Source organism: Rhinoraja longicauda, chromosome 4, assembly GCF_053455715.1.
Source record: "Rhinoraja longicauda isolate Sanriku21f chromosome 4, sRhiLon1.1, whole genome shotgun sequence".
Taxonomy (NCBI): domain Eukaryota; kingdom Metazoa; phylum Chordata; class Chondrichthyes; order Rajiformes; family Arhynchobatidae; genus Rhinoraja; species Rhinoraja longicauda.
Genome location: NC_135956.1, coordinates 62,457,209 through 62,529,297, shown reverse-complemented (window position 1 = coordinate 62,529,297; position 72,089 = coordinate 62,457,209). Strand labels below are relative to the sequence as shown.

General features: G+C 41.5%; 1 protein-coding gene across 5 annotated transcripts; it reads right to left on the bottom strand.

The window, feature by feature from the left end:
• Nucleotides 1-27,982: 27,982 nt before the first annotated feature.
• dipk1c (divergent protein kinase domain 1C) lies at nt 27,983-56,804 on the bottom strand. 5 transcript variants are annotated; one of them, XM_078397831.1, is made up of 5 exons: nt 56,149-56,804; nt 55,588-55,645; nt 41,396-42,091; nt 37,503-37,667; nt 27,983-30,033 (listed from the first exon to the last, which is right to left on the bottom strand). In XM_078397831.1, exons 1-5 carry the CDS (start codon nt 56,244-56,246, stop codon nt 29,830-29,832), a joined length of 1,221 nt encoding a protein of 406 aa, XP_078253957.1. In that variant the 5' UTR covers nt 56,247-56,804; the 3' UTR covers nt 27,983-29,829. The 5 variants fall into 5 exon arrangements, with proteins under 5 accessions (XP_078253957.1, XP_078253956.1, XP_078253959.1 ...); XM_078397830.1 differs by having other exon boundaries at nt 55,588-56,804; XM_078397833.1 differs by lacking the exons at nt 55,588-55,645; nt 56,149-56,804 and adding an exon at nt 42,610-42,749.
• Between the last annotated feature and the right edge of the window lie 15,285 nt (nt 56,805-72,089).

Sequence of the window (72,089 nt, the reverse complement as noted above, 5' to 3'; positions counted from 1 at the left end):
TAATCTCCTATGTGGAACCTTGTCGAAGGCTTTCTGAAAGTCAAGGTACACCACATCCATCGACTCTCCCCTGTCAATTTTCCTAGTTACATCCTCAAAGAATTCCAGAAGATTAGTCAAGCATGATTTCCCCTTCGTAAATCCATGTTGACTCGGAACGTTCCTGTTACTACTATCCAAATGCTCCGCAATTTCGTCTTTTATAATTGACTCCAGCATCATCCCCACTGATGTCAGACTAACTGGTCTATAATTTTTTACACTGTCGGAAAATAACTTTGAAGTGTTCTGAGGTGTACTGACTCCAAATACTACCAGCTTTAACATACACAATTTTCAGACCACATATAATGCACATGGACACTCTCCACTTACACTCCCAATTACTTCAGCTGCTCTCACTATTTTACCCCCTTCTTAGCAATTCATACTTCACAGATGTGTACTTCACACACATATGTCAGAAGTCAAATCATTGCAAAACTTTAAAAATAACTCTCCCTAACATTTTCCAGGGTATAGTTGCTTTCACAATAAACTGGAGAGGGATTTTTCTGATGCTGTATGTTCACCAGTCTGATAAATGGGTTCCCATCCTCATAGGATTTGGAGTCATTCGGGCAAAAACTCATGCTGGAGTTGAATTTGTCTATCTATTTGACTTTTACAATGTCATCTTCCCTCAAAGAAACAAACGTGCTATCTATTTGTATCTGTTTTGCTTTCCATGTTGCCCTGCAGAGCCCCGCACTCACCATCCGTTTCAGCCTTTCCCCATGCAGAATCACAGCTGTTATAACACACTCAACCACATTCGCTACCACATCACCACCCAGCTTTCCCCTGATATAAAGGAATAGCATCTCACAGAGGACAAGGGAGAGGGACACATCATTACAACTGAACACCACATGCATACGTACTGATGCTGGTACTGTGAGGATTGGATTAAAGGAGTGTGTTTCACATGGATAGTCACCTGGCATAGTGTACTACAAGAAGACCAAAGGGCAAGGGTGGATAATGGGCCAGAAGTACAGGGGGAGTGATCGCGTATAATCTGACCTTGATGCAACTAATTAATGACTGATAAAGAACCTGCACAAAACAGGTGCATGTGGATGCATCATCTGGTCTGTTCAGATTGCAAGAGGTGTCCAGGAGAATGAGAATTCATTCAATCAGATAGGTCAGACAATGTACACAGGGCCACAGCAAGGTAACAGGGCCTTCAGTCCACCATGTAAGTGCAGACATCAATTACCCATTTACACTAATCCTACATTAATCCCTTCCTTATACTCCCCACATTCTCATCAAGGGTGGCATGATGGTGCAGTGGTAGAGTTGCTACCTTACAGTGCCAGTAGACCTGGGTTGACTCCTGACTAGGGGTGATGTCTGTACAGAGTTTGTACGTTCCACCGTGACCGCGTCGGTTTTCTCTGAGATCTTCGGTTTCCTCCTACATTCCATGGATGTACAGGTTTGTAGGTTATTTGGCTTGGCATAAGTGTAAATTGTCCCTAGTGTGTGTAGGATAGTGTTAATGTGCTGGGACCGCTGGTCAGTGCAGACTCGGTGGGCTGATGGGTCTGTTTCTGCACTGAATCTCTGAATTAATCTAAACTAAACTCTCTCTACAATGGTGAAATGGTTCAATGGAATAAGTAGCCTCCTACATTGGTTCATTTTAAAGTTTTTACCATACAATGATGTATTGTACACTTTAAAATTGCTGATGTGTGTTTAAAAATCAATGTCTGCCTCTTGACCAATGGGAATTTTGGTTTACTCTCAGCTGACCTTGTGGCTGCCCACAGAGTGAATGGTGATTGGCTGACCTATGGCGAGGTTTAGTGGCTATCAGCTGACTTTGAGATGGATGGTATCAGGGATGACTGCACCCAATGTTCACTGTGTCAACACTGATCTACCAAGTTCACTGACAAGTTCCCAACTCTTGCTGCTCCATCTGGCAAGTTATCCTTCTGGACTCCCTGTTGGATCGCTGATCAAATGCTGATCAGCCAGTTATTGAGTTTGTTGTGATGTACGTTTTAGGAAGGAAGATAGAGTTGCAGGTGCAAAAGTTAAGTTATCTGTGCAATAACTGAGTGCCTGATGGCAATAGTTCTCAGGGAGATGTGCTTTAACTCCTTCTGTAATGGGTTGACAAAGAGCTGTACATTTGAGGTGGAAAAGCCGTTTGTGTTTATGCAGAGCTTTGGGTTCAGAAGGTGTGTTTAAGTTTCATATATGCAAATTCTCACTCCCTCATTCTTCAGGCAGTCCCTTTTATTTAGTTTAACAGCATCGGTGACCTCCAAAATGCAGTGATGTGAAGCTAATAGGGCATTTATCTGCTGCTGCCTAGATTGATCTGGGAGGTAGGAATTTCAAAATAACAGTCTTTCATCTTTCTAAACAAAGCTGTGTGGACAAAAGGTGTATGGGTGGAGGAAGTCCAATAAGAAGCCACTGATCTTACCTGTAGGAAAATAACTGCAGATGCTGGTACAAATGGAAGGTATTTATTCACAAAATGCTGGAGTAACTCAGCAGGTCAGGCAGCATCTCAGGAGAGAAGGAATGGGTGACGTTTCGGGTCGAAACCCTTCTTCAGTCTGAATCTTTATCTTTATCTTCTCTGTCAAAGAAAATCTTGCCCTCAAACCATAATGATTTTGTCAAATAAAAATAGAAAATATTGGAAACACATGGCAAATTAGGCAGCTTCTGTGGAAAGAGAAATGTAGTGAATGTTTCTGGTTGAAGACACTTCTTCAGAAAGTCACAAGCCTTGCTGATCCATCTGGTAAGATTCGGGAGCATGATTCTTTGAGCACTGTTAGTAGCCAGGATCTGTGAACCTGAGTCCTTTCTACCTTCTTTCTAAGGGTCTCAGCATGCCTTCCCTTCCTCTGACACCTATCCTTTGAGATTCCAGCTCATTCCGTAAACCAAGCAGTACCAACCCTGTGGAAAAGTATTTGAGTGCCTCATCCATTTACTGTGATAAATCACAGCAGTCTCCCGGGTCAGTGGGAAGCCTCGTGAGTGGTTTCCATCAGATTGCATTATTAAGTGTTGTGTGTTGAGTGACCCTTTGAGTTGCACATTACACCTGAAAAGATACATTTTTCAGATTGTGACCTTGGATTGAAATTTTCTGAGAAATTTTCTGATTATCACACAATAACTTAGATTTTTAACTTCCGTAGTGCACAGTGGCAGGGCGCTTTATGATCCAATTTCTACACAGTTATCTATTGCACAAATCATTTGTATATTTGCATTCCAACTATTAGCTAGCCCTTTGTTTGGATTACAAAAGGATATATTTTGCTTTAAATATATTCCTTGACATTGTTAAGAGAACCAACTTGATAAAGTATGATTTAATACAGATGAATGTGCACCTATCACAAAAGTATAAGCATGTTAAATCATAATGTTAATCCATAATCAGTAAAGAATGTGAAGTTTAAGGTCATTACTGGCTGTGGAGGTTGGGTATGAAAAAAAGAGGACAACCAAACAATTATTTGAAGTTTTGTTGCTAAAGAGGAACTTGGTATTTATGACATTTCTCTCCGGTTTTTAACTGGATTTCAACTGAAGACGCAATGGAAGACCAGGTGAAATTCATGGAAATTCAGGGTACGCTTGTTCTCTTTTATACATTTTAGCTATTATATCCCTGAAAACGAATGAAACTAAAATCTGAAACAAAAACAGAAAGTCTGGAAGGTCTCAGCCAGTCAGTCAGTATCTGTGAAAGAGAAACCAGTTGACATTGTTTGTTCAATGATCATTGACCCAAAATGTCGATTGGTTTCACTTTCCACAGATACTGTTTGACCCGCTGAGTTCTTCCAGCATGTATTTGTTTCTATATATATCACAATATGTTTAATATAAGAATCCAGTTCATTGAAATTTGAATAAAAAATATTGGGATTTCTACATTTGCAAAATCAATAAGCATTATCTTCTAATCCAACTGCACTAAAATGTTGTGAGATCTTATTAGTTCAGTTTATAGCAATTATTTTACACAATGTCTGCTGTACTTTCTTATGTTAAAACTTAAACTCATGTAAACAGGGTCAGATAACAATCTTTCCACTAAAACATGAAGTAATTTTTTTGAAGTCTGCAGACTTTTGGTGGGGCAGGTTGAAGGGGGTTGTTGAATAAGTACTTCAGAGAATTGTGCTTGGAGCTTGCTATGTCTGATTCGATTTTTTTCAGATTTGTACCTTTTGTTCATTCACTTCCGTAGACATAATATCCTGCAGTAAAGTTGTCCTCCACCAAGGGCAGATCAAATGGATACAATATGCCCTCCTCCAGCAACTTTCATTAAGAAACAACAAATATTTCCTGCACAGCAGACACTTCCATCTACTTTCACAAGGAAAATATTAAACATTCCTAAATTCTTATCCTTGCTAAAGGTATTCCAACAATCGTGCAGTTTGAGCAGCCATTCATGGGAACATTGAAGGAGGTTTCCTACATGTGCTTTGCATTAATGTTTTTCTTCTGGTGGGTGAGTTTGTACCTGACTTCAGGACAAAGTACTGATGTCATGCTGTTTCCTGCATTTTTTTCTATTGTATTACTCAATCCCGCTGCTGATTTATCCTGCCCAGATTTCCAGTTTTGTCCCAGTGGTGTATATTACACTCATTCAGTTACATTGTGAATTCAGTATTTTGCATTTATAAAACAAGAATATAAAGTTGGTTTGCTGACATTGTGTACTTAATTTGTAAAGATAATTACTGTAACATGTGGGTGTGTATGTGTGACAACCTATTGCAGCAGTCATATGGAAGAAGTTGAGTGTTTTATTATTATGGGTAATTAAACAAGAATGATTCATTGAGTTAACAACCAGATTTCAAACTTTATTATGGTTCCAAGCCCATGATTTACTATACTATTTGAAACAGTTATATTTTATTTCTCTACTTACGTCCAAATAATTTCTCTCCTGCAGTTTGGGAATTTGTCCATTTCACATTTTGCAGCTTAAAGGGAGAATAAGTCTCTGGTAGGGGACTTATTCCCAGACCTCCATCAATAATTGGTCATGGGGAGGTCTGTGAAAGCAATCCACAGAGACTTCTTTCAGAACTTATCCTCTCTGTATCTTACAGAAGTACAATGTTTCTGTACTGTCCTTTGTGGAAGCTTTCCAGGCACATAGCTTCAGGATCTCACCCCACAGAGGGCAATGCAATGTGATATTCACTTCACCTGGTTACCAGATTTGATTACCACACAGTTCTCAGGATTGCATTTTGCATCTGGATGGAACTAAAATCAGTTTCCATTACAATGTTTTTTCAATCCAAATTTTAAATCTGATCCAGATATGTATTGTAGCAACAATATTAATGTAAAATACAATGTTCTGCTGAACCTATTCAGTTTGAAAGAGGAGAGAAGAAAGGTTGTCGCCGTGACTAAGCTACTGCCTCCATCATTGCCGTCAGTACTGAAATAGCCTTAATTATCTGTTCCTACCACTTGTGTAAAGCTGCAACACATTATTGAAAATACAAACTGTTGGCAGACCTTGAAAGGTTTTCTGGCTTGGTTCCACTTGTGGAAACACGGGATCTTAGTTAAGAAACTGCAAGTGTAAAAAGGCCCTGGTGAGTATTATATTGAGGCCTCAGAATAGTGGTCAGGATGTAGGGCACAAATTACATCAGGAAATAGGAAAGGTATGTGAGAAAGACAATGTTACAATGGTCATGGGAGAGTTTAATATGCAGGTAGATTGGGAAAACCAAGTTAGTAATGGATCCCAAGAGAAGGAATGTGTAAAATGCCACGAGGTGACTTCTTAGAGCAGTTTGTGGTTGAGCCCATTAGGGAAAAGGTAATTCTGAATTTGGTGTTGTGCAATGAACCAGACTTAATTAGGGAGCTTAAGTTGAAGGAACATTTAAGAGGCAATAATAATAATAATAATGCATTTTATTTATATAGCGCTTTTCATATACTCAAAGACGCTTTACAGAGATTTTGAGAACATAGGGAAATGAATAAATAGATAAATAAGTAAATAAATAAATGAACAGAGAAAGGAGACAGAAGGTGAGGTGACCTTCAGTGGTTGAAGGCAGTACTGAACAGGTGAGACTTCAGCGATGTTTTGAATGTGGTGAGTGTGGAGAAGTCTCTAACGGTTTGGGGTAGTGAGTTCCATAGGGTGGGAGCAGCGATGGAGAAAGCCCTGTCCCCCCAGGATCTGAGTTTGGTCCGGATGTGGGGGGATAGGAGATTGGCAGCGGCAGAGCGGAGGGTGCAGGTGGGAGTGTGCCTGTGGAGGAGGTCGGTCAGGTAGGATGGGGCCAGGTTATTATTTTCTTCATATTTCAGATACAGCGCGGAAACAGGCCTTTTCGGCCCACCAAGTCCGCACCGCCCAGCGATCCCCGCACATTAACATTATCCTACACACACTAGGGACAATTTTTTTTTTTACATTTACCCAGTCAAATTAACCTACATACCTGCACGTCTTTGGAGTGTGGGAGGAAACCGAAGATCTCGGAGAAAACCCACGCAGGTCACGGGGAGAACGTACAAACTCCTTACAGTACAGCACCCGTAGTCAGGATCGAACCTGAGTCCCCGGCGCTGCATTCGCTGTAAAGCAGCAACTCTACCGTTGCGCCACCATGGAGGGCTTTGTAGGTTATGAGGAGGATTTTGTACTGGATTCTCTGGGGGATGGGGAGCCAGTGGAGTTTATAAAGGACGGGGGTGATATGGTCACGGATCGAGGTGTGTGTGAGTAGACGGGCAGCGGAGTTTTGAATGTATTGAAGTTTATTGATGATTTTTGAGGATGCGCCATAGAGGAGGCTGTTGCAGTAGTCCAGACGGGAGGTGATGAAGGCGTGGATGAGGGTTTCTGCAGCTGTGGAGGAGAGGGATGGACGGAGACGGGCAATGTTTTTGAGGTGGAAGAAGGCTGTCTTTGTGATGTGTTTGATGTGTTTGTCGAAGGAGAGGGTTTGATCAAGGATGATTCCAAGATTCCGGATGTGAGGTGAGGTGGATACTGGGAGACCATCAATGTTGAGGATGAAGTTTTGGGTGGATTTGGTGAGCGTTTTTGGACCAATGATGATGATTTCAGATTTGTTGCAATTGAGTTTGAGGAAGTTTGATTGAAGCCAAGATTTTATTTCAGTGATGCAGTTTGTCAGTGTAGAGTGTGTGGTGGGGGAGATTGACTTGGTGGAGATGAGGAGCTGGATATCATCGGCGAAGCAGTGGAAGTTGAGACCATGACGGCGGATTAATTGACCAAGGGGGAACAGGTAGAGGATGAAGAGGAGGGGGCCAAGGACTGAGCCTTGGGGGACACCTTGGGGGGGGGGGAGGGGAGCGGTGGGGGATTTACAGTTGTTAATGGAGATGAACTGGTGTCTGTCAGAGAGGTAAGATTTGAACCAGGATAGGGCTGTGCCGGTGATGTTAAGGGAGGTTTCAAGTCGGGTGAGGAGAATGGAGTGATTTATGGTGTCAAAGGCGGCGCTGAGGTCAAGTAGGATGAGGATGTTGAGGTTGCCAGCGTCGGAGGAGAGGAGAATGTTGTTTGTGATTTTGAGGAGCGCAGTTTCAGTACAGTGGTTTGAGCGGAATCCGGATTGGAAAGTTTCATACAGGTTATTGGTAGAGAGGTGGTATTTGAGTTGGGAAGCTACAGCACGTTCCAAAACTTTGGACAGAAAGGGTAGGTTGGAGATTGGTCTGAAGTTGTTTGGGGTGTGAGGGTTTAGACCAGGTTTTTTCAGAATGGGGGTGACAGCAGCGATTTTGAGGGATGGCGGGACGATGCCAGTGGACAGGGAGGAGCTTATTGTTGCAGTGATAAGTGGAGAGAGAGCAGGAAGGCAGGCCTTGACAAAGCTGGAGGGGATGGGGTCCAGAGAGCAGGTGGCAGTTTTTATTCCTGTGAAGAGGTCAGAGAGGTCGGTGGTGGAGATTGGGGAGAACTGAGGCAGGGGCTGACAGGATAAGGGGGGGCAGGTGGTTTGAGGGGGAGCAGGTGCGTTGGTGGTTAAGGTGCTGTAGATGTTGTCTATTTTGCTTTGGAAGAATGAAAGGAAAGTGGTGCATTTGGCAACTGTGAATGATTGGGAGATGGTGTCCAGGGGGCTGAGGAGTTTGTTTATTGTAGAGAAGAGTGTTTTTGGGTTTCCGGAGCCAGAGTGAATTATTTGAGAGTAGTAGGTGGAGTGGGCACGGGAGAGGGCATCTTTATAGTGCTGTATGTGGTCTTTGTAGGCTTGGGAGTGAATTGTGAGACCTGTTTTGTTGCGGAGTCTTTCAAGTTGGCGGGCATGAGTTTTCATCACGCGGAGTTCAGGGGTAAACCAGGGAGCAGAGTGGGTGAAGGAAACTGTTTTGGTTTTTATAGGTGCAAGCTGGTCGAGGCAGGAGGAGAGAGTGCGGTTGTAGTAGTCAGTGAGGTCAGAGGGACTGTGGAGGTCAACGAAGGGAGATGCGGACATTATTTCAGAGAGGGAGGATGAGAGCGAGGTAGGTGAAACAGAGTTCAGCTTGCGGAAGTTGATTTTGCGTTTTTGCTTTGGAGCTGGGGTGGGAATGTTGACAGACATGGTGATGGCTAAGTGATCAGAGAGGGTGGGGTCGGAGCCAGAGAGGTGATGTAGATTTAGTCCAGTGGAGCAGACAAGGTCCAGAATGTGTCCACGGTTATGGGTGGGAAAATTGACATGTTGAGTGAGGTTGAGCAATGATCATAGTATAGAATTCAACCTGCAGTTTGAGAGAGAGAAGCTGAAATTGGACTAACCAGTATTACGATTAAGTAAAGGTAACTCCAGATGCATGAGGGAGGAGCTGGATAAAGTTGATAGGAAGGGGACTCGAGCAGGAATGATGGTGGAGCAGAAATGGCAGGAGTATCTGTGAGTAATTCGGAAGATGCAGGATCTTTTATCCCAAAGAGGAAGAAACATACCAAGGGATAAATGAGGCCATTGTGGCTGACAACAAAAGACAAAGATAGCATAAAAGCAAAAGAGAAGCCATGTAATATGGTAAAGATTATTGGGAAGCGAGAGGATTGGGAAGTTTTAAAAAACCAACGGAAGGCATCTGTAAAAGTAATAAGCTGAGAAAATATGAAAAATGAAGGTAAGCTAGCCAATAATATAAAAGAGAATGGCAAAAGTCTTTTCATAGATATATATAAAGAATAAAAAAGAGGGAAGAGTGGACATTGGACCACTGGAAAATTATGTCAGAGAGGTAGTAATGGGTTCAAAGGAATAGCAGTTGAACTGAATACGTTTTTTACATCAGGCTTCACAGTGGAAGACACTAGCCATGTGCCAGAAATTCAAGAGTGTCAAGGGGCAGTGCAGTCCATATTACTGAGGAAAAGGTGCTTCAGAAACTGAAATATCTGAAAGTGGATAAATCACCTGGACCAGATGGACTAAACCACAGGGTTCTGAAACAGGTAATTGAGAATGTGGAGGCATTAATAGCGATCTTTCAGGAATTACTAAAATCAGGAATGGTTCCAGAGGACTGGAAAATCACAAATGTAACTCCACTTCTTAAGATAGGAGCTAGGCAAAAGAAAGGAAATTATAGGCCAATTAGTCAGACTTTTGTGGTTGGTGACATTTTAGAGTCCATTATTAAGAATGAGGTTTCCCAGTACTTTGAAGCACATGATAAAATAGGCCAAAGTCAGCATGGTTTTCAGAAGGGCAGATCTTTCCTGACAAATCTTTTGGGAGTTCTTTGAGGAGGTAACAAGCAGGATAGGCAACGGAGAGTCTGTGCATGTTGTTTACTCAGATTTTCAGAAGCCCTTTGATAAGGTGGCAAACGTGAGGTTGCTAAACAAGATAGAAGGCCATGGTATTGGAGGAAAGGTCTAGAAGATTGGCTGACTGGCAGAGGACAATGAGTCAGAATAAAGGAGGCCTTTTCTGCTTGGCTGCCGATGACCAGCGGCGTTCTACGGAGGTCATGTTGGGCCCACAACTTTTCACATTGTATGTCCATGATTTGGATGAGGGAATTGATGGCTTTGTGGCCACGTTTACAAATGATACGAAGATAAGTGGAGGGGAAGGTAGTATTGAGGATGCAGGCAGGCTGCAGAAGGACTTGAACAGATTGGGAGAGTGGGAAAAGAAGCGGCAAATGGAATACAGCGTAGCAAACTTTACCGTCATGCAACTTAGTAGAAGGAATAAAAATGTAGACTACTTTCTACATGGGAAGTAGATTCAGAAATCAGAGGTGCAAAGGAACTTGGAAGTGCTGGTGCAGGATTCCCAAAAAGTTCATTTACAGCTTGAGTCAGCAGCAAGGGAGGAAAATCCAATGCTATCATTAATTTTGAGGCGACTAGAATACAAAAGCAAGGATGTAATGCTGAGCTTTTATTAGGTGCTGGTGAGGCCACATTTGGAATATTGTGAACAGTTTGAGCCTCATATCTGAGGAGGGATGAGCTGGGTTTCAAGAGGGTCCAGAGAACGTTTATGAGAATTATCCCAGGGATGATTAGTTTAATGTATGAGGTGTGTTTGAAGGCTCTGGGCCTGTTCTCACTGGAGTTTAGAAGCATGAGGGGGGACATCATTGAAACCGAATAATGAAAGGCCTAGATAGTGGACGTAGAAAGGATGTCCCCAGTAATGGCTGAGCATTTACATCATTGTAGAGTCCATAAAATGGCAAAGCCATCAGAAAAATGTCCCCTTCTTTCTTTTGAAGGAACCATGCACCCCTGAGGCCAGATGTGAGCTTCACTTAATATCTCATTCAATAGATAATATATCTGACAGTTGAGCACTCCACCCTAGGTTTTTATGTCATGTTTCTGCAGTGAGGATTGAACTTGTAACTATCTAGATGTCCTCAGGCATGTGAAGGTAGATAAATCTCCCAGGCCTGATCAGATATATCCAAGGACACTGTGGGAAGCTAGAGAAGAAATTGCAGGAGTCCTGGCTGAGATATATGAATCATCAGTAAACACAGGTGAGGTGCCGGAAGACTGGAGGATGGCTAATGTTGTGCATCGATTTAAAAAGGACTGCAAGTATAAGCCTGAGAACAATAGACGTGATCCGAACATCTGTGGTAGGCAGGTTACTGCAGAGGATTCTGAGGGATAAAATATGTTGAAAGAGTGTCATATGTTGAAAGGCTGGAGCGACTAGGCTTGTATACACTGGAATTTAGAAGGATGAGAGGGGATCTTATCGAAACATATAAGATTATTAAGGGGTTGGACACATTAGAGGCAGGAAACATGTTCCCAATGTTGGGGGAGTCCAGAACCAGGGGCCACAGTTTAAGAATAAGGGGTAGGCCATTTAGAACGGAGATGAGGAAAAACTTTTTCAGTCAGAGAGTTGTAAATCTGTGGAATTCTCTGCCTCAGGAGGCAGTGGAGGCCAATTCTCTGAATGCATTCAAGAGAGAGCTAGATAGAGCTCTTAAGGATAGCAGAGTCAGGGGGTATGGGGAGAAGGCAGGAACGGGGTACTGATTGAGAATGATCAGCCATGATCACATTGAATGGTGGTGCTGGCTCGAAGGGCCGAATGGCCTACTCCTGCACCTATTGTCTATAAAATATATATGCATCTGGATAGGCAGGGGCTGATTAGGGATAATCAGCATGATTTTGTACATGGGAGATTGTGTCTTATGAATTTGATTGAGTTTTGAAGAAGTAACTAAGATGAGTGTAAATTCCTAGATGTTGTCCGTAGGGACTTCAGCAAGGCATTAGATGAGTTACTGCATGGTAGGCTGTTCTGGAAGGTTAGATTGTATGGAACCCAGGGAGAGCTAGCCGACCAGATATTGAATTGGTTTCATGTAAGGCAGCGGAGGATAATGGTGGAAGTTTGTTTTTCAGACTGGAGGCCTGTGACTGGAGGCCGTGCCTCAGGGATTGGTGCTGGGCCCATCGTTGTTTGTCATTTACATCAACAATTTGGACAAGTAGAGAGTTCTAGGAGTGCAAGTATATGTTTTCCTGAAAGTGGCATCAGCATATTGTCTTTCATTAGTCAGGGTATTGAGTACAGAAGTTGGGATGTTATGTTACAGAGGTTGATGAGGCTTCATTTGGAGTATTGTGTTCAGTTTTGTTCACCCTGCTATAGGAAGGATGTTATTAAGCTGGAAAGAGTGCAGAGAAGATTTATGAGGATGTTGCCAGGATTTGAGGGTCCTATAGTGAGAGGTTGGACTGGCTAGGACTTTATTCTTTGGAGCGATGGTGGCTGAGGGGTGATCTTATAGAGGTGTATAAGATCACGAGGAGAATTGATAGTGCGAATGGACAGAGTCCTTTACCTAAAGTAGGGGAATCAAGAACGAGAGGACATAGGTTTAAGGTGAGAGGGGAATGATTTGATAGCAACCTGAGGGGGAAGTTTTTCACGCAGAGGGTGGTTGTATATGAAGTGAGCTGCCAGAAGATATAGTTAAAACAGATACAATAACAACATTTAAAAGACAATTGAACAGGTCCATTGATAGGAAAGATTTGGAGGGATATGGGCCAAACGCAGGCAGGTAGGACTAGTGTAGTGTAGCAAATTGATTGCATGACTGAAGGGCCTGTTTCTGTGCTGTTATGACTATGACTCTATGAACAAATTCAGTGAACAGGACAGGCAGGAGCATGGCAAGGAATGAGGCAAGGCTGATGGATTAAACAGCATTTGTTGTTATTAGAAGGGATTCTAAGAGATGGGATGTGCATACATTTGGAAATACAATGAGTGATTAGGGATAATCAGATAGACACAAGGAACTGCAGATGCTGGAATCTTGCATGAAACACTAAGTGCAGGAGTAACTCAGAAGGTTAGACAGCATCTCTGAAGAACATGGATAGACGACATTTCAAGATGGGATCTGTGTTCAGATTGATTGTAGCAGGGGGAAAAAGCTGGAAAAGATGTGGGGGCAGGACAACACCTGGAAGGTGATAGGTGGATATTGATGAGAGGGGATTGTTTGGCAGATGGGTGGACAAAGAATAGAGTTGAAAAGGAAACAAAATGGACAAAAGGAGTCAAAAGAATGTTGGAAAAGGAGGGAAGAGAACATGTAAAGCCAGAGGGAGGGATATAGGTAGAAGGGGACGATGGGGGGGAGGGGGGTATGGAAGGAGGGGCAAGATAGTGGGATAAATGGGTGTGCACTGGGATTGGAGGGGATAGGATATCCTTTTAGTAGCTGCTTCCATGTTGCATAGTTCTGTGACTGTTGTTTCAAGGAAAAACCATCTCCTGTAACATGTTGAAGGCAATGGGTCTCAAATCATAGCAAGATGGCCCTCAAATGACATGCTATCCGCAGATAGAAATATATTTCTCCATTCCTGACTAGTTCTTTGTTCACTATTTTGGAGCTGCCCTGATAACAGCATTGTTATGAGATTCTTCACCTGCAGCTGGTCAGGAGGGTAACCATCAACACAAAGGCAGATAGTGGCGATCAATAAATGCAGATCTCACAGTTATACTCACCACACCCTCAGGGACACTTTGCAAATCATTTTTACTAATCATCTCAGGTGAAGAGAGGGTTAGGACTGCTTGAGGGGTGGCACTGTGGCACAGCAGTAGAGTTGCTACCTTACAGCGCCAGAGACCCAGGTTCGATCCTGACTACGTGGGGCTGGCTGTACGGAGTTTGTTCGTTCTCCGCGTGAGCTGCTTGGGTTTTCTCTGAGATCTTCGGTTTCCTCCCACACACCAGGGGCGTGGCTGCGTTCTGCAGCTGCGGCTCACCGGCAGTCTCTCTGTCTTTTTTTTTGTTTTTGTCTTTTGTTATCGTTTAAATGTATGTTTTGATTTATTTTTAGCTCTGTATATGTGGGGGGTGGTGGGGGGGGGTGGGGGAAACCTTTTTTTCTAATCTCCTCCTCAACGGAGATGCGACCTTTACCGTGTCGTATCTCCGTTCGCGCTACGGCCTAACACCGTGGAGGTTTGATCGACCCGCTCGCAGGCCCTTCATCGCCCTGCGTGGCCTGGCCGCGGCACTTTCCATCGCCCGGTGGGGGCTCAGGACCTTCATCGGCCTGCTCGGCTCGGCCCTGGGACTTTCCATCGCCCGGTGGGGGCTTCAAAAGTCGGGAGCCTCGATCGCCTCGATCGCCTCGTGGCACCACGGGAGAAGGATGAGGAGGAGATAAGACTTTTCTTTGCCTTCCATCACAGTGAGGGTGTGCCTGGAGCAATCACTGTGATGGCTGTTTGTGTTAAAATTGTAATTGTGTGTCTTGTGTTTTTATTGTCTACTGCCGGACCCTGACGTGAGAGGATGCTGGCGCTATTTGTTCGCCGCTTCTCCGTCAGGATAGTTCGTCTGTTTGTTTTTATGTCATGACTGTTTTTGTAAAGCGTATTTGAGCACTTGGAAAATCGCTATATAAAATAAATGTTTATTATTATTATTATTATTATTATTATATAAAGACAATAGACAATAGACAATAGGTGCAGGAGTAGGCCATTCGGCCCTTTGAGCCAGCACCACCATTCATTGTGATCATGGCTGATCATTCTCAATCAGTACCCCATTCCTGCCTTCTCCCCATACCCCCTGACTCCGCTATCCTTAAGAGCTCTATCTAGCTCTCTCTTGAATGCATTAAGAGAATTGGCCTCCACTGCCTTCTGAGGCAGAGAATTCCACAGATTTGTATGTTAATTAGCTTGGTATAAATGCAAATTGTCCCTAGTTGTGGGATTGTGCTCGTATACGAGGGATAGCTGGTCGGCACGGACTTGGTGGGCCGAAGGGCCAGTTTACGTGCTCTATCTCTGAACTAAACTAAACTAAACTAAACTAAACTATTCTTCAGCACACATTTTGAAATTCTGAGCGTAGGAACTCAGCATGCTTATGAGTTTTATTTGTCCAATCAAGACCAACTCATACTATTGCAGGTTAGTCACTCTTGTGGATTCCTTCAGTACACGCCTTGCAATCCCAGAGTCTGCCCTGATGTTTCTATGCAGTCCTGCAAGGTTTACATACAAAATGTGCTCGGCCAATGCATGTTGCTTTTGTAACATGCACTTGTAAACCCACTAATAATTTTCTATCTACAAATAATGCAATTTAGTATAAATAGATTAATAATTATTTGACAGTTTATAAAATATTTAAAAAACTGAAAAACACTATTATTCCAATTTAGTAAAATCCTCAAAAAAAATTCAACTGTATTTCTCAAGATACATATTTCCCTTTCCCACAAAGGTACAGAAATGGTATAGTTATCAACATCCTGATTCTCAGTAAGTTCAAAATAATGCTCTTTCAATTTCTTGTTTTTAACATTGTCCTTCTGAAGTATTGGCCTGCCTCTGTGCCGTGGAAGCATTTTCAGGCCGCAATGAGCTGCTTAATGTAATTGCTGTTTAATGAATTTCCTGGAAGAAAGTCAATAAGGGCAGCCTGTGTCATGGAAATTTTCAGAATTGTTTTTCTTTCATTTCCACCTTTTAAAATATTTTTTTTCCTTTTGGAATGAAGTTGCAGATTGAAAAGGTTATTATAATTAGATTAATATTTATTCCAAAACAGTTCAGATTGGTAATTTGAGATGTCTTATTGCTTCCTGGCAATGATGCCCTGGCAGCAAGCATGTGAGTATGGCCAAGTATAATACAGAATCCACACCAGGAATGGCTGGAAGTTTGCTTCTAATGAAAGTCCAATCATAATGTTTAATCAGATCACTTTTGTTATTGGTTATTGTGTAAGACTGTCATTTGTTATGTCTAAAAAGCTGCACATATCTTTTAAGAGTGGTGAACAATTAATTAATAGATGAGTAATGAGTTTTGGATTTTGTTTAGTAGCCATGATTAATCAATGTAAAATGCAGTAATGCACTGTCCCCATGGTTGCTGTTCCCATTACAGGGAAAGCAATTTTTATGTTTAGCATTATTCTGGAGGGGAAAATTGGACAGGTTATGAAGCAGATGGCTGATATACTTTTACAGGAACGGGGTTCTATAGACAATAGACAATAGACAATAGGTGCAGGAGTAGGCCATTTGGCCCTTCGAGCCAGCACCACCATTCAATGCGATCATGGCTGATCATTCTCAATCAGTACCCCGTTCCTGCCTTCTCCCCATACTCCGCTATCCTTAAGAGTTCTATCTAGCTCTCACTTCAATGCATTCAGAGAATTGGCCTCCACTGCCTTCCGAGGCAGAGAATTCCACAGATTCACAACTCTCTGACTGAAAATGTTTTTCCTCATCTCCGTTCTAAATGGCCTACCCCTTATTCTTAAACTGTGGCCCCTGGTTCTGGACTCCCCCAACATTGGGAGCATGCTTCCTGCCTCTAACGTGTCCTACCCCTTAATAATCTTAGATGTTTCGATAAGATCCCCTCTCACCTTCTAAATTCCAGTGTATACAAGCCTAGTCGCTCCAGTCTTTCAACATACGACAGTCCCGCCATTCCGGGAATTAACCTAGTAAACCTACGCTGCACGCCCTCAATAGCAAGAATATCCTTCCTCAAATTTGGAGACCAAAACTGTACACAGTTCTCCAGGTGCGGTCTCACTCGGGCACTGTACAACTGCAGAAGGACCTCTTTGCTCCTATACTCAACTCCTCTTGTTATGAAGGCCAACATTCCATTGGCTTTCTTCACTGCCTGCTGTACCTGCATGCTTCCTTTCTGTGACTGATGTACTAGGACACCCAGATCTCGTTGTACGTCCCCTTTTCCTAACTTGACACCATTCAGATAATACTCTGCCTTCCTATTCTTACCACCAAAGTGGATAACCTCACACTTATCCACATTAAACTGCATCTGCCATGCATCCGCCCATTCACACAACCTATCCAAGTCACCTGCAACCTCATAGCATCTTCCTCACAGTTCACACTACCACCCAGCTTTGTATCATCTGCAAATTTGCTAATGGTACTTTTAATCCCTTTATCCAAGTCATTAATGTACATTGTAAATAGCTGCGGTCCCAGCACCGAGCCTTGCGGTACCCCACTATTCACTGCCTGCCATTCTGAAAGGGACCCATTTATCCCCACTCTGCTTTCTGTCTGTCAACCAATTTTCTATCCATGTCAGTACCCTACCCCCAATACCATGTGCTCTAATTCTGCCCACTAATCTCCTATGTGGGACCTTGTGCGAATGGTATGTTGGCATTCATAGCAAGAGGATTTGAGTTTAGGAGCAGGGAGGTTCTGCTGCATTTGTACAGGGCCTTGGTGAGACCGCACCTGGAGTATTGTGTGCAGTTTTGGTCTCCTAACCTGAGGAAAGACGTTCTTGCCTTAGAGGGAGTACAGAGAAGGTTCACCAGATTGGCGGGACTTTCATATGAGGAAAGACTGGATAGACTGGGCTTGTACTCGCTGGAATTTAGAAGACTGAGGGGGGATCTTATAGAAACATATAAAATTCTTAAGGGGTTGGAGAGGCTAGATGCGGGAAGATTGTTCCCGATGTTGGGGGAGTCTAGAACCAGGGGTCACAGCTTAAGGATAAGGGGGAAGTCTTTTAGGACCGAGATGAGAAAACATTTCTTCACACAGAGAGTGGTGAGTCTGTGGAATTCTCTGCCACAGAAGGTAGTTGAGGCCAGTTCATTGGCTATATTTAAGAGGGAGTTAGATGTGGCCCTTTTTTCTAAAGGGATCAGGGGGTATGGAGAGAAGGCAGGTACAGGCTACTGAGCTGGATGATCAGCCATGATCATATTGAATGGCGGTGCATCCTCGAAGGGCCGAATGGCCTACTCCTGCACCTATTTTCTATGTTTCTATGTTTCTATGTTGTCGAAGGCTTTCTGAAAGTCGAGGTACACCATATCCACCGGCTCTCCCCTGTCAATTTTCCTAGTTACAGCCTCAAAAAATCCCAGAAGATTAGTCAAGCATGATTTCCCCTTCGTAAATCCATGCCGACTCGGAATGATCTTGTTACTGCTATCCAAATGCTCCGCAATTTCGTCTTTTATAATTGACTCCAGCATCTTCCCCACCACTGATGTCAGACTAACTGGTCTATAATTTCCCGTTTTCTCTTTCCTGCCTTTCTTAAAATGTGGGATAACATTAGCTACCCTCCATTCCACAGGAACCGATCCTGAATCTATAGAACATTGGAAAATGATCACCAATGCGTTCACAATTTCTCGAGCCACCTCCTTAAGTACCCTGGGATGCAGACCGTCAGGCGCTAGGGATTTATCAGCCTTCAGTCCCATCAGTCTACCCAACACCATTTCCTGCCTAATGTGGATTTCCTTCAGTTCCTCCGTCACATTAGCATCTCTGGCCACTAGAACATCTGGGAGATTGTTTGTATCTTCCTTAGTGAAGACAGATCCAAAGTACCGGTTCAACTCGTCTGCCATTTCCTTGTTCCCCATAATAAATGCCCATGCTTCTGTCTTCAAGGGACCCACATTTGCCTTGACTATTTTTTTCCTCTTCACATACCTAAAAAAGCTTTTACTATCCTCCTTTATATTATTGGCTAGTTTACCCTCGTACCTCATCTTTTCTCCCCGTATTGCCTTTTTAGTTATTTTCTGTTCCTCTTTAAAAGAGTCGCAATCCTCTGGCTTCACACTCTTCTTTGCTATGTTGTACGTCTTCTCTTTTATTTTTATGCTGTCCTTGACTTCCCTTGTCAGCCACGGGTGCCTCTTACTCCCCTTAGAATCTTTCCTCCTCTTTGGGATAAATTGATCCTGCAACTTCTGCATTATTCCCAGGAATACCTGCCATTGGTGTTCCACCGTCTTCCCTGCTAGGGCCTCCTTCCAGTCAACTCTGACCAGCTCCTGCCTCATGCCTCTGTAATTCCCATTGCTAATACTGACACTTCCGATTTTCCCTTCTCCCTCTCAATTTGTAGAGTAAAACTTATCATATTGAGATCACTGCCTCCTAATGGCTCTTTTACCTCGAGTCCCCTTATCAGATCAGATTCATTACACAACACTACGTCCAGAATTGCCTTCTCTCTGGTAGACTCCAGTACAAGCTGTTCTAAGAATCCATCTCGGAGGCACTCCACAAACTCTCTTTCCTGGGGTCCATTGCCAACCTGATTTTCCCAGTCTACCTGCATGTTGAAATCTCCCATAACCACCGTAGCATTACATTTGTGACATGCCAATTTTAGCTCTTGATTCAACTTGCACCCTATGTCGCTACTGTTTGGGGGTCTGTATATAATTCCCATTAGGGTCTTTTTACCCTTACAATTCCTCATTTCTATCCATACTGATTCTACATCTCCTGATTCTATGTCACTCCTTACAAGGGAGTGAATATCATTCCTTACCAACAGAGCGACCCCACCCCCTCTGCCCACCTGTCTGCCTTTTCTATACGTTGTGTACCCCTGAATATTCAGTTCCCAGCCCTGGTCCTCTTGTAGCCATGTCTCTGTGATTCCCACATAATCATACTTGCCAATGTCTAACTGAACCTCGAGCTCATCCACTTTATTTTTTATACTTCGCGCATTTAAATACAACACTTTAACTTCCCCTCTCACACCAGTCACAATTGGCCCTGACCTTACTCTCTTATCCCATCTAGAACTTCCCTTCCCATTTATTTGAGAGTTTATTTGAGAATTTATTTGTGAATGATCAGCCATGTTCACATTGAATGGTGGTGCTGGCTCAAAGGGGCGAATGACCTACTCCTGCACCTATTGCCTATTGTCTATTGTTTACCCAAGTTTCACTGCTGAATAAAACCAATTAAGCTCCAAGTTGTTTTAAGTAAAATGTAACATCAAAGAGGAAAAGTGGCATGTTGAAACCTATGAACGACTAAACTAGAGTTTGGATTCAGATCCAAATACCATTTATCTCCATGCTCCACAATGCTGGAAACATTTATTCGACATCTTTCATCCACTCTGAGACTGAATAACAACATCCACTATTTTGATTTCTCTACTCTCCTTTATCTAATAATGATCATTGGCAATTAATGCTCATTGGGAATTAATCCTAACATACACCTGAGATTCAGATATGTAGTTGGTTTGAAAGTAATTTAATTCTGTTGTAGGAGTTTAGAATTTGGTGGAAAAGTCAGATACATTGGCAAAACGCCCATTCTAAAATGCTCACTGAATTTCAATAGAATGACAAGCAATGAAAGGATAATAAAGGCAAAGCTGATATCCATCTATTCATATTACAATTGTGCAAGTAGGTTAAAATTTTGAGAAGAGGATTAGTAACATGCAAAACTTGTCAAACCTGAAAATGGTTGTCTTCGACATTTAAAATATTTTCTATGCAGCTCTTTGACTGAAATGAGTTTATAATTCTGATCTTAGTTTGAAGCATTAAAGGATTCAGGCAGGAAAAACCTTTGATTACAATTTTGTTATGAAGCCTTCAAAATAGGATTCATGCTATTGATGTCCTTTGAGTGAAGGAAGTGCAGGAGGAAAAGATGTATGACTGATTGTGTGTGCCGATCTGACTTTTTCTCTTCATTTGCCTACCAATGGATTATGAAAAATGTCTTTTCACACCCCTATATCAGCCGGTATGCAATTTAGTAGGCTGATCAGGCAACATTCTATTCACAGTCTTGCATAAATATTGAAAGATTGTGGTATAATTGTAGGAATATCATTTTCCAGAGAAGCCACTGAGCACACAGAATAATGTTACACTAAAGCAGAAAATTAACAAGGAGGTAACATTCCCTTGGTTTATAACCTGACAATGTCTCAGAGAGTTCTGATTCAAGCGGCAATGGATCAGTGGTGAAGTTTAGTAGGGGTTTGAATAGTTCGTCAGTCATGGTACCAGGGATGAATATATTAAATTTTCTCAGGACAATTCATAGAAGCATTTGGCAATGTACTTAAATGGTGAAGGATTCTGTAAAGTTTCCAAAAATAGAGCGCAGTCCTTAATTGATTGGCCTCATTTATTTTAGTATCATAATATATTAAGGTTTTAATAAGACTTGTCTGGAATATAACTTCACTAACTTTATTAATACTTTAACCAACAATACTAAATATATTCAGCATATGTTGGAATAAAATCAGACTATCTTACAAGGATTTATCACACAGAACCGATATGCCACTTTGAAACATGTAATCAGTGAGTATCCTTGAGCAAAACCCACGATGACTGCTGCCGAATTAAACAAAATCTGTTGGCTGCATTGCAATCTCCAAAAGGGGTTTAACATTCAAGAATATTGCAATGTGCTGTATGCAACGATGACGGAGCACTTGCAGGATTCCTTTTGATCACAAATTGTGTCAATGAATCTTCTATTGATCTCACATGTTAACTTCAGTCGGAGAGCTTGAGGCTTCAAAAATGGGTATAAAATCTGTTTACATCATTCATACTGGTATCCCAGTTATCCTGTTATCCCTGATATCCCAATTGTTGTTTTGCTGGAGTTGAAGTGGGAAATTCAGAGTATCCCAATGGGAATTCCAAGGTCTTTGAGATTTGTGGATATTCTTGCTATTGAGGGTTGCAGCGTAGGTTCACTAGGTTAATTCCCGGAATGGCGGGACTGTCGTATGTTGAAAGACTGGAGCGACTAGGCTTGTATACACTGGAATTTAGAAGGATGAGAGGGGATCGTATGGAAACATATAAGATTATTAAAGGATTGGACACTTTAGAGGCAGGAAACATGTTCCCAATTTTGGGGGAGTCCAGAACCAAGGGCCACAGTTTAAGAAAAAGGGTTAGGCCATTTAGAACAGAGATGAGGAAAACTTTTTCAGTCAGAGAGTTGTAAATCTGTGGAATTCTCTGCCTCAGAAGGCAGTGGAGGCTAATTCTCTGGATGCTCTCAAGAGAGAGCTAAATAGTGCTCTTAAAGATAGCGGAGTCAGGGGGTATGGGAAGAAGGCAGGAATGGGGTACTGATTGAGAATGATCAGCCATGATCACATTGAATGGTGGTGCTGGCTCGAAGGGCCGAATGGCCTACTCCTGCACCTATTGTCTATTGTCTATTGAGATGGATCCCAGAAATCTCACCATAGCAATGGCATCTATTCGGGAATATCTAGGGAAGATAGGCAAAATCATTGGTGAGGGTTGTAAACAGACTGCAAAACAGTAGTGGTGATGTTGATTATGGTTGCAAACAACAAATTAGAGACATGGTGATATGAATACATCTCTAATTATGCATGACTTCAATTTTCATCTGGACTGGGCACAGTAAATGAGTGAAAATAATGTAAGAGTAGGAATACTTGAGTACATTTGGCTTTTGGACCAATATATTAAGAAACCAACTAGAGAAATGGGCATCTTAGGCAGTGTGCTGTGAGAAAGGATTAATAAACAATGTTTTTTCATGAGAGGTCCCTTGGAGAAGATAAACACGAGATGAAAGAATTCATAATTGAGATGGATGGTGAAAGAGGTGATTCTGAGATGAAGATCCTGAATCTAACAAGGTATTACTCCCGGATGAGCTCAATACATTCAATGCATGCTTCAATAGGAAGAACACTGATGAATGGCAGATTAGATTAGATTATCTTGGCGTTATGCTTGGCACAGACTTTATGGGCTGAAAGTTGGAAAAAAACTGCAGATGCTGGTTTAGGATCACACTACTGGCCACATCTTCCCTTCTCCACCCCTTTCTGCTTTCTGCAGAGACCGTTCCCTCCAAAACTCCCTGGTGCACTCCTCCCTTCCCACCCAAACCACCCCATCCCTAGGTACATCCCCCTTCAACCGCAGGAGATGCAACACCTGTCCCTTTACCTCCGCCCTCGACTCCATCCAAGGACCTAAACAGTCTTTCCAGGTGAGGCAGAGGTTCACCTGCACTTCCTCCAACCTCATCCACTGTATCCGTTACTCCAGGTGTCAACTTCTCTACATCTGCGAGACCAAGCACAGGCTCAATGTTCATTTGCTCAAAACACCTCCGCTCAGTCTGTGTTAACCAACCTGATCTCCTAGTGGCTCAGCCCTTCAACTCTCCCTCCCATTTCCAATCTGACCTTTCTGTCCTGGGCCTCCTCCTTTTCTGCTTTCCACAGAGACCATTCCCTCTGTGACACCCTGCTCTGCTCATCCCTCCTCTACCCACCTCTCTCTGACCGCTGATACCCCACTCCTCCCCTGCAACCCCAGGTGCTGCAACACTTGTTGCTACATTTCCTCCCTCACCATCATCCAGAACTGGAAACTGCCCTTCCAGGTGAGACAATGATTCATGCGCACGTCCTCCAAACACATCTAATGCATTTGGTGCTCCTGATGTTGCCTCCTCTACATTGGTGAGATGGAGCACATGCCCCAGAACCTGGGTAGATCAGCTGGCAGAAGTATTCGTGGACATTTTTAACCACTCCCTGCTCCAATCTAAGGTATCTACCAGCTTTAAGACCACTATCATTCCAATGCCAAAGAAAAACAAGGTAATGTGCCTTAATGACTACTGCCCAGTGGTTAAACTTCCACTATCATGAAGTGCTTAGAGAGGCTAGTCACGGGGCACATCAACTCCAGCCTCCCAGACAGCTTTGCACCATGGTAACTAAGGATCACTCCCACCTCAGTCATTCTCTCTTCTGTCCCTCCAGTCGGGCAGATACCAAACAGCATGATTTTATTGCGCAGGCATATTAAACCATAGATTGTTTTTTTGTATGAAGCAAATTAGTGATATGATAGATTGATGCATCATTAATAATAGGTTGATAACTATTAGAAAAGAAGTAAAGCTACAATTCATCATTCTGACCTATGTCATTCAATATTAATCTATATACTTGGTTAGGAAACCGTCCTGAAGATTAATTTATAACAGAACAAAATAATTCATTTATTAAATAGACTTGCAATACTATGTAGTATTAATGGTTGCTAACGTACAATCAGCATTGGCACAAATCAAGCTCCAGTTAATTGTTATATTACAGGTAATTTTATATTTTATTTTGTCGTATAATAATTTTAACATCATTCATGAATTATCATTCAGTGTTTCTGTACCTAGAATATCACAGTCAGACACTGAGGTTTGTATTTGTACTTGTTTCATCATTTTCCTGTGAGAAATTACAATGAAAAATAACCAATGCAGAAATCAAGATAACAGTGACACCAGAGAATGCAGACGCTGGATGACTAGCAAAAGGCAAACTGCTAAAAGAACTCTGTCGCTCAGTTAGCATCTGTGGTGCGAAATTGACAGACAACTATCCTCCTCTACTCAATCAATCTGAAGAAGAGTCTTAAGCTAAAACATCGTCTGTCCATTTCCCTGCACAGATGCTGCCTGACACACTGAGTTCCCCCAGCAGTTTGCTTTTTGAATAAAGTTAATAGCCTTGAATGCAATTGTATTTCAATTCTCTTTTCTTTGCATTCAAAGAAAAGGTACAAAATTGACCTAGAAATTTGTCACAGCTGAATAGTCTCTAAGTTCCCTTGGGCAAAGCTGTGGATGAAACACATTGGATAAATTTTGCCTTTGACTTAGCTAGAAATGAAAAATTGGACAATTGATCCAAAGTCAAAAACAACTATGCTGGGACCATGGAAACTCAGCAGCACAGTGAGAAAAGGTCAAATGAACCATATGATCGATACCTGATGAAAGATAGCTTTATGGCAATATGATGTGACTTTTAGAGATAGCAGACAAGATAAAGGTGTTTGGAAATGCCATTTTATAAAGAGCTTATTATGGCCAGCTTCTCGTCTTTCTTATCAAGCCCCAAAGCTGCTGTTGACGAAGGATAGTGGAACGACATCTTCTTGAAGCAAATAACCAACAACAAAAAGATCTCCACGATGATTCAGTTAGTTAGTCGTTGATTTGAAGTTGCAATAAAACATATTGGCATATCTCTTGTCATTAACTTTTTATTGATTAACTTGGTAAAAATCTAATATCCTACCGTGGTTCCTTCGTCACTTATACAAAACTACCAGACCTTATATCCAGTAGGCACTTCTTGTATTTTCTTTGGCCACCAAAAAGTTATTATTTTAGTAGGCTCTTATAGTTAAAAATCCTTCTTGCCGACCTTCTATCGGCAGGTATTTCTTGTGAACTGAAGCATTACATCGGAGCTGGCAGCCCCCTCTGGCTCATCTGGCTCCACCCAGTCCATATACAATAGCATAGTATTAACCTCTTAGTGTCCAAAAATAGTACAAAATGATACAAAGTAATATAATATACTAAAATAACTAATAAATGCAAAATGTGATGAGCAGGAAAATATGACCAAGTTGCCATAGAAACTAATAACTCTCAAGCCTGAGTAAGTAAAAGGAGATGTGTGTTTTGTATATTTGGTCTTTGGTTGAGTGACGGCTTGAAATTATTGACATTAGAGACATTAGGGTCTTCAGCTTCTTTTACACGAGTGAAGGAAAAATCAGTCCATGATATTGGTATCGGCAACCTTGGAACAAACATTGCAAGAAGGAGGGCCTCGAGTTTGAAACTCCAAAAAACTATCCCCAGCAGTGGAATTAATCTGGCAATTCATTCACATGACTAGTATTTAAGTCCAAGCTGAAAGTCTTATGATTTAGTTTAAGAAATGATAAAATGGAACAGTATATCAAATGTGAGATTATTGGAAGTCAGTGGTTTGCATACATGCTTCAGTAACTTGAATGCAAATAAAGATCATGTACTAAATTTTAGTTTAGAATCTTTTTTTCAACCTGTCAGTTGATGCCCTATAGAGGTATTAATGTGGACATGCTTGTGAATGCTGCTGGGTGCTGTCGGTAGCATTGGACTGATTGATTTTATCTGTCAGGATTCATGCTCGTGTGGCTGGCAGAAATAGTCAATCCTATCAGCGGTGGAACACGAGTTTTCCACAAATGAACATCATATTTACATGTGATTGTATTGTGATTACATGTGATTGTACCTTGAATGAAGATTGTATTTATGAATTTAAACATTGTGTCTGTCTACTTTAATTTTGTCTACTTTCAAACAGTTGAGGCGAGGGTGAAAGGTTAATCCACGTTGGGGAAGTCCAGAACCAGGGGTCACGTTTGAGAATAAGGGGTAGGCCATTTAGGACTGAGATGAGGAAAAACCTTTTCACCCAGGGAGTTGTGAATCTGTGGAATTCTCTGCCACAGAATGCAGTGGAAGCCAATTCACTGGATACATTCAAAAGAGAGTTACAGTGGTAGATATAGCTCTTCGGGCTAACGGAATCAAGGGATATGGAGAGAAAGCAGGAATGGAGTACCTTTTGGATGATCAGCCATGATCATATTGAATGGCGGTAATGGCTCGAAGATCCAAACAGCCTACTCCTGCACTTATTTTCTGTTTCTATGTTTCTATTCCCCTGCATCTCTCTGGGGCTGATGTTACCAGAGGTCAGTGTGAGGAAGCAATTGTTTTGCTCTAGAAGATGAAAATGCTGAACAGTTGTTATGGCTGACATGGTTATGACTAAGATGTTGGGAGATACTGCATGGAAACAGTCTATGGTGACCATCGATCACTCGTACACTAGTTCTATGTTATCCCATTTTCTCATCATACACTCTAGGGGCACTTTACAGAAGCCAATTAACCTGCACGTCCTTGGAACATGGGAGGAAAGTGGAACTCCTGGAGAAAACCCACGTGATCACAGGGAGTGGAAGTGGAGCTCCTGGAGAAAACCCACATGATGTACAGACCCTGTTCAGGCAGCTCTCGAGGTCAGGGTTGAACCAGGGTCTCTGGCGCTGTGAGGCAACAACAGCACCACTGCTTCACTGTGCTTGAGATGCCCCAGGCAGTCTGGAAGGTAAAGAACTACAATCATGATATTTTGATGCAGCAGAGAATAGGTCTTCTTGTACATAGCTGAGGAATAGCAGCATAATCATTTGACAAATCCGCCACTCTTATTTATCACCTGCTGATTTCCTTGAACAGATAAATTGGTTCACCTCCATGTTGAAGAGCACTTGCACAAAGGAGCAACAGCATCAAATGTTTTCTGAGTGGGAAAATATCATGATTCAGGGGAAAGTGAGGATTGCAAGGACTTCCATTATGTAACTCAATAGAGTCGCAAGTTAAGCCAGCTGAGTCACAGACATACAGTACCAAGTCCATGCTGATCATCAAATTTACACTACCACCACGCTCACCCTCATCCCATTTTATTCTCTCACATTCCCATCGATTTACCAGATTCTACCACTCGCTTACACGTTGCAGAATTCACAGTGGCCAATTAATCTACAGCCAGCATGTCTGTGGTATGTGGGAGGAAACTACAGCACCTGGGGGAAGCCCACATAATCACAGGAAGAACATGTAAATTCCTCACTGATATTTCCCAAGGTCAGGATTGAGCCTTGGTCCCTGAAACTGTGAAGCAGAAGAACCGACCATTAAACCACTGTACCACCTGCTGAACAGCGTGAAATACAAGGCTGAAACAGTTGCAACCAGCATGCTAGAAATGCCGAGGAGATCTTTCTTGACTTTCTCCTTAACCTCACACCAACTTCGACCAATCTGTCCTGTGTTCGCAAGAAATGGTTGGCAGCACTTGACGTAGCCAGTTATGTGCTTGACAATTGATATATTACTGAAGAAATTGCTCCTAAAGTAACTTCTAGCGAAGCTGTTGTGGTCCAATTTTAACACAGATGTGGAAAATTACCAGAAAAAGCATACAGAATTCTAGATGACTTTATTTTTAGAGGGCCATAAAAATAGAGAGTGTTGGTGATGTATGTGCACATCATTGAAGATGACAGATTATTGAAAAAAAGCTTGTACACTCAGATGCATAGGCTACAAAGGCTATGAAGTTAAGCTAAGTTTGTATTAAAGCGTACATTGATATCAGCTAGACTATTTTATCTATGAAGAGTTGGGAGAGGGCAATGGGAAGGGTATAAATGATAGGTGCTGCTTTTGTCAGGGAATAGAGTTGTATGAATAGAAGCTGGATTTGCTCTCCCTAAAGCATAGATGATTGATACTGGTTGAGATTGAGGGATGACATGGTGGGGCAGTGGTAGAGTTACTGCCTTATAGCGCCAGAGACCAAGGATCGATCCTGACTATCTGTAGTGTACGGTGCTGTCTGAATGGAGTTAGTATGTTCTCCCCGTGACCTGCTTGTGATAATTTTCCCATTGGTGTTTATCCAGCATGTTAGATGAAAGTTGGACATCCTGATTTCTGACTTTAATACTATGTTGGTTCTCAATTTCATAATAAACTATCTTTCCATTCCATTCACAAGGCTTCTGCGAACCTCAGTGGTAGAGTTACCAGGATATTCCAACAATGAGGGAGAGATTGTGTATGAGGCTTGTTATAGGGGGGGGGGGGGTCATGGTCATGGTCATGAAACATGCTTTGTGATATACCAAATGATTGAATGGAGTAAATGTATCCTGTAACTGTAAACACCATATGACAAATGAAAGAGGAGAAAGAAAATATCATGCAGGATAAGTCACTGCCTGTTCTTGAAATCTGATCGTTTATTGAGAATAGTGCAACCCTACAAATTCCTTCGTTGCAGGGCACAATTCCTCCACGGTCTTCCTTAGTAAGTATTAGCGTTATCTTGGAATTCTCCAAGTTCGTGTACACATGCCAATCTCTAGCAAAATTAAGTACAGAGAGGCTAGGAAAGGGATGGTAATTCAAAAAAATCATATACACCTTGCCTTCAAAACAGCTCTTTGGAATTGAGCTAATGGGAAAACAGTCTTCACTAATATTCTACACATGTTATAGTCATAGAAATGTGTCCACCAGTGTTGTACTCCTGGCTATGGTTCTGGAACTACACATAAACCTAGAGGATTGAATTCATCCTGTCATGTTCCCTGATTCTCTTGATGTCTAGTCACAGTATCTGACCCCTCACTTCAGATCCTGCCTGTTCTGTGGTGCCAGGTCTGGCCTAGTTCCTGGCACCAGAGAATAGATTGCATCTGAAATTTTGGTCTCTCATCCCAGGTCCAGACTGCTCCATGGTGCCAGGGACTGTCAACTCCCTAAGACTGTACCCTAGGACATTCAAGCGTGACTGAACAGGTATCAGATTAGCCATAGGGACCTGGACTGGCTCTAGGTCAGTCTCAAAGGTTGGGCTTGGCATTGAGAGAGTGCTGAGGACACAGCAGGTGATGGGTGGAGTGGAGTGCTACCTCAGGACCTTAGCCACAACCTCCTCTACAGTGCTCCTCCAGTCACTATGCACTTCTAACAGTGCAATGACTATATTTGGCCAGAGTTCGAGCTAGGATGGGCCTCTCTACACTAAACCCACATCTTTTTTATTGGCTCCATTGAAATCCCATGTCAATATCACATGGAGAAGCCAACTGTCCTTTTCAATTTTGGAGAGCTATTCCATCCAGGATTAGGGCAACATGGCTCTTAAGATGTCTGCCTACAATATGCCTTCTACCAAAATGGTAGTGGATACAAAAAAATGGAGTAAGATCTGTTAAGAGGAGCGAGGCATTCTTTTTATGTCCTTCACATTCTCCTTTCCTGCATTGTCATTGGGCATGTTCCTGCAGTTTCAGTTAGAAGCACCAATATACAAAACTGTCATGATGGTCAGATCAGTAAAATGAATGCAAAGACTCTTGTGGAGATCTCTTGGATACCAAGATAAATGAATTATGTGAGGGAGGCTACTTTTTAACTGTTTTGGTATGTCAGCTGATTTTATTTCATTGTTCTCTCTGACCAGCCTTAAACAAATTGTACAGTTCAGAGAATGTGTCCTCTGTAGTCCTCTTGTCCCCACTCGGATGCTTGGAAAGCTCGGCACACCTCTGTACAGCTCTGTACAGCTGGGATTGCAGTGGATGGCGCACCCTGAGTTCATTCAGCTGTGGCGAGAATAAAGGACGGAATATTTTATCACAAATGACCTGTGGGAAACAAAATAAACCAATTAGTCAAGCTTAACCAAGTGTTTTGTGCTGATACACCCATTGCAGGAACAGGAAACCATTGGCAACACATTGTAATAAAATTCTAAAATTGTTGTGGGTTACAAGTACATTCAGCCCTTGCTAGTTCATTGTAGAGCAATTGATTCAGTACTCTTCATCTGTTCTTTTCCCACAGTCCTGAAAATTATTTCCCCATAGATCTGCAACTGTACCTGCTGAAATCCCCGAGTTTGTTTTCACCATCCTGATGGGCAGCGAGTTTCAATTGACAACCACTGTGCATCAGTGTTTCTTCACTCTTCTCCTCCCCTTTGTCCATCACTTTTCAACTGTTTCCCCAAGTTGATCAATGATATGTTTATTGAAACAATTTTTTTTAATCCATTCTATCCTAATCTATTATACTACATTGCTTCTATGGGAGTGGAGTTAAAATGGTCAGTAACCGGGAGGTCTGGGTGGACCGAGTGCAAGTCTTCATCAAAAGTCATCTAGTCTATACGGTCTCACCAATATAAATAACTTGCCTCCCCATTGTGGCAGCTATCCTGTCGCAGATTCTTGTCACCCTCTTCACTGTTTACTACATCACAAAACTTAGTACAAGTTCTGATAAAATGTCATTGGTCTGAAACTTCGACTTTGAGTCTCCATCCACAAATGTTTCCAGACATTGAAGGTGTTCACCTTTTTGTTTTTATTCCAGATTTCCAAATCTGCAGTCTTTCATTGTTCTATCTGGGACATATGACATTGTTTGACTCATGACTCTTTTGCTTTTGAATTATTGTTTAATCCATATCTGGCACTCTATGTGTTAATTTTGATATTTTACCTCAGATCCAAGCAATATATTTGAAAAACAATGACCCCAGTAGTGACCTTTGGGTACCAGGCTCCTGCCACTCTTCCGCAAATACTTTTATACAATAACATTGCCAAAATTCAAGACTGAAAAAAATTAATATTCCTGCGTTTCTTTGTCAGCAGTATCCAGCAGCTACCTCATGTACTAGGTGTTCTTCACACATAACCTTGCCATGATCTGGAGGATTAGGCATTTCAGTTGAACATCAATTGTTGTCCGTGCCAGACTTCAATGGTCCACCCCCAAGGCAGCCTTTAGATGATCACGGAGGCATGGAGCACAGATCATGCACTCAAGCGCATTAAATCAAGTCTGCAAACAATCGAGGAGCAAGCAAAATTGACCAAAACATATTTTGATCAGTGGAATAAGAGTTGGGCAGATGTTTTGATCAGTATATCGACCTCAGACTGGAATACATTAATCCATCTCTTATTGGGGATTTCAAAGCTGTGTATTTTTATGATAAAAGAAAATCATTTATTGTAGGTCTGGGGTCTGATATATGCTGACAGGGATGAAAGTAGGAGTTGTGAGAACACTGGAGTTATTAGGTATGCTCAGAAAACTTTAGACAGCATAAGTAGACAACAGATGTATGCACCCAATTGGTAGTTTTCTTCTCAGTCTATAATTAAATGAATAAATATGATTGATAGATATTTAAAATATTCTGATATAAATGTGCTGCATGATATTTAGTATGTAATGTATTATGTACACATTCATGACCATTAAAATATAGTAATTCATGACTTTCAATTCTATTGAATACCCCATGGTTTTTTTACTTAACAGTGAATTTCTATTATTCCTTCAATATTGTCAGCACTGAATTCAATGGTTCTATGTGTCGTCCATGTACAGTGATCCATAAATGTACTTAAGATTTCAATAATCAAGCTGATGAGAATTATCCATCAATTTCTAGATTCCCCCTTTGATCATGTAAAGTGTGCAGCTAGTCTCACCAAGCCATCCCTGCCCTAACTCCCAGCCACCAACATCAGGGCTACTACACCACCTTTTAATAATTATGGTTGACTGCTTAATTACAAGGAATGATTAATTTGGACTGTGGACCTGTCTGGTTCATACATCAGACTAAATTTGCCTTGGTTCCATGCTTCTTTCGCTCGACTTGTTAAATGCCCCAAAGGGATTCTGGTTTCCTCCTCCTCTAAGGGAAGATGTTTGGGAAACCACTGATCAGTAACGGTTTCAAAGAAATTCTGGAAATGGGTGCTTGGAAATCCTTGTGAAATATAGGCAAAACAAATCCAAGAAAAGAAATTAATAATGAAGGAGAATGATTGGATTTTGGGGGACAGAGAGGGGTGAGAGAGGTAAATAGCTATATATTAGACATACTGGAAATGTATGAAGATATAAATAAATCATCATCTAATACCTATTATTCTCCCAAAGAAAAGGTTTAACAATAATGTCAACAATTTACAGTGGACAGAGGGGCTGATTTGCCTTTTATTAAGAATGTTGCCAGACTTAACATTCTGTGGCAAATTTAAAAGACAACAATGCACAAGTCCAACAAGATCTTAATAGTAATCAAAACAACGCTGATTGTACAAAGCAAAAGAGCAGCAGAAATTTCCCAATAGGTTTTGGAGTTGTGGCCTACTTCTTAATCATCTAAATTTTCAGACTGATTTATACATTAATAATGGAGTGCACTATCAGCATACCTGATTTCTACAGCAAAATCCATTATATTCTTCTCAAGGCCAATGATGAAGCCATCTGCTTCTGTTTCAACTTACTGTTCATTAATAGCATAACACTACTAAGTGTAGATGCTGACTACATAGCATTCTAAAGAATTACAAATGCATACATTTGGGTTCCCCAACTTAGATCCTTACTGTTTAATATCAATTTTATGAGCTATGTAAAGTTCATGAGATTCATATTTTTTAATTCAGTTCTTTGAACATTATAATTATTCTATATTCATAATAATTTGCAAATTACAAACAGATGTGAGCTGGAATCATTTTCAGGAAACAAGGTAGTGTGTAGCATTCATCATAAATTTATTTCCCATCCTGTTCCACCAGACCAATATGTTACTTTGTATCCCATGCAAAACTAAATTATTTAAAAAAATACAATCATTAAAGAATCTTTTAAATTAAAGATGATAAAATATGGAAAGTTTCTTCAGGGAATATTCATTCATTCTTTTACAGTTAAAAGTTTCCATGAAATATTGAGTGAGAAAGCTTGACGCATACATAAAAGTACATTTTTGGATCTGACCTAATCTCTGGTGAATTGGTCTGGGCCATATTGGTTTCAGTCTCTGTGTGCACTAAAAACTAAGATTCATATTTCCCATTACTCACCAATGTCATCCAGAGAAAAATACACGATGTCTAATAAGCCCTGTAATAAGCCTGCATTTAGAGGTCATGGACATTGCTTGCTCTAAGCTGGCATCGATGATGGTCAGGAAGTGCCAATGAAGGCACAATGAACTGCAGATGCTGGAATCTTGAGCAAAACACAAATTGCAGGAAGAACTCAACAGGTCGAGTAGCATATGTGGAGGAAATGGAGTGCTGACGTTTCAGGTCAGGACCTTTATTCAGACTGTTTGTAGTAGGGGAGAGAATGCTGGCAAAGGAGTGGGGGTGAACAAAGCCTGGCAAGCGATTGATGGCTACAGGCTGGTGGGGGGGGGGTTGACTGGCTGGCAGATAGACAAAGATGTACCTTTATAAAGGACATGAGGAGGAACTTCTTTAGCCAGAGGGTGGTGAATCTGTGGAATTCATTGCTACAGATGGCTATGGAGGTCAAGTCTTTGGGTATTTTTAAAGTGAAGATTAAAACTTTCTTGATTAGTAAGGGTGTCAAAGCTTACGGAAAAGTGAAATATAAAGCCAGAGGAGGGATATAAGTGAAAGGTGGACAGGGAAACAGGAGCAGAACAGTGGGAGAAATGGGTGCACAGGGTGTGGAGGCACAGGAAAGAGAGAGAGAGGGAAGGTGCAAATGAACATGCAGGTGGATATATGTTGCAAAAGGGCAAGAATTGGATTCTTGAGGCTAAATGCTTAGTCCTGTACTGAGAAGGCTGGTACTTGCAGAGGATAAATGCTTAGTCCTGTACTGAGAAGGCTGGTACTTGCAGAGGATAGATGCATCTCAACAGGGCCAAGTCCAGTAATGTGAGAGCGTGGTTTGCTTGTGATATTGGAGAAGGTTTACATTAGGTTTGGTAAATGACCCTGGAAGATAGAGGAATGCGTTTGGAAAGCAGAGTGAAAAAGACTGGGGAGAAAGAAGCTATTTTATACATTTGTATGTATAAGGAAGTCTAAGGAAGAAAAGTGATGAACTGACGACATCGATAGGTGCATGGGAGTATGACATGATTACCTTCACAGGATCATGGCTTCATGATGTACAGTGGTAGTTGTAAATCCCAGGAGATAGATTTTCAGGTGAGATGAATGGGACATAAGTTAGGAGGCAATTTTATTTAAGGAAACAATTACAGCTGTGAGTTTGGTTGATATGCTAATAACACCCAGAAATGAACGTAATTGAGGAACAGGCAATACCAAATCAATAGGTCTTCCATCAAATTTGGCAAATGTGGATTGGCAACTGCTGCTTGAAGATGACCCTGTCCCAGAGCATTGGGAATCATTCAAAGAGGAAGTTGTATAGATTCAGAACAAATATGTGCCCAATAAAAGAAAAAGGAGTGCCTAGTTCTAGACCAATGGATGTTAAAGAACATCCTGGAAAGATTAAAGCAAAAAAGTGATGTTTGGACAGATAGTGACACCACAACATTGCACAAAGTCTGGAAAAGTGTAGAAACTGCAGGGTTGAAATACGAAGACCATCTTGAAGACAAAGAAAAAATGGCAGTTAACATCAATGAAAACCTTAAAATTTTACACACATTTGTAAAGGGAAGGAGAATTAGAGAGGGGAGGAGAGGTTCTATTTACGATCATGTGGCAACTTGCATGTGGAACTGGAAGATATGTGCAATGTTCTAAATGGATACCTTGCATCTGTCTTCACGGATGGAGTGAAATTGGCATTGACTGTAGGGAAGAAGTAATAAACACAGGGAGGTAGGATGTACTAATGGTTCTACATCTTCAAAAGGGGGATGACGTGCCAGCCCCAGATAAAATGTACCTCAGATTCTTATAGGAAGCAAGGTAGGAAATAGAGCAAGTTTTGACATCCATTTTCCAGTTTTCATTGGATAAGTGACAGAGTCCATTGTGGTACCATGGTCTAACAGAACAGAACAGAACAGAATGGAATAGAATAGAATAGAATAGAATAGAATAGAATAGAATAGAATAGAATAGAATAGCTGAAGATTAGTCAGTCTAAAATTAAGTGTGGGAAAATTGTTGGAAAAAATGGTTGGGTTGGAGGGCTGATTTAATTAGAGAGATACTGGTTTGTCAAGGACAAGTAGCATGGAATATGATGTGTTTGCATGATTTTCCTTTTTGAGGGATTACCAAGGACTATTAATGAGGGCAGAGCATTTGATGTGATATATATTGATTATAGCAAAGCCCTCGACAAAGACCTTTATACAGATTGATTCAGAAAGTAAATGTCTAGGGAATCGAAATAAAAGTAACAATTTGCATTAAAAGTGTCTTAGTGGCAAAAAGCACAGTATAATATGAGCTAATGATTACAGGTAATGCATTTCATAAGTAGTGCATTTTGAGTCATTGAATAACAGGTAATGAATATGTAGATGTCCAATACTGGTTGAATATACACAATAAATGGAAACATTGATGTACAGATGGACCTTTGGATGTAAGTTCATTGATCCCTGAAAATAGGATTTGGTACTGAAGATGGTGTTTAGCATGCTTGCCTTCATCTACAGAGGTTGTAAATATAAGAATTGGGACATCATTTTGCAACTGTATAAGACATTGTTCGCCCACACTTGGAGTATTGTATGTATTTCTGGTCACCATTCTAAAGAAAAGACATGGTTGAGTTCGAAAGTACGTAAGAGATTCACCAGGATGCAGTCTGGAATGGAGCATTTTTGTTATGAGGAAAGACTGGACAGACTGGTATTATGAGGGGAGATCTAATGGAGGCTTATAAAATCATGAGGGACATAGATAGGGTAGATAGATACTGTCTATTCCCAGGCTAGGGGAGTATAAAACCAAAGGACATAGGTTAAAGGTGAGAGGTAAACTACATAAAGGGAATCTTAGGGGCAAGTTTGTCACACATACAGTGGTGGACCCTTCTGAAGATGGGTCTGAAGCCGAAACATCACACATTCCTTCTCTGCAGAGATGCTGCCTGTCCCGTTGAATTACTCCAGCATTTTGTGTCTATCTTCAGTGTAAAACAGCATTTACAGTTCCTTCCTACACATGGATAGGAAAAATTTAGAGAGATATGAGGTGACACAGGCAAACAGAATTAGGGTAGACTTGTGACCAATATCAACAAGACGAGCCTGCTTCTGTGCTGTATGAATCTAAACCTTTCACATACTTCTTGAAGGAATCCAGAATTGGACACAATAGTCCAATTGTAGTTGAATTAGTACTTCATGAAAAATCAGCATATAAATTCCCTTTTATGCACTCTGTGCTCCTGTTTGTAAGTTCCAGGATCCCTTATTGGCTCAACATGCCTTGCCATTTTTGATAATGTATGCACATGTACAACTAAGCCCCTTTGTTTTGCATCCCCTTTGAAACTGTCTTTTAATCGAAATTGTCTCTCCTTATTCTGTCTGTCAAAATATATTACTTAACACTTTTAGTTGTTAAACTTGATTTGCCACTTCTCTGTTAATCGTGCGAGCCTATTCTTTAACAATCTTTTCTTATCTCCTTCATTGTGTCAGTCAATTGGCAGAAGGACTGAAAGTGAGTGGAGAAATAAAGCCTGGTATAATAAATGAGTTTGGTATTTCGACTGAGCATGCACCGGTCATAGGTCGCAAGGGCTAAGCATTCTCGCCGGCTGATCTGTTGCTGCCTGAGATGCTGCCTGTCCCGGTAAATTACTCCAGCATTTTGTGTCTACCGGAGTACAATTTAACCATAAATACACCTAATTAATATTTTTAAAGCAGTATTTTCTTACCTCTATGAAGCACAACTGGAAAATACGAATGAAACGCAGGTCTGTTTGCACGCAGCAGAACAGCCGGCAAGAATGCTTAGCCCTTGCGACCCATGACCGGCTCATGCTCAGTCGAAATACCAAACCTGCTATTGACACAGTAATTCTCACATTTATAAAGAGTCTGGCGAAGCTCTTGACAAGCCCTGTAACCTGCAGGGTAATGGGTCAAGAATTAAACAAAGCTCTCTTTTTGGCAGTAATGAGATACAGAGTTAGAAGTGAAGATAGGACAGGAGAACTAATGTGTTAAATGAGTTATTACTAGTGAGCACCAGTCATAGAGCACAAGCAATAAATGTCCTGTACAACATTACATCAGATGCATGAACATTAAAGTTAAAGTGTTGATGAATATACATTCATTTAACTCAGAGTGATGTTTTTAACTAACCTCCAGGTTGTTATTTGAACGCTCTGCTCTGCATCTTTGAGTCTTTAAATTACAATGAGAGAAACAGTCAAAAAAATTGCAGTCTTCGTCATTTGTACAATTTTGTTCAAGGATGTCACGCATTTTGGGTTCAAAAAACGCCATGTCTACATCTATTGCAACAACCTAAAACAGAAAAATGGAGGTCAGCTAATGTCTCCAAAATAACATCAATGGTATCTCACTGATGGGTTCTCTTTCAATCACTTTAACAAAATTAGTTTGCTTACATAAATCCCAAAAGGACATGCAATGTTATTAACAGTTATCAATTTAAAACTTCACGACATTCCAATTGTCTATTTTAATGGAAGTATTAAACCAATCCTGTAATTGTCAAGTCACCCATGCTTGTCTCTGATCAACACACCAGCTCAAGATTTACCTTTCATAGAATCCCGTGGTATCAGGCTCACTTGCTGCTCAACGGCAATGCCCTGGAGTCTGGCATTCCTGTGTAAATCATGGCATCAAAGCCCCTATCCATTTTGACAGTCAGCCAAGCTGCACAACCTAGCATAGCTTGCCACAAATATTTCATTCAAAATTTAAAAAAAATAAGCTATTTTTTAAATTAATAAAATTTTAAAAGACGGTAAAAATTAAGTATGCTTAAAATATATGTTCATATAATAAAAGAAAATGCAATAAGGAAAAATGATTTAAAAAGTCAATTAATTCAAACAAATCATTGCATTTTATCACCAGCTATTCCCACCAAGCCTACACAAGGGGCATTTTACAGTGGCTGATTAAACTACAATCAACCTACCTGCTTGTTTAGGGTTCAGGGGAAAGCAAAAGCATCGTGGGGAAAACCCTCACAGTTGCAGTGAGAATATGTAAACTCTCTGCTGACAGCACCTGACGTCAGGATTGAACCCAAGTCATTGAAGCTGTGAGGCAGCAATGCTACTTATTGCGCCACTGTACCACAATTTTCCTGAATCATATCAACCGTTGCACATATTTGGACATATTATCCAGTTTACATGATGCTAAATTACAATAAATTGACACTTCTCCACTGGACGGCATGAGGACTGCATGCTTGAAAAATGCCATCACCCGCTGACAATAATATTGCATAATCAGTGTTTCTGTAGGTAATCCACAGTGGCTGTCAGTTCCAGTTTCAGGGACAGTTTCTTTCTAGCAGTTATCAGGCAACTGAACGGTCCTCTCATCGGCTAGAGTCCAGTCCTGAACTCCCAATTACCTCATTGGAGATGCTCGAACTATCATTAATCAGACTTTATCTTGCACTAAATGTTGTACCCATTATCATTTATCTGGGCATTGTGGACAGCTTGATTTGGATAAAATGCCAAAACAAGTTTCCAGATTCACATTCAGTTCAACTTTTTATTTAAATCTATGTAACATATCCCCAGTTGAATTTGATTGTCAATATCTGCCCACAGCACTTTAGGAATGATGAGCCAGCTTTGGAAAGGGGAAAGAAAAGATTTGCTTAAATAGTTTAAGGAAAAGGAATTAGTTCCATGGACTGAGAGGAGAAGCTGGTTTATTCTCTTCGTAACAGTGAAGCCATAAAGGAGATACGATTAAGATGTCAATAGTCATGAAGAGGAAAGTCTTAAACCTCTTAAATTATGAAAAGCTGCCTCTAATGGTGGCAATATGGTGTGCATGTATTTTAATAACAACTGCAAAAAAGGGTAAAACAACTTGCGTCCAGCAAATCGTTAACACCATTCAGGCATGATCCGATCTATCTAATTTACTTCTGAAATCTACCTTTGCATTTGTTCCTATTGACCTCTCATAATGTATTAATTATAAGCTGTTTATTTATTGGTATTAGCTTATTATTGTTAGGTAAACCTAGATACAGTTAAAAAAAAGTTTTGCTTTGCATGCTATCCAGGCAAATATCATACATGAGTCCATCAGGTGGTGGAAAAATAAACACAATGCAGAATGCAGAAATGTTACAGCTACAAAGGAAGTGCAGATAAACTGCAAGGGTCATAATAAAGTAGATTGGAAGATCAGTAGATTATGAAGTTATTTGTGAATCTTGTCACACAAGACGGTGAATCTTTGGGATTCTCTGTCTTGGAAGATAGTGCAGACTAGATCACTGTATATGGTGAGAGAGTGCATGGACTGTGCCAGTTATTTAATGGGCCTTTCTCTTCTTTTGCGGGGTGAAAAATCGATCATCTGCATTTCTGTCTGACCTGAGAATAGACTGTGTGAGTGGTTCTCATGCTGCACAATAATATCATGCAAGCCATGCCCAACATGTCCACAACAGACCTCCTCTCAGTTCAGGCTGAGCAATTGATGTGCCATCACCCCAACAATTTTCTCAATCTGTCCCATTGCAATACTGCACCTCAACATTGCTCTACCATGGAGAAGGACACAAAGTGCTGGAGTAACTCAGTGGGTCAGACAGCATCCCTGGGGAACATGAATAGGTGACATTTCTGGTTGAAACTCTCCCTCAGACTGATTGGAGAGGGAGGGAAGAAAGCTGGGAGACAGGAGGGGCAGGACAAAGTGGCAGGTAATAGGTGAACACAGGTGGGGAGGGTTTTTGATGGCAACATGGTTGGACAAAGGCCATCGATGACAAAAAACAGAAGGTGTGAGACAAAAGGATTGAAGAGTTGCGAATGTGAAGCCAGAGGAAGGAATGTAAGTGGAGGGGAAGGGAAGAGAAATAGGTGCAGGTCCAGATGGGGCCCAGGGGAGGGAGGGAGTAACAGGTGGGGAGGGTGGTGTAGAAGAGAAAGGGGAAGGAAGAAAGGGGGTGCGTTGTTAGAGATTACCTAAAATTGGAGAATTCAATGTTCATACCATTGGGTTATAAGCTACCCAAGCAGAATATGAGGTGCTGTTCCTCCAGTTTGTGTGCGGCCTCACTCTGGCAATCCAGGAGGCTCAGACAGAAAGATCAGTATGGAAATGGGAAGGGGAGTTAAAAAGTTTAGCAATCTGGAGGTCTAGTAGGCCTTGGCAGCTCGAGTGCAAATGTTCGGTGAAGCAGTCGCTGAGTCTATGCTTGGTCTCACTGATGTACAGGGGGATCAGGGGGCATCCAGTGTGCCCGATGTGGCCTCCTGTACATCAGTGAGGCCGAGCATAGACTCAGCAACCGTTTTGCTGAACACTTGCAAGATTGTTTGTAGGAGGAACCCCAGTGCATGGAGGATGAGCGATGGCTGTGGGAGGCAAGGGGACGGCGTGTTCATGGGTCGAGATGTCGGCGGAGTGGGCTGCTGGAGGCCCTACAGCAGCTGAGGGATTGTGGAGATCAGGTATCACTGGAGCCTTAAAAGAGCCCAAGCACGTGGATTGGGTGTGGCTTCAGCAAGGAGCAGCGGAGCCACAGTGGAGGACAGTGAAAGCATCACTAGGCCTGGCCAACCCTTGCAACACCGATCCAGTGCCGCCGCCAGGACAATGGACCACCCTGCCAAGATTAGACTTTATATATTTTTTTAATTAAAATTTGAAAGTCATAAGATGGGCGGTGCAAACATGATGACTCTTCGTGTACTGCCTTAGTGAAGTCTTCCATTCTCACACTGCAATTGTTGCACTTTTACACGTAGTTATGCTTGTGCTTATATATAGTATGACCTCACCAAATTGTATGCAAAACAAAGAATTTCACTGTATCTCAGTACATGTGAGAATAACATATCACCATTGAAACCCATTACATCGAATGGAGGATTAACTTGGAGTATTATACACCACATGAAAATGATAACTGTGCCCCTTGAATTCATAACATTTTAAATGCATTTATGAACAGGGGTAACATGAACCTATACTTTCAAAGTTGCCAATCTCATCCCATGCGCACAATTTACCGTTAGATCAGCCCTGATAGCAAAGTTCTCCGGCTTGATGTCGCAGAGGTGAAGCTGGTGGGAAAAGTCATTCTCAAAGTGCCTAGCTAGATCAAGGAAGCTAAGTGCAATGCTATTAGTCGCCTGCCACAATGCCTTGCTGCTGCTGCCGTGCCAGGAGTGGGGGCTCAGCTCCTCCAGGGAGAAAAGGTTGTGATGCCAAGCATGACCGGCTGTAAGGTACTCGACAGCATAGAAATGTCCACAGGAGCCCATCATTTTGAGAACATGTTTACTGAGATCCTGCAGTAACTGGAAGAATACGTATTCCTCTTGCTGCAGCAGGGACCACATACTGGCTAGCTCTGCCCTTGAGAATGAGCCCCTTCTGTCTTTTAAGTGCTTGGTCCATAGTTGTGGTACTGTAACATTCTTCACTTCCAGACCCAAGGAGTGTTTGATTTCCAGTGCAGTAAAGACCAAGATGTCAATTTCTGGAATGGACCTGCTTTCTTGTTCATCCAGGAGGTACGGGCTGTCGTAGCTTAAGAAATCTTCTAGCTTGGATTTCAGAATTATAGGTTGTCCATTCCAATCAGCCTGTATAACTTTTTTCCCTTTATCGTAGTAGAGGCATCGTTTATACACCATTGTCTGTGTGACACACAAATCCTTGCACAGGTCTCCTGTCAGTAATCCCTGCTGGTAACCAAGGCACTGTAACAGATGTAGAAACCAAAATCAGTTCTGCTACAGTCTACTGAAGCAAAGGACACCAAAATATGAAAATTCAATGTGAATTTAAAGCTAAATTAAACATAGAAGATTTATGAATTAATAATCTGAACAGATTTCAAATATTCTCAGGCAGGGTAATATTTCTCACAGTTCTGTGCATTGCAACTGAAAGTAAGGTTAAGAATCACCGCTTACTATTTTATTACAACTCGACACTTATGTCCTATGCATAAAGAATTGAAACAAAAAGTATGATACGTTTTCAGTAACAAAATGAAACGAACAATCCTAATAGTTGTCTTTACCTTAAACCATTGATTACAGAAAATACCCTCCAATGAAAGGAAACACAATAAAACAAATTGGCTCGCTCTCATATAATGAAGTATTTTGAAGCGTCGAACTGGTGTGCAAAATGAAGCAGCGGTTTCGGCTGAAGTGAAATAGAAAAATCAATGACATATATATTTGAGTATGAAAATGGCCAAAAGTATTACCTTTCTTTGGATTAACGCGGTGTTGCTTTTGGTGAATAGGCGTATGCGAGTCATCCAGGTTATCTGAATGTTGACATTTCAGACAAACCTGCACCCCTTCAGCATCAGGAAGCCCAGCATAGATCACACAGCTTAAAGCCTGTCCATTAAATGGCCAATTCCATCAACATTGTAGAAACAAAGGGCTGCAGATGCTGGTTAATACACAAAAGGAGTAAATCAGCAGGTCAGGCAGCATCTCTGGCGAACATGGATAGGTGATGTTTTGGGTCGAGATCCTTCATTGAATGTACATGGGAGAAGAAAGCTGGAAAAGGGGAAAGACAAGACAAGGCATAGACGAGGGGGATTTCTATACAAGCAGATGGTTGGAACAAAGGCCAAAGATAAGAACTTTAGGTGTGACACAGGTTTGAAGTTTTCTCCAAATAGCTTCACAATCTGCAACTCTTCAAACCCATCTTTCACCTATAGTTCCGTCTGAGATGCTGTGTGACCCACTGTTAACCCTGCTCTTTGTGTCTATCTTCGGTTTAAACCAGCATCTGCAGTTTCCTCCTACACCTGTAGTCTTATCTCTGGCCTTTAGTCCAACCATCTGCATGTCAAAAATTCCCCCCTCACCTGTGTTATGGGAATAGCGCACCCGGTGGTGCAGTACCGGGGATATATTACCCATGGGGCTGTAGCCAGAGTGATCCTGAATAAAAATGGCTGAACCCAAGACTCGAGTGTAAAGCCTCTGTTAATTAGTTGTGTAGCTGTACTGTAGCAGGTTACAGAAAGGAAACACACTAACAAAACATGATGTCAGATCGGGGCCTGCTTCAGGATTAATCGAAAGGACGACAGCAGACAATGTTTGTGAGTAATTACTGCTGAGAGACGACTGTGGGGCCTACATTGTTTCCATTGATAGAGGGGCGGATTTATCAGGAAAATGGAGCAGCTGAAGCCACCTAGGCAAATGAATTTTGAGGCAAGGAACCTGCCAATGGAGTGGAGACAATGGAGGGAAGAGTTTGAGCTCTATGTTGATTTGAGCATGGAAGGGAAGGAGGACAAGACAATGAGGAAACTGCTAATGTACCTAGTTGGACCGCAAAGGAGGGAGCTCTACCAAACGCTCGAGACACGGACGCCGGAGGGCAACGTACAAGAGGTTACGCTAGTGCAGGCACTCGATGCTTTCGAAAAGCATTGTCAACCCGTGAGGAACGAGACCGTCGACAGGTATAGATTCTTTATGCGGAGCCAAGAGAGAGGGGAGACTTTTGATTAGTTTTTAATAGAACTGAAGCTCTTGGCAGCTCATTGTGGTTTCAGAGAGTTGAAGGATTCACTGATACGTGATAGAATAATATGTGGCATAAGGGATGACATGCTGTGGGAAAGACTTCTCCGAGAAACCTCACTTGACTTAGAAAAGTGTGTGAAGGCATGCCAGGCTTCGGTGCTGGCCAAGGCCAGAGTTGATGTCCTGGTAGGGGACCAGCGACAAGATGTCTGTGCAGTGAGACATGAGGGGAAACGATACCAGCCAACCATACAGTGCAAATACTGCGGATACAAACATGAGAGAAAGAGGGAGAAATGTCCGGCATATGGCAGGGAGTGTTTCAAATGCCATCAGAAAGATCATTTCGCCTCACAATGCATGGAAAAGCAGGGGCAGCAGAAGAAAGAAAAGAAAGGGAAAAAACCTGTGTATGCAGTGGTGGAAGTGGAGAGTTCCAGTGATGAGTATGATGACAGTCAAGAGGTTGATGAAATTCACACAATGGAACTGCAACCAGAAGCAGGAAAAGCAGAAAGTGTGCACAGGGTTGAGGAGACTCAATTCCCAAAGAAAATCTTTGCGACCATGATGCTGAAAGGGAAGGAAGTAAAATTCCAGGTGGACAGTGGAGCCACATGTAACATCATTCCCAAGATGTATGCGAAGGATGTGGATGAAACCAAGCAAGTATTGTCCATGTACAACAATACGACAGTGGTGCCTCTTGGGAAAAGCAAGATGAGACTGGTGAACCCGAAGAATGGAAGGAAATACAAAGTAGAGTTTGTAGTCCTGGAGGAAGACTGCATTCCAATCCTGGGAAGCAGGGCAGCCCAGCAGATGGGGCTCATCTCAGTTTGTACAGAGAACATAATGACACTGAATGGCAGTGAAATCCCTCTGACCAAGGAAAGATTGATAGCGGAGTATGCTGATGTGTTTGAAGGGACAGGTAAATTTGAGGGCGTACCATCTGCTGGTAGTTGACAGCATAGCGCCGGTGATCCACCCACCACGAAGAATCCCTGTAGCCTTACGGAGTAAGTTGAAAGAGGAGTTAGGCAGACTGACAGAAGCGGAAATAATTGCCCCAGTAGAGACCCACACACCATGGGTATCCAGCCTTGTGTGTGTAGAAAAGCCCAATGGGAAGTTGAGAGTGTGTTTAGATCCGAGGGATCTGAACAAGGGGCTTAAAAGAAGTCATTACCCAATGACGACGATCGAAAATGTCTTCACCGACCTGAATGATGCCAAGGTCTTTAGCACGTTTGATGCCAAGAATGGGTTTTGGCATGTGGAACTGGATGATGAGAGTTCTCAGCTTACGACATTTAACACACCATATGGTAGATATAGGTGGAGACGCATGCCATTTGGTCTGTCCACGGCCCCTGAGGAGTTCCAGCGACGACAGAACCAAGTGCTGGAGGGCCTGGAAGGAGTGAGGTCTGTTGCTGACGACATCCTAGTGTTTGGGAAAGGAAAAACGGCAGAGGAAGCAGAAAGAGACCATGACAGGAAGGTTAAAGCTCTGATGGAGAGATGTCGTGACCGTCACCTGAAGCTGAACATAGAGAAGGCAAAGCTGAAGGTGAAGGAAGTCACTTTCATAGGACATAGAGTCTCTGCTGCAGGACTGAAACCAGATCCAGGGAAGGTAGAAGCCGTGCTGCATATGCCTAACCCAAAGGATGTCCAAGGAGTTCAGCGATTTATTGGCTTTGTTAACTACTTGAGCAAATTCCTTCCTGGATTAAGCGACCTATGTGAACCGCTGCGCAAGCTGACACAGAAGGATGTAGTTTGGTGGTGGGCACAGGTGCATGACAGGGCGGTGATGGACATAAAGAAGCTAGTAACTGCCGAGCCAGTACTCAGATATTATGATCCATCCAAGGAGCTGACAATACAGGCCGACGTGTCAGAAACTGGACTTGGTGCGGCGCTGATGCAGGAGGGCCATCCAGTTGCCTATGCCTGATGGATGCGGAGACCAGATATGCACAAATAGAAAAAGAATTGCTGGCAGTGATGTTTGGTCTAGAGAGGTTCCATGTGTACACATATGGAAGGCCAATGAATGTGCAGTCAGACCATAAGCCACTGGAGATAATCGCCACAAAACCACTTCATCGGGCACCAAAGAGATTGCAGAGGATGCTGGTGAGGATGCAGACCTATGATGTGACAATAAGATACAGACCAGGGAAGGAGATGCACCTTGCAGACACGCTGAGCAGAGCATATATTCAGACTGGCAAGACTGACAAGATCATGAGAGAACTGGAGACTGTAAACCTGGCAAGGCACATCCCAATAGCACAGCCTCTGCTAAATGGCATAAGGGATGCAACAGGAGAAGATGAGACTACGCAGAAACTGCAAGAGGTGATCAAACGAGGCTGGCCAGAGAACAAGAAGGATGTTGACCCAGAGCTCATCTCCTATTTCCATGTGAGGGACGAGCTGAGTGTTGGAGATGGTCTCATATTTAGGGGAGAGAGAGTAATCATCCTTAAAACCAGGAGACGCGACATGCTCACAAGAGTACATGATTCCCACATTGGTGTGAATGGCTGTCTAAGAAGGGCAAGAGAATGTCTGCACTGGCCCGGAATGAGTGCAAAAATCAAGGACTTCATACAAAAATGTGAGAAATGTCAAGCTCAAGGGAAAGAGCAACCAAAAGAAACGCTGCATTCCCATGAAATTCCAGAGAGACCATGGGCGAAGGTGGGTGCAGATTTGTTCCACTTGGATGGAAGGAACTATTTGATCACTGTGGACTATTTCTCAGGATATTGGGAAATAGACTATCTAGAGAAAACACTGGCAGTGAATGTCATCCATAAAATGAAAGGCCAGTTCGCAAGATATGGAATACCAGATCAGCTCATCACAGATAATGGGCCACAGTTCACAGCTGAGGAGTTCAAGAGTTTTACCAAGAAGTGGCAGTTTGAACATACGAGCACATCACCCTATTATCAGAGTAATGGAAAGGCGGAGAGCAGTGTGAAAGTTGCGAAGTCATTGCTGAGGAAGGCTAAGGCTGCCGGAGCTGACCCTTACCTGAGCCTACTAGCTTTTCGCAACACCTGGCATGAGTAGCAGTCCAGTTCAAAGATTGATGAACAGACGTACCAGGACCATTCTACCGATTACTCAGAGGCTGCTCAAACCTGAAATTCCGGAAAAAGTAAGAGATGAGTTGAGAGCAGCTGGAGACAGACAAGCAGACTACTATAACAGAGGATCTCAAGATCTGATTCCCCTGAAAGCTGGCGATCCAGTTCGAGTGAATGAAGCCGACCGATAATCGACATCAGTCCTGGAGGAAGGCTGTGGTTGTAGGCTGTGTTGCACAACCCAGATCTTATGAAGTCAGAACTGAGGACGGCGTCATCTATCGTCGGAATCGGCGCCATCTGAGGAAGACCAACAAGCCATTTCATCGCGTTGATGTTGACCTAGATGACCTGGTGACGTTGCCTGAACCGGAGCGAGAAAATCGACCTATGAGCCGACCACCGGTCCCCAGGGAGCATCAAACCCTGACAACAAGATCTGGTAGATGCGTTCGAAAACCACGCTATCTGCAGGATTATGTGCCCAAATAAGGATAGGGCCTGTACATGTAGTTAAATATAGATGTAAAGGATATTAGGTTATTTTTAAAAAGTTAATGTTATATTTTTGGTTATAGTTTGATATGCATTGTTTTATGTAGAAGTAGTGGTAATGGCTAATAAAACTGAATAAATAAAAAGGGAAAGGGAATGAGGAGCCAGACATGTGTTGTTCAAAGTTTAGATAATTCCGAACACTGAACTAAGATGCCATGGAAGAATTTAATTTATGGCTATACATGTAAAGTTCCTGTACATATCTGTTTTGTAAATAAAGGGGGATGTTATGGGAATAGCGCACCCGGTGGTGCAGTACCGGGGATATATTACCCATGGGGCTGTAGCCAGAGTGATCCTGAATTAAAATGGCTGAACCCAAGACTCGAGTGTAAAGCCTCTGTTAATTAGTTGTGTAGCTGTAATGTAGCAGGTTACAGAAAGGAAACACACTAACAAAACAACCTGTGTCAACCTGCCACGTTTTGTCTTGCCCCTTCCCTTTTCCAGCTTTCTTCTACACCCCTACAATCATCCCACAAGGGTCTTGAACCAAAATGTCACCTATCCATGTTCTCCAGAGATGCTGCCTGGCCTGCTGATTTACTCCAGATCTCTGTGTCCTTTTTTATTAACATGGTATTATTTTCTCTACACAGAGCTGCAATATCTGATTTTGTCTCATTTTCTGAAGCAACGTGTATAGCTAGGAGCATTCAATCAAACAACCATTTGGATCACAGCCAGACTGTGAAGGATAATAAATCTGCTGACATGTTTGATCCTACTTTCAATAGTTAAAGGCATTGAATTATTCTGAGGACATTTCTAATCAGTTAAGTAGGAAGAAATGTGTAACATTGGCCTCTGGAGTTGTTCAGAGTGCTCTTAGATGCTCCTTTTAATGGCAGCATTGTACAATCTTTTCCTATGAAAGAAATTAAAATTTCCCATGAAAGTCTGGAGAGGATGGAAAGTCCGGCGCCGATAGTGGAGATGTCGGTGTGGCGATCGATAATGGCACCGACCGACGGATGACGACGGACATGTGGAAATGACGCGCCACTACCGGGTAAAGGAACGAAGAAGGACCCAGCATAGGGGGACTGCCGCGAGGCGGGGGTGGGGGGAAGAACAAAGGGAGTCCTGGCGCAGGGGTCATTTGTAATTTTGTAAGTACCCTTTATGGGCGACTATTTGCATACCTTGAAAGCAAAGAATTTCACTGTAACTTGTCACATGTGTCAATCAAGTATTCAATTCAATTCAAAAAAATCTTGTGAACTCTAAACAATGCAGCAGAGAATGCAATCTGCAATATTTCAATCTCTGAATGGTAATGGGAACTATTTCCAGTGAGTGTGGTACTGCATAAAAACAAGTTAATACTGCTGCATTTGATTCGTATGGAAATAAATTGGATAGGAAGTGTTTACTCACAAGATGATTATCTTTGCTTTTACGGTGCATGTTGGGATAAAAAGGAAGAACCAATTAAAATTGTGTATAGTTACAGAAAACGTTGAAAGACAAGACTATTTTCAGTTGTTCATTCCCTAAGTACTGCATTTTGTGAGCATTATTCTTGAATTTGGCTGGCCCCTGAAATCTATCTTCATCGTACTTCTGCTGCATGATGGTAAAGTGGTCGGTCACAGCAGTGTAGTCTGAAGCAATATTTATCATATTTTATTATAAAGTATCATGTATATCAGCTGTATTATACTCCACCAAATAACTCTGCAAAACAGAGTACTAGATAAAAGGTACCAGGACATCCCTAATGCTCCAAGAACTATCCCTCAGGTAACCAAGCTAATCTAAACTAAACCAATATCTCAACTGAACTAGCGGATAGATTAAGTGTGGGACAACCAGACTCCGATCAAAAGGATAAGATGATCATACAGTGAAGGTGATATCAGATGATGCACCATCTCATCTTAGAACGGGTGTCAAGGGTTGTGGGGAGAAGCCAGGAAAATGGGATTAGGAGGCAGAGATCAGCCATGATTGAATGGTGGAGTAGACTCGATGGGCCGAATTGCCAAATTCTACTCCTATAACTTGTGAACATGTGAACTTGTGAAAGTCTCTATATTGGTTAAGATGTTTCACCTTATTGCTAAACATGTATTAAAAATGCCATGCTTTGCAAAAGTGGAGAGAAAATAAATGGACTGTGCTGGTTGAATCACAACTCTCCATCCATCTGGTGAAAAATCAATCAAATGCATTTCTGTCTGAGCTGAGAATGGACAGTTTGAGTGGTTCTCTTGCTCACAATAATATCATTTAAGCCATGGTCTCGGACAACAAATACTCAACAGATCACTCTCAGTACAGACTGGTATCAAGCAAAAGCTGTGCCCATCCCTCCAACAATTTTCTCAATACCTCCCATTGCAATACTGCACCACGGCATCGCAAATTGTCATGGGAAACGCCAGCCATACACGATTGCATAATGAATAAGAACTTTTATATTTAGAGAAATATTTTTGGCCAGTTGTTATGATAATTGACCAATGCAATGCCAACTCATATCACCATCTTTTTCACCGCCAAAACTAAATGCATGAAACTCATGGATTCTATTTTGCTCGAGTCAAAATGACCATGCAGCCCACTGCTTGGTCTGGTGTTGAAACTGTGTTAAAAAGTTCATAAATTAGGATCAGAATTAGGCCATTCAGCCCATCAAGTCTACTCCATCATTCAATCCTGGCTGATCTATCTCTCCCTCTCAACCCCATTCACCTGCCTTCTTCCCATGACCTTTGAAGGACATGACAGAGGCGTGGAAATTTGAAGTAACAGTGATGTGTAAACTGCCGGCAATGATCTTCCCTCGGGTAGACATCAACAATTGCTTTCAAACTGCCATAGAATCTATTGCGATATTGCTTTTCTGTAAAGTCCTGGTTGTTTGTCACTGGTATAATGATCAAAGGGTACAGGATGCCCTTGTAGCTGTGTCTCACTAAGCACCTACAGTTTTCCAATTCCATCTTATTCACTTTGTCTGTCAGTTCCACAGGCAGTACTGATCCAATGGAATGAGAAACATGTTAATTATTTTTGAAAGAAGACAAGAAGTCCTGGAGTAACACAACAGGTCAGGCAGCATCTCTGGAGATCATGGATAGATGACCTTATTCCTCGTTTCTCCATGTCACTTCTTTTAAAAGCTGTTATTGACGCTGTGGGTTACATTCATTTTAACTGCTCAGAATGTATTTTGGAAGCATAATGAATTCCACAAATGCAGGGAAGAAGTTTTAGTTGGATGCTGAGCAACTGCAAACTAAAATATGAAGCATTTGTTTTATTTATACATTCACAGGATGTGTATGCTGTTGGCAATCCTAATGTGTATTTTCCATCCCAATAGCTTCTGAAACTGAAGAGGCAGTGGAACTCCAAACCAATATTACTGGTAATTTCCTCACACTTTTAAGTGTAGTCATTACATACTCTGATTTGATTTACTTCAGAAATCCAGGCTGCCAGTCAAATATCTCTTCACATATGAAGGAGTGATAGATGATGGGCAACTCCCTTAATAAATCTAATTAGAAGCTAATGATTACCTGTGGGTAAATTATAGGGATAGCAATGAAATGAAGAATTAAGATGAACCATAAATCATAATAAGCATAGAACTACAGGTTGTAGAACAACAGTCTTTTTCAAATCATTTATTTCCCCCCACCTCCCCTTAGTTTGCTTTTCACAATACCTTTAAACTCATATCTTACTATCTGTAGTTGAAATAATTAGTTTGAGAGATACCATGTAGAAACAGGTCCTTCGGCCCACCTAGTTATGATGACCATTGATCATCCATACACTATTTCTATGTTATCCTATTTTTCGCATCCAACACACTAGGGGCAATTTACAGATCCCAACTAACATAAAACCCTGCATGTCTTTGGAATGTGTGAGGAAACCGGAGCATCCGGAGAAAACCCATGCAGTTACAGGGAGAACATACAAACTCCGCACAGACAGCACCCCTCATAGTCAGGATCAAACCCGTGTCTCTGGCACTCGAGGCAGCAACTCTACCTCTGTGCCACTCTTTTAAATTTGTTTTTGATTTATTGTTTCGCAGTACATGTATATGGCTGATAATGTTGGCATTCATTGTCCACACCTAATTACCCATGAAGTGATGAGGCAATTAAGAGATAAAAAAATATCACTGGGTTGGTGTCATACATAGGCTAGATTGAGTAAGATTGAGTAAGAATGATGGATTTCCACCACAGGAAGACCAGATTAATCAATAGACAATAGACAATAGGTGCAGGAGTAGGCCATTCAACCCTTCGAGCCAGCACCGCCATTCAATGCGATCATGGCTGATCACTCAATCAGATGCTTGAATTTCGATTTCCATTCCCCCAGCTGTCCTGGTGGAATTCAAGTTCATGATTCTGGATGAGTGGTGCGGAACACTTGCTGCTAGTCCAGCTTCTATCACCCTGGTCCCAACCCTCACATCTTCACTATGGAGAGCATGACCCATCAGGATGACTTGAGAACCCTTCACTTATTTTTGAACAGAAGCCGATCAGTTCCCCTCCGCAAACACACTTCCACACATTCCACACTTCCACTCTTCACACCCCTGCAACACTCTTCACACCCCTGCAACAGTCTGTTCGAGCTCCTTCCATCGGGCAGACGATACAAGACCTTCTACGCCCGCACCTCCAGACTCAGGAACAGCTTCATCCCCAGGGCCATAGCTGCTATGAACCGGTCCTGCTGAGCCGGATGGCCACAACGCATAGTGATCCGGCACAGATCAACTTGCACTTTATCCTGTCTAAAACTGTTACAATTGTTTCGTTGGGTTGCTGTTGTCTAAATTAATTAAATGATTGCATCATATGGGAGGCGCATTCCCAATCTCGTTGTACCCCTGGGTACAATGTCAATAAAGATATATTGTATTGTATTTTATTGTATTGTATTGTATTGTATTGTATTGTAGAATCTGTTCTTCCATTGATCAAATTCTCACTTTGCTCCACTCACCTCTTCCAAATAAACACTTTTGTTATAGGAACCTACGGATCCAAGCTATATCTTCAAATTTGGAACATGTGGAACAATTCTTGCTTCAATGCTGCTTGTGTGTCTTCCCTCAACTTTTTCTCAACTATATTGATGACAGGAGGTACAAGAGACTGCAGATACTGAAATCTTAAGCAAAGAACAAATTGCTCGAGGAACTCAGCAGGTCAGGCACCATCTGTGGAGGGAAATGGACAGACTGTGTTTCAGGCTATGACTCTGCTGTATTGGTGCCATTTCCTGCCCTCACCCTAAAATAGAAAATGTCATCACCTTTGTAACTAGTTCTCACTTTTACACCCTCCTTCTCTGACTCTTCCCTTCATTAACTTTTCAATCTCCATTTCAATCTCCAATTCAAGGGATAGGCAAGAGACCATTGACTTAGCACCAGCTCAAGAACTCCCACAGCTCCCACCCTGCTTCATCTAAGAACTTCATTCCTTCTATCCCAACTCTCAATCTCTGCTGCATTTGTTTATGCAATGCCCCCAAATATCTTAGCATTTCCTATGCATCTTGGGAGCAGCATCTTGCAAGTCACAAGGTCGCCATTCATTGCAGAATATTCATCCTCAAATCCATTCTTGCATCCATTTTAATGGAGAAAAAGGATGGGTGACGTTTTGGGTCGGGACTTCTTCTTCTTACAGAAGATAGACGCAAAGTGCTGGAGCAACTCAGTGGGCCGGTCAGCACCTCTGGAGAAAAAGGATGGGTAGCAGCATCTCCTGTTTCTATCTTCAGTACAAACCGGCATCTGCAGTTCATTTCTACACATTTGGTGCTCTTTATACATTCAGCTGGGGGACCAATACTTGAAAATGTAATCAATGGAGTGGTGCAAGTACACATGATTTAAAAGCTGTATGTCTCCAACAGAATACAAATAGGATTGCTTACAAATTTAATTAGTTCAAAATTATATATTTTTAATATCTGCTTAATATGTTAGAAATTATTTTTCTTCCAGAAATGGGAATCGCAGTGATGCTAGAAAATATTTTTTTAAAGTACATTGGTTTCTATTTTCTTCCTCTTTGGAAGTTTTATTGGTAAGTGTTTGCTGAATGATGATGACTGTTTTCCCCGATAGTCCGTAACTCATTCCTGCTTCTCATTGTTTCCCACTACCTATTCAATTGAGATTTAGTGCAACTCCATCTTCAATATTAAGCAGCACCCGAACATTTTCTTGTTTCCTGAGCCTGATTCTTACATATAGGATCAGCGGGACAATTAGTGACCTGGCTTGAAGGAAGATTTTTAAATAAATGTGCATTTCAAATATTTATATTATTGTGACATCCATCGATAATGATAAATTGTGATTCCATTTGCGGTCAATAAGAAAAATAATAAAATAATTATATTTTAATTTTTAATACTGCCGCGAGTGCTAATAAATTTAAAGTTAAGGGGAATAGAAAAACAATTTTGTATTTACGACCCTGCGATAGAAAAATGGGAAATAAGGCCTAACAGAATACGTCTCTGGATAATAAATGCTAGTTTTTGCCAAATGCTCAGTCTAATCTCGGAAAAAAGTATGCATACTAAGTGAAGGAAACAAAAGTCCTATATTCGCTTTGCACGTGATTTTTGACGATTCTCTTTTAAAGTTGCGGACAGCCGGAGATTCTGAAATGCAACTGTTGGGCATACAGCAATTCAACAATTAAAAATGTTTCCTCCCTTCACCGTATTTAGTACCAGGGTGAACGTCTGCCAATTGACGATATCGTTGCATGTTGGTGCTCATCCTGCCCCCCCCACCGGCTGTAATAATGAACCATCTCCACACCGATGCGAGTCATCTCGATAGAGGGAGCTTGCAGCAGCTTAAAGCAAGGCCGCTAAAACAGTCTGTGTAGGAAGGAACTGCAGGTGCTGGTTTAAACCGAAAATAGACAGACACAAAATGCTGGAGGAACTCAGCGGGACGGGCAGCATCTCTGGAGAGAAGGAATGGGTGACGTTTCAGGTCTTCAGACTGGGGATCAGTGGAAAAGGAAACGAGAGATATAGACGGAGATGTAGGGAGATTGAGAACGAATGAATGAAAGATATGCAAAAAAGTAACGATGATGAAGAAAACATGCCATTGTCTATCCGCTTAAAATAGTGCTGGGTGCGACAAATACACATCTAAAGTCTGCTTTTCTTTGCAATACTCCGCACCATGCGTTGTTTCTAGGCAAATATTCGATAAAATGCAACAATTTCTTAAAGGTGTGGAATTATTTTGATCACATTCACTCACATCAATTATACAGAACAATCTCTCACTTCCAATCGAAATCATCAAAAAGAATAATTTGCCATTTGATTCATTTGCTTTCCCTGAGAGTGAGCTTTCATTATTATTCCAAATGATGTAACGCTTTTCCAGTTAGAATGACACTCAGTTAATCGATCAACATCTCGTTACACCGTCGGGTCCTATTGCATACAAACAGCTCGATTTTATTACCATTCCCAATCTTTCCCCAATATATATATTAGATTCAGGATAAAATGCCAAAAAAAAAAGATTTCCGAATTAGGTCTAAACATTATTTTAGCAAGCGTTTTTGTGGGAGAAACAGCTTGCTCCTTATAAACTATAACAAAACTACCTTGAAATAAAGATAGACACAAAATGCTGGAGTAACTCCGCGGGACAGGCAGCATCTCTGGAGAAAAGGAATGGGTGACGTTTCGGGTCGAGACCAAGAAGGATCTGAATAAGGGTCTCGACCCGAAATGTCACCCATTCCTTCTCTCCAGAAATGTTGCCTGTCCCGCTGAGTTACTCCAGCATTTTGTATGTATCTTCGGTTTAAACCAGCAAGTTCCTTCCTTGAAATAAAGGTTGATTGAAAAGTAAGTCCTCCAAATATAAATCGCGACAAAACTGCTCTTTCTGGTCGCACCAGTCACTAGTTTCTGAGCAGTCGTATTTTGTAAATCTCTGTAAAATCGTGTAAAATTTCTTACCAGTCTACCAAGAATCCCTTTACTTTTCTGGTCAGTGCAATATTCGGCAAATATATTCCTGTGGATGAAGATTGATATGTTTACAAGAAACCAGCAGGCGACCCACAGGAGGACACAGACTAGCGCTGATTTCCTGACGGTCTTCGGTCTAAAGTGCCGACAAGCCACACTTCCGAAGCCTGACATCGCTGGAGTCACTTCTCAACCTCCAGTCTTCTGAACCGAACAAATGGAGCAATTGGAGCCGGATCTCTGGCTCGCTCTGCCGATGGACCCGACATCTCCTTGAGAGCGGCTTCAGCCTCCACAGAGACTGGCGTCCGAGCCCAGGTCTGGACTGTGATCCACCAAAATAACGCAGGAAGAAATCCCCATGGTCTGCGAAACCCCCCCCCCCCCACGCACACACACTCACACCAGCGCGTCTGACAGTCCAGTCTGTCCCTCCCCTGGGAACACTTCTGTTACCAGATGCGCTTACACAGAAATAAATCCAAAACAGGGGCCAGGTTTATTCCGGAGTGCTTTTTTGACGGCGTTTCTCGTATTTAAACCACATACTTCCGCATTTCTCCTCCTGTGCCCGAGTGTCGCTCGCCGCAACAGTGGCGCGGGATGTCGGCTGGCTTCAAGTGGCCCTGTGGGAGGCTGCTCGCCATTTCGCGTCTAATCTTTAGTTACAATGCGAAAAAAAAAATCGATTAATTAACATTGCAATAAGGCGGCGGGGCAACACGTTGCTTGGGAAATAATTAGGCGTGTACAGAATTTTGTGCTGTCTTGTGGCGAGACAGAAATAACTGTGGAAATAAAATCCAGCAGCATCTGAAATAAACGATGAGATATTTCCGATCGACTGCGGCACGCCTGATTCCCTGCTGCCAAGGATTGTGGCCACATCTGACTTGGTGCCACGTTACAATCAGCGGAGCAGGCTACTACCCCACTGCTCGATCCCCCTGCACCGTTGCAACAAGTTCGGCCCAAAAGTCATAAACTTTTATGTTGATTTTTTTCCTGATGCATTCCTTAATTCCCCGGTGCAAACTTTGCCGGCTTCACACCGTGGCTGTTCCCACCACACCACCGCAAGCAGTTCTTTCAGCTCATTTCCGAACCCCGCTCTAGGTCAGTTGCTGTGCGCTTTACTTTTCCGCCCCATCACTGGCTCAACCATGGGTCTGGTTTGGCTCAGCCACCAAGCACGACATCCGGAGGCTGCAACGGATCGTTTGCACAGCTGAGAACCTGGCCACAAACTCTTCGAAGCACTTCCCTCTGGAAGGCGACTCCAGACTGTCAAAGCAGCCACAGCCAGATATAAAAACAGCTTTTTTTCCACGAGTGATAGTTCTACTCAATAACCAAAATCTGTAGTCTCTTTTTTGCTCTGGTTTATTTTCACCCGCATGTTTAGACCGTAATGTTGTATCCTTATTGATTTGACGTGGTTATGCTTTATTCTTAATTGTTAACTATGGACAATAGACAATAGGTGCAGGAGTAGGCCATTCGGCCCTTCGAGCCAGCACCGCCATTCAATGTGATCATGGCTGATCAGTCTCAATCAGTACCCCGTTCCTGCCTTCTCCCCATACCCCCTGACTCCGCTATCCTTAAGAGCTCTATCTAGCTCTCTCTTGAATGCATTCAGAGAATTGGCCTTCACTGCCTTCTGAGGCAGAGAATTCCACAGATTCACAACTCTCTGACTGAAAAAGGTTTTCCTCATCTCCGTTCTAAATGGCCTACCCCTTATTCTTAAACTGTGGCCCCTGGTTCTGGACTCCCCCAACATTGGGAACATGTTTCCTGCCTCTAACGTGTCCAAACCCTTAATAATCTTATACGTTTCGATAAGATCCCCTCTCATCCTTCTAAATGCCAGTGTATACAAGCCTAGTCGCTCCAATCTTTCAACATATGATAGTCCTGCCATTCCAGGAATTAACCTCGTAAACCTACGCTGCACGCCCTCAATAACAAGAATATCCTTCCTCAAGTTTGGAGACCAAAACTGCACACAGTACTCCAGGTGCGGTCTCACTAGGGCCCTGTACAACTGCAGAAGGACCTCTTTGCTCCTATACTCAACTCCTCCTGTTATGAAAGCCAACATTCCGTTGGCTTTCTTCACTGCCTGCTGTACCTGCATGCTTCCTTTCAGTGACTGATGCACTAGGACACCCAGATCTCATTGTACGTCCCCTTTTCCTAACTTGACACCATTCAGATAATAATCTGCCTTCCTATTCTTACCACCAAAGTGGATAACCTCACACTTATCCACATTAAACTGCATCTGCCATGCATCCGCCCACTCACACAACCTGTCCAAGTCACCCTGCAACTTCCTAGCATCTTCCTCACAGTTCACACTGCCACCCAGCCTTGTATCATATGCAAATTTGCTAATGGTACCTTTAATCCCTTCATCCAAGTCATTAATGTATATTGTAAATAGCTGTGGTCCCAGCACCAAGCCTTGCGGTACCCCACTAGTCACAGACTGCCATTCTGAAAGGGACCCATTTATCCCCACTCTTTGCTTTTTGTCTGTTAACCAATTTTCTATCCATGTCAGTACCCTACCTCCAATACTATGTGCTCTAATTTTACCCACCAATCTCCTATGTGGGACCTTGTCGAATGCTTTCTGAAAGTCGAGGTACACCACATTCACCGGCTCTCCCCTGTCAATTTTCCTAGTTACATCCTCAAAACATTCCAGAAGATTAGTCAAGCATGATTTCCCCTTCGTAAATCCATGCTGACTCGGAACGATCCTGTAAACTGCTATCCAAATGCTCCGCAATTTCGTCTTTTATAATTGACTCCAGCATCTTCCCCACCACTGATGTCAGACTAACTGGTCTATAATTTCCCGTTTTCTCTCTCCCTCCTTTCTTAAAAAGTGGGATAACATTAGCTACCCTCCAATCCACAGGAACTGACCCTGAATCTATAGAACATTGGAGCTGTATGTTTGTGTTGTCATTTGTGAGTGGAGCACCAAGGCACATTCCATGCATACTTGGCCAATAAACTCATTCATTAATTCATTCATTCATTCATTCATTCATTCATTCATTCATTCATTCATTCATTCATACATTCATCACTGGCTCAACTGAGATGGTCGTTGATGCCTTTCACTCCTTTCCTGTTCTTTGTTTTCAAAAAATAAACTTTAATCATATATTTTTTTAAACATACAAAACAAAATCCGTGCAAAACTCCTACTATGTTCTTCATGTCTATACGTGCAATATAGCCAGTGTTATATTCAGTTGTGTGAACACTTCCCCTTTTCTTTGCACTTAGCACCATTAGCATCCATTGCCCTTACTCCTTTCCTTTTCCTTCCATTATGCGGCTGGGAAATTGCCCTCAGCAACGCTGGTAACGGTTCCCCATCCTCACCTGCACCTCTTCTCTCCACTCCCCACCCCCTCCCGCGCTTCCTCCCCACTTTCTCTTCTTAGGAGCTTTAAAGCCTTTTGCCAATTGTCCGAGGATCCACGCACCAAACATTCCCTGCACTTCCAAGTTTATAAATATCAACTACCTTGCCGCCTTCTTTCAGCTTTTTAGCACTTCATGCTAATTGTAACGGGCGTGCTGCATAAACATCACCCGGACGTTCCTTGGACAGCGTGTAAAGGGCAAAATCATACTTCCAACTATAATTGGAAACATGTCACAACACAGAAGGCTATTCAACCCATCGCCTCCTGCACGCTCTTTGTTCATCGCTCAAATCCCTTTCCAGAGGCCCGGGATTACTTTTAATTACAGGAACAAGTGGGCACTATTCTTTTGTGCGGTGTCATTTTCATGAGCCTGGAATACTTTCGGTAACCCGTGAGTATTCCAGGATCCAGTCAATGTCGACTGAAACCGCTTGCCCACGTCAAGGGTCATTTTGGGTTTCTCTTTGTGGTTGACACAAAATGCTGGAATAACTCAGCGGGACAGGCAGCATCTCCGGAGAGAAGAAATGGGTGACGTTTCTGGTCGAGACCCTTCCTCAGACTGATCAAATTTGATCAAACTGATCAAATCAAAAAGATTTCTATTTGTGGAAAGCTGCTGAGAGAGAAAAACCTCAACTGGAAAGTGAAGGGTTTAACATGGTGATAGATTGGTCTGTTTTTGCATGAAGTTGTGAGAGCCTGGATACAGTAAATAGGAAAGACTTATCTCCATAACCCCTGCGGGCACAGATTAATGGAATGATTAGCGGGACAACGAGGAAAGGCATTTTTTATCCAGAGGCCCCATCTGGGAAAAGGACGTCAGAATGAAATTTTCAAATCAACGGGCTTTGTTTTAACACGAAATAATCCATAACTGTTTAAAATGCATTTACTATTTATGTTCTTTTCATGCATCTCCCTCCCCCTCCCAACCAACACCGACTCCCACCACCACCACTTTATAGAATGGTTCAAAGATCAGATTTAGCATGCCAACTCTCAGGCCGACTGGACGACACCTGGAAAGTTGACCTCTCCGCGCTCTGGCAGTCCTGCTGTTCTCAATCGCCAGAATTTTGCATTGTTGATTTCGTTTTATTTTCTTTACTCCATGCACAGGGCAGGTCAGAGACGTGCCCACGGATCATCGCATCTCGGGAGAAATGGGGTTACTGGGGTCAAACATCTGCAGCTGCCTCGGTAACAGCATGCAGAGGGGAGCTTGACACATTCACTCTGAGCCGCAGGTGAATGAACAGCAGAGCCGCTGAGAGACGCAGAGCTCAACCCCCGAGGCCACTCAAAAGCCTCGAAAAAAGAACGAGGGGAATTAAAATAAACGCAGGAGGCAATGAATTCTACAATACTTTTACACCTCGCTCGAACGACTAACTTCCGCAAGAAAATAAATCCCAGAGCATTGTGAAACATAACGGGTGATTGTTTCAACGTGATAATCTGTTTTTGGTCACATTAGTAGAGGGGTAAATATTGATCAAGCACCCGACGAATTCACCTCAAATTCTGCCATGCACTTACAAATAAAAGCACACAAAGCACCAGAGTTAATCTCTCTTCTGAAGGAGTGGTTCAGGGGTAGCAGTCTAATGGGCTGCTTTGTCCTGGCTGGCACTGAACGTATTGAGAGTCATTGGTACTGCTTAATCCAGGCAAATGATGAATATTCCATCACTCTCCTAACTCTGCCTTGTAGACGGTGAGACCTGCTTGGGGATCAGAGACCAGTCACTTGCCACAGGAGAGCCACTCTGTCCTGTTCTTGTAGTCACTGCATTTATTCGGCTGGTCAATTGTAATTCTAGTCAAAAGTAATCCCTGATGGTCATAAAGACTATGGGTCTATTGACTGGGCAATTGTAATGCACTTTATTATCAAGAGTAGGTGTTTAGGCTCATTGTTTTAGGTGGACATTACATGGTACTTACTTGGGGTACATCAGCCCATGGCTGAATGTTGTCCAGTTCTTGCTGCATGCAGGCATGGATTGTTTCATTTGCTGAGGAGTTGTGAATGGAACTGAACATCCCCACTTCTGACATTGTGATGGAAAGAAGGAAGCTTATTGATAAAGCAGCTAGAGATGTTTGGGCCCAGTACATTGCTGAGAGGACCTCTTGCAATAATCACCTGGGAGCCGGGATGACTGACCTCCAATAACCACATAGAGCCATCTTCCTTTGTGTGAGGTTGAGCCCAACCACTGAGAGGTTTGATCTCTGATACCCACTGACATCAATTTTATTAGGATTGTTTAATGCAACAGTTGGGTTAAGACTACCAGGATGCCTTTGCATTCACCTCTGTGATTCAGTTCTTTAGCCTATATTTTGGACTAAGCCTTTGATGAGGTACAGAACTGAGTGGGTTTGGCAAAACATGAACTGGGTGTCAAAGAGCAAATTATTTGTGAGTAAATGTTCTTTGATGGCACTGCCACAATACTTTGCAAATATTTGCTGATGTATGAAAGGAGACTGCCGTGGCTGACGATTTATGTAGTTGGTTAAATTGTAGGCACACATGACCTATTTCTCTGGATGTTAATAAACTTAATACATAATTATGTTAAATAAAAGATCACACATGCAATTCAAAAAATACTTAACTTATGAGTCATAATAAGGCAGAACCCTATTTCATTAGAACATTTTGTTTCTTTTCTTTTAATTAATCATGGGTTTAAATTAGTCATATGCTTACAAATTTGAATATCCAATAAGACACGACTTTCCTCAAACAACAGATCTTTGTGTTTTAATTAATGAACAGGCAGTGTTGCCTTGGCAAAGCTTATTCTTTTTTTTAACCTCATACTAGTTTGAAACACTGCTCCCTTGTTGAGAGAGAATGCTTGTTTTTTGTTCTCCCGGGGTCTTACTTACAATTATTGCTTTACAAGTATTCAGAGTGAGGACATTTTTTTCCCATCAAAAGTAAGAATGAATTGTGTGAACCCAGGCAGGCACAGGGAGGTGTTTAGTTTTTCTTTTGTGCACCCATTTATTCAGAAACCCCACTATCCACCCCTTGAATGTCTCTGACAAGCTTGTACAATTGCTAGATTCTGCATGATAAATTGTCTCTTACAGATCATATTTCTAATGCACATCCTTGCTGCATCAAAAAATATGAAACTATTTTGCAGATAACCATGCGTAAATATAGATAATACCCAATGCCCCTAAGGAATCAACTCCCTCAGCTTTTGCCCTACTTTTACCACCAGCCAGAAAACAGGCAAGGGAGACAGACAGAAGCAATTTATACTTTGCACAATTTTTGTTTATCAGCTCTGTTGGTGCAAACCTAATGAGAAACCAAGCAACGGTAAATGCAACATGTCTCTCTAACCCACCTCTGTCAACAATCACAATTTTTATCTGAAGATGTTTATTTTATTAATTTTATATGGACTGATGAATGAAGACAGCACAATTATTTATCACCAAATGATCCTAGAATTACCTCTGGGCATACTTGTTGGAGATTGCTTGCTGGAGAGTGCATCCTGAGCCTGGAGATTAAGCAGAGACATACTGATCTATACCTTGATAGAGACTAAATGGGTACTTCAGGTCCAGGAAGTTCCACCGCACAGCATTCTTCAATCGTTTCTGGCCGCAGTCATTGTAGCAGTGATTTCTGAAATTCTGTTGGTGCGGAGCTGTGATTTAAAAAGGTAAAAAGGAGATAAATCAAGTAATTGAAGAGCAGTCAGTCTAACATCGAGGATGGAAAAATCATTAGCAAAAATTCAGAGAAAGTAAAAATCATTAGTTAGAAAGGCTTGAAATAATTAAAGCTGCTCAATGCTGACACACTATTTTTTTAAGTACTTAACAACGACTGAAACTTAAATTTAGCAGTCATAAGATTGTTTTCAGTTGATCAAATCATTGGTTATATGGTTAATAAAAAAGCTGTTGACATCAGGAAGATCTCGCTTTGATTTTCTGACTCTATGTTAGTGAACCAGTCAGGCAGGCAGGAAACTTGGATATGGAATTCAACACAGAGAGGTGAGAAAAAATCAGATATTCATATGATCACTGCAAGATTGTGAACTGTGCAACTGTGTCTTTGTGGTAAAGATGGCATATATGGTGTGAATGCCTTCATTGATGCATCTTTATATGACTTTGGTTAGGCCACAATTGGAGTATTGCATGCAGTTCTGGTTGGCACATTACAGGATGTGGAGGTTTTTGAAAGGATGCAGAGGAGGTCCAACAGAATAATGCCTTGTTTAGAGGGTATTAGAGACAAAGAGAGGTTGGATAGATTTGGATTGTTTTCTCATTATTTAAAAATAGCGATTTCAAGAGTTCGTGTCATACAAGTTCCTGTTAGAGTGAAGGGCAAGCAATGTGGGAGTAAGGAAGATTGGATGATGAGAGAAATTGAGGCTCTGGTCAGGAAAACGGAAGCATGGGACAGCATAAGGCAGCAGGAATCAAGTATATCCTTGGAGGAGTTTCTGGAATGGAGGAGCATTCTTAAGAAGGAAATAAGGAAGGCAAAAGAGGGACAGGAGACAGCTCTGGCAGATAATATTAAGGAAAATCCAAAGAGATTTTATTACTTAGATTTAACAGCCTATGAACTATAAGCCAGTGAGCTTGACATCTGGGTAGACAGATTACTGGAGAAGGATAATATATATATATATATATATATATATATGCATTTGAATGTACAGGGACAGATTAGGGATACCGAGCATGATTTTGTACATGGGAAATAATGTCTTGTGAATCTGATTGTTTTTTAAAGAAGTACAAAAAAGGTTGATGAGGGCAAAGACATGGATGTTGCATATATGGACTTCAGCAAGGCATTTGATAAGGTTCCGCATGATAGGCTGCTGTGGAACGTAAGATCGCATGGGATCCAGGTTAAGCTAGCCGACTGGAGCGAGAATTGGCTTCATGGAAGGAAGTAGGGTTGAATGTTGTTTTTTGGATTAGAGGCCTGTGACTAGAGGTGTGCCTCAGGGATTGTTGCTGGGCCCATTGCTATTTGTGGTTTATATCAACGATTTGGATGAGAATATAGAAGGTGTGATTAGTAAGTTGGGTAATAACGCAAAAGTAAGTGAGATTGGAGACATTGAAGATGGTTATCAAAAATTACAGCAGGACATTGATCAGTTGGGCAAGTGGGCTGAGGAATGGTTAATGGCGTTTAATGCAGATATGTGTGAGGTGTTACATTTTGGGAAGTCAAATCAGGGCAGGACCTTAAATGTTGTTACATCAATTTCATAAATCAATCAACCATAAAAGCGCCCTGAGAAGTGTTGTAGAGCAGTGAGATCTAGGAGTGCAGGTGCATATTTCCTTGAAAGTCGTCTCACAGGTAGAATGGGTGGTCAAGAAGATTTTCAGTACATTGGCCTTCATCAGTCAGGGTGTTGAGAATAAAAGTTTGGATGTTATATCACAGTTGACAAGACATTGGTGATGCAGCTTTTGGAGTATTGTGTTCAGTTTTGGTCATCCTACGATACAAAGGATGTTGTTAAGATGGAAAAATTGCAGAGTAAATTTATAAGAATTTGCCAGGACTTGAGGGCCTGCGCTATAGGGAGAGGTAGGGCAGGCTAGGGTTTTGTTCACTGGAGCGCAGGAGGCAGAGGGGTGATCCTATGGAGGTGTATGAGAGGTGTACAGGATCATGAGGGGAATAGATAGGGTAAATCTTTTACCTGGAATAGGGGAATAAAGAACCAGAGGACACAAGTTTAAGGTGAGAGGGGAAAGATTTAATAGGAACCAGAGGGGCAACTTTCTCACACAAGAGGGTGGTAGATATATGGAATGAGTTGCCAGAGGAGGTAGTTGAGGCAGGCACTATAACAACATTTAAAATACATTTTAACAGGTACATGGGTAGGAAACCTTTAGAGGGAGTTGAGCAAAATGTAGGTAGGTGGGACTAGTGTAGATGGGGCATTTTGGTCGATATTGGCAAGTTGGGTCAAAAACTTTTTGACTCTATGCCACTGAACAATTGCTTAACACATTTGTAATAACACAAAAACAACAAGCATGAGGGCCCATCTGAGAATAGGTTAAAGTCATAATATTTTGAACACAATTTACTTCAAAGGGGAAACTGAACACAATAATTTGAAATACAATTGATGAAACAAAATCTGCATACAATATGCCAGAATAAAAAAGCAAAAACAGGTGTTTAGAAATTTTTGCAAAGTAATTAAAAAGAAATAACTGAAATATCACATTTACATAAGTATTCAGACCCTTTACTATGACACTCAAAATTGAGCTTAGGTTCATCCTGTTTCCATTGATTAACCTTCAGATGTTTCTACAACTTGACTGGAGTCCACCAGTGGTAAATTAAATTGATTGGACATGATTAGAAAGGCACACACCTGTCTTTATAAGGTCCCACATTTGACAGTGCATGTCAGAGCAAAAACCAAGCCATGAAGACGAAGGAATTGGCCGTAGACCTCCGAGACAGGATTATGTCGAGACACAGATCTGGGGAAGGGTATAAAACAATTTCTGTAGCATTGCAGGTGCCGAAGAGCACTGTGGCCTCCGTCATTCTTAAATGGAAGAACTTTGGAACAACCAGGATTCTTCATAGAGCTGGCCGCCTGGCCAAACTGAGCAATCGGGGAGAAGGACCTTGGTCAGGGAGGTGACCAAAAACCTGATGGTCACTCTGACAGAGCTCCAGAGTTCCTCTGTGGAGATGGAAGAACCTTCCCGAAGGCCAACTATATCTGTAGCACTGCACCAATCAGGCCTTTATGGTAGAGTGGCCAGACGGAAGCCACTCCTCAGTAAAAGGCACATGACAGCCTGCTTGTCCTCAGTAAAAGGCACCTAAAGGAATCTCGGACCATGAGAAACAAGATTCTCCAGTCTGATGAAACCCAAAATGGAACTCTTTGGCCTGAATGCCAAGCTTCACATCTGGAGGAAACCTGGCACCCAATCTATGATGAAGCATGGTGGTGGCAGCATCATGCTGTGGGGATGTTTTTCAACAGCAGGAACTGGGAAACGAGTCAGGAACGAGGGAAAGTTGAATGGAGCAAAGTAGAGAGAGATCCTTGATGAAAACCTGCTCCAGAGCGTTCTGGACCTCAGACTGGGGCAGAGGTTCACCTTCCAACAGGGCAACGACCCTAAGCACACGGCCAAGACAATGCAGGAGTGGCTTCGTGACAAGTCTGTGAATGTCCTTGAGTAGCCGAGCCAGAGCCTGGACTTGAACCTGATTGAACATCTCTGGAGGAACCTGAAAATAGCTGTGCATCAACGCTCCCCATCCAACCTGACAGAGCTTGAGAGTATCTGCAGAGAAGAATGGGAGTAATTACCCAAATACAGTTGTGCCAAGCTTGTCGCGTCAACCCAAGAAGACTTGAGGCTGTAATTGCTGCCAAAGGTGCCTTAATAAAGTACTGAGTAAAGGATCTGAATACTTACGTAAATGTGATATTTCAGTTATTTCTTTTTAATTTCTTTGCAAAAATTTCTAAACACCTGTTTTTGCTTTTTTATTCTGGGGTATTGTGTGTAGAATGATGATTAAAAAAAAGAATTTAATCCATTTTAAAATAAGGCTGTAATGTAATAAAATGTGGAAAAATTGAAGGGATCTGAATACTTTCTGAATGCACTGTATGTACATTGTATAGAGAAGTCCAAACTGATTCCAACTGGTTAAGTTACGAGTTCACATATTTCTACCATAAGCTTTTGCCAAAGCTCAGTAATGATTACACTTAAACTACAATGCAGTGCAAAAATGAACAACTCACTTTTGATATTATAAGAAAATAACTGCAGATGCTGGTACAAATCGATTTATTCACAAAATGCTGGAGTAACTCAGCAGGTCAGGCAGCATCTCGGGAGAGAAGGAATGGGTGACGTTTCGGGTCGAGACCCTTCTTCAGACTTTTGATATTGTTGCACTGTAATTCAGGACTCGTGCCAGTTTTAGTTGCTTAGAACATAGTGAACTGCATTTTTATCCAAACATCTGGATTCATTTTGCATTAGATTTTATGTGAATATTTTAATTGCGTTTACCAAATATCACATCATTAATTGCAGCCATGGATCGGCTTTTAATAAAAACGGCAAATAAACTCTACTTGGAATCTGCTTTTTGCTAAATACTGCAGTGTTCAAAGTTTGCATAATAGCGCAGCGGTAGAGTAGCTGTTTTGCAAAGCCAGGTTTGATCCTGACTGCGGGTGCTGTCTGTACAGAATTTGTACTCCTGTGACCACGTGGGATTTACTCCAGTTTCCTCCCACATTCCAAAAAGGTGCAGGTTTGTGGGTTAATTGGCTTCTGTGAATTGTCCCTAGCATGTAGGATAGAACTAGTGTATGGGTGATCATTGGTCAGCACAGATTTAGTGGGCCAAAGGGCCTGTTTCCACATTTTAATTTAATCAGCAAACTAAACTAATAGGAAATTGAATGGAACCAAAAGCTGAGATATGCAGAGATAATAGTAAAACGGCATAATTTCAGATTTCAACCCTTCAGAGATAGTTATTTAAAAAGTGAAACTGTAGATCTATAATTTTTTTTTTTTTTTTTTTATTTTTTTTAAAATTTATTTTTTTTTAAAAATAATTTTTGTTAGAAGTAAGTACAATAGTGTGGTACTTGAGTACCTAATACATAAATACATATTTCCATTCTTGTACAACTTCATACTTTTGATTTAATAGTAAAAGAACAGTGAGAGAAGAAAGAAATAAGAAATAAAGAGTGTCGGAATAGATAGTCAAGCGAGTAGAAACAGAAAGCAAAAGAAATAAAGGATAGAGATGAAAAGTTAAAAGATTGAAAGAAAAGAAGACAGTAAAGAAAAGAAAGATTAGGGGTGATCTACCTATCTCGTATTTTTGCCCATCCGTCACCCGGTTCTAAACCGTTTAATTTCTAAGGTTATGTTATGTTGCACCATATGCTTGCAAAAAATTGATAAAAGGAGACCAAATCTTTAAGAATTGGTCTACTTTGCCTAATAGGAGGAATCTCATTTCTTCAAAATGTAACGTTTCAGACATGCTTGAAATCCACATTTTGAATGTTGGCGTAGGTGCGTTTTTCCAAAATTTGAGTATTAGTTTTTTTGCTGTTATTAGACCGTAATTAAGAAAAGCTTCTTGGAATATAGTTAGTTTACTTCCCTCTTCCATTGATCCAAAGATAATCAATTCTGTACTGGGGTTCAATTTTGTGTTAAATAGTTTTGTAAAAATTCCAAAAATTTCATTCCAAAATTTATACAGTTTTGTACAATAGACAAAGGAATGTGCTATAGTGGCTTTTTGAGTTAGACATTTGTCGCAGATGGGGGAAACATTTGAAAATATTTTATTCAGTCTAGTTTTCGAATAATATAATCTATGTAAAATTTTAAATTGAACTAGGTTGTGTCTTACATTCAATGAACATTTATTTACATATAATAAATTTTTATCCCATCTATCGTTCGGAATTTTTATCAATAACTCTTGTTCCCAGTCCCTTCTAATTGCCTCTGTCGTTGGTGTTTCTATATTTAGAATTATATTATATAAGTAAGATATTAAATTGCTTGATTCTGCCTTTCTATTCATTCCTTCCTCCAGTAAGTCTGGGGTTGAGGTTTGATATCCTTGTATATATTTTTTCAAATAATCTTGAATTTGAAGGTATTTGAAATATTGATTACTTTTCAAATTATATTTTAGTTGTAATTGTTGGAATGGTAAAAAAATTCCCATTTCATACATATCTCCCATCGTTTTGATTCCTATTCTTTCCCAATGGATAAACGTTGTATCAATAATAGATGGTTTGAATGAAGGATTATTAGCTATTGGAGAAAGAAACGATAATTTTCTTAATTTTAAAGTTAGTTTTATTTGTTTCCAAATTCGTATTATACTATGAATAATTGGATTCTTCTTATATATTATATTGTTCAGTTTTATCGGGGAAAGAAGGATCGCTCCTATATTGTAAGGGGAACAATCCTCTTTCTCCATTCTTATCCAATCTACCTGTTGGGCAGAACTGTCCAACCAGTAGATTATATTTTTAATATTCACTGCCCAATAATAATACAATAAGTTAGGGAGTGTCAGTCCCCCTGATTCTTTAGATTTACACAAGTGTTTTTTTTTAATTCTGTGTGATTTATAATCCCATATAAAATTTATAATATCAGAATCCAATTTTTTAAAGAATTTTTTAGGTAAGTATATTGGTATTGATTGAAATAGGTACAATATTTGTGGTAAGAAGATCATTTTTATCGCGTTTATTCTGCCTATTAGAGACATTGGCAGTGTTTTCCAAAATTTAATCAACCCATTTAATTTAATTTAGTTAATAAAGGCATATAATTTGCGTTAAGTAATGATTTATAGTTCCTAGTAATTTGGATGCCCAAATACTTAAATTTTTCTGTTGTAATTCTAAAAGGAAATTTCAGCAAATGTGTCGACTCTTGAGGTTTTATCGTCATAATTTCGCTTTTGTTCCAATTTATTCTATATCCTGAAAAAGAACCAAATTCCTCTATTAAATTAAAATGTGAATTGTCCCTAGCATGTAGGATAGAACTAGTGTATGGGTGATCATTGGTCAGCACAGATTTAGTGGGCCAAAGGGCCTGTTTCCACATTTTAATTTAATCAGCAAACTAAACTAATAGGAAATTGAATGGAACCAAAAGCTGAGATATGCAGAGATAATAGTAAAACGGCATAATTTCAGATTTCAACCCTTCAGAGATAGTTATTTAAAAAGTGAAACTGTAGATCTATTTCATTATATTGCATTTGTTCCCGGCAGTCTGTTTGGTTTACTCAATCCATAAATTAACTTCTAAATAAACCTTGAAAAAAATGTTGAACCTAAGTCCTCAAGCCAGTCTTGAAACTTCAGGTCAAGTCAGTCTTGAAAATTCAGAATTGGGGAGATTGGACCAGGGGTTTGGGGTTTGACATGTGAGTTAATTATTGGCCTGAGATAGGGATGTATTAGGAGACATGGTCAACAAATCAAAGCTGGGGATAGGAAATGAATCGGTGGGCAAATATTGGACCCAGATTGAGGCTGATGTTTGATTAATATTGGGACAGAAATGTGCTTGGAAATCAGGTAAGTGACTGTGCTGGGTGGGGGTGGAGATCTACCAAGTGGCAGTGGAAGTAAGCATTGCCCTTGGTTATTCAGGAGCTTTATGGGAGATCAGGAGCTTATGGGCTTCAGTGGTTTCATGGGGTTGGATTGGAAATCAGCAGATTGGGAGCAAGATCAAATGGGTCAGATGGGAGAATGAAGTGTGGCTGTGGAGTTGTTGATATGTTGGGAGAGGGGGCTGAAAGATCAGGGTAAACATGTGACTTAAGATAGTGAGATCCCAATCCAATGTCAAACTATAAAGATCTACTCTGTTGTAGGTGGTTACTTCCTAAACCGATGTGTCTATTTTCTCCCACAATGATCCAGGAATAACATTACACCAGGTATGGCATCATTGTAAGACTGACATAGAAATCACATCAGGCATGTAATGGTGGGCGACAACAGGAAGTGCCCTTTCATTGCTACATTTCCATCTTAGAGTGACCACCACTGCTTTCCACTCTGGAAGCATTCAATGTTCAAGAACGTACCTAAAGAGAAAAGCAGTACTACTCATCTGAATTCCTCAGCTGTAATGTGCCATCTATCTTAAATTTTCCCTACACATTATTCTTCATGTTTTGAATCATCTTGATATTATTTTTTCTTAAGTAGCACTTGGCAAACCAATTCCAAACTTACAAGCTGTCCAAACCACAACTGATGCTGATCTGTTCCAATGTGCATAATTACTGTAATAGCCCAAAAAGCAAACATGAGGGGAAATAAATGTATGCAGAAACTCATTCACTTATTAACTTATTACACTTTGATTGTTAAAGACAATTAATAACTAAAATCGACCTTGTTTGAACTTTATGGTCGATTTGCTTCTGATATCAACTGGACAATGCCTGAAATCAGGCACATTGTGGTCTAAGATCCTGCAATAAGCCAGCACTAGCCACTGCAAAAGTATACCAGATTGATCAATAATCAGAAGAAAGATGCAATGGCAATATCTACACTGCCAACTGTTTCTGTAAATTTTCTGTTGATTATTCAGGCAGTCAGTTCACATAAAGCACCTAAACCAAATATTTATAATAATAATCGTTCCCTTTAACTACATATATTAAAAGCAAATTAAAGCTGTTGAACTCAGGACTTGTGCATAGTTCTTTCTTTCATTAGAAAGGGAAAATGCCACATGCTCGTGGATAAATGAGACAGTGCTGATCCAGGGCAGTCCAAAGATTGTATTTGTCATAATGTGACAAGCACTACTCGACATTTTTGCTGTTTCTCAATTCACATCTGGTGTTAATTTTGCACAGTTTGCAAGAACTGGTGAAGTCTAACAGTATTCAAGCTCCATTTGAAGCAGCATGAATCACCAATGTTGAGTGATTATGGAGCTACTTATTGAAATCAACAGCAGATTGTAAACCTATCCCCCTCCCATATCCAATCCCTTCCCATCTACGTCCAAGACACCTCACACACCCTTTGACTTCAATAACTTTCAATTTCTCGGCTCCCATTGCTTCATCTGCAACATGGATGGCCAGTTCCTTTACACTTCCATCCCCCACCAGGATGGTATCAAGGCCCTCCGTTTCTTCCTCAAACAAAAATCAATTTCCAATCAATTTTCCTCCACAAGCACTCTCTTCTGCCTGATGAAACTTGTCCTCCCTCTCAACTGAAAGTAAAAAATTATTTCTCATCGAAAGGTCTGCAAATTGAAGTACTGTTTAAAAATAAATGAGGATGACTCTATGGCGTGTCTGAGTTAAAAGTGTATTATTCAATTCTATTTATATACCATCATGTTTAATGGACAATTAATCTTTGGTAAAGGCCATTT

What these genes read in the sequence shown, in the direction of transcription:
- dipk1c (XM_078397830.1), bottom strand. Translation starts at nt 55,773, where the DNA reads ATGTCAGGCTTCGGAAGTGTGGCTTGTCGGCACTTTAGACCGAAGACC. An exon ending in AAGGGATTCTTGGTAGACTG is followed by an intron (nt 42,092 to 55,587) that starts GTAAGAAATTTT and finishes CATCTGTTACAG; the next exon opens with TGCCTTGGTTACCAGCAGGG. An exon ending in GTTCAAATAACAACCTGGAG is followed by an intron (nt 30,034 to 37,502) that starts GTTAGTTAAAAA and finishes TGTTTCCCACAG; the next exon opens with GTCATTTGTGATAAAATATT.